Consider the following 70,475-nt stretch of genomic DNA (forward strand, 5'->3'; position numbering starts at 1 on the left):
CGGAGTGTCAATGTTGAGGCTACAGCGGTCGCGTGGGCCTTACAGCAAGTCATCACTGAACAACAAGTAAACAAATACTGGCGGGGACCACCAAAGCATCGGTACTGGAGCGGCAGGAGATTTAACAGGTGAGTATTGTTTCTTTTTTTTACATATCCATCAGCCTATGTTATTTCTTGAAGTCTTGGAAAACCACTTTAACTCAGAATTGTCTAAAAGGTATATGAAAATAGGTTTTCAAAACCGGACATCCCCTTTAACTACCTATACAAATGTACCCTATAGGCATTTTCCCCATTTTCTTAGTGTATTGCATGAAAATTTCTACCTTGTATTTTGTTTCAAAATGTCACTTTTTTTCATGAACCATCATGAGTAATAAACACTCATTACTCTGGAAAATCTAAAGACGTTTGCATTCTCTTACATATATGTATTGGATCCTAGCCACAAACTATCCTTTTTTTCTACATGGCCGACCTACAATACCCTACATATGGATTCAGACAAGCTTTCTTTCTTTCTTAGAGGAGGGGATACTGAAAAATTCTATTAGGAGAATTGCGCAATTAACATAAAATGAGACAGAAAGGAAATGAACGTTTCCTCTAAGAAGCTGAAGTTCATTATAATGGATCCCTACAAAAGTAATGTATTTAGACCTTTACTCTACAGTTTTCTACAATGCATTAATTGAAATGTGTTTCTTTGTTCTTGAGCACAAAACAACATTATAGCATATACATTATTTATACCGCTCTTGGGATGGAATTCTCTTAGTTTACTTTTTGTTTTATTGTGTTCTTAGGATTTCATTTAGATATATGAAATATTTTCCCTACCTGTTCAAGGCAAGATTCTTGTTTTGCTGTGTTAGTCTTTGTTCGCACTAATGTCATGGCTTCAGTTCTTAATGAAGCCATAACCAGTATGACCAATCTGTTTTTGATCATATCCCAATGAATTCTGGCAGATACCATTGACTTACAATGGGGTGCATCAGGTTCCTGTCTGGGTTCTAATGTTTTCGATTGAAAGAATAGAACTACAGGCTGTATTATTCTTGCCATAAGAAACACTTGTACCCTTGGCAGAATATTAAACACTCTGATAAAAAAAAAATAAGGGCCTTGTAAGGTCCATGGTTAAATATTTGAATCCCAGTAGTAACAACTCTTCCACTACTCTTAGCAGTTATATCAATTAGATCCTTTTTTAAAATCTTTTATACTGGAGTGAATTATACCTACTTATTATTTGGCCCTATAATGACAACCCACATAAAACAAAAAAAAAAATTTGACTGTTCGTAATGGTGAGTTGGTTAGATGGATAGGTATATGTAGGTATAAAAAAGGTATAATAAGACAAAAGATATATTGGAGGAGATTTAAAGAGTTTTGTGCCATGGCATGCACTAATCATATTATGTGTTTTGGACACTGTTTACACCATCAGAATTTTTCAATGTGTCTGGACATAATAGTGTGACTGAGGGTAGTCATGAAATGTAACAAATTTAGTAAAGGTGTGCTCCAATTTTTGGTGCATATTATTGGTATACTTGTAAGCCAGCCATGAGGTAATGTAGGGAAGAGAAGAGTGTGTAACATGCCTGGTGAGATGTGGCAAATTTATTAAACCAAATGCGCACTTTTACACAGATTTGACTTTTTGTGGATTTCTGAACTTTACAACATTATTGCTATCTCTCCCCATTGTTTTTACACTGTTATATACAACTGAATGAGGCTTGCAGAAATTCATGCACTTGCCGCAGTCATGTACATTTCTGCAATTTCAGACATGTTTGAGCATACCCTTAGCTATCTTTAGCTCTCACAACAATTCCACCAGTGTGAACATAGTCTTAAAGTGCTTGTCCAGGCAGGGGGCAGTTTTCTTACTGATGATCTATCCACAAGATAGGTCATCAGTATATAATTAGTGGGGCTCCGACACCTGGACCCTGCACCAATCGGCTGTTCTGGCTGCCTCAAGGCACCGGAAGTTATGTAGTGGTTGGTGCAGATGGCTCCACTATACAGTGACCGGAGCCATCTGCTTCCGGCACAGAGCACTGCATAACTTCCAGTGTCCGGAGGCATTCAGAGCAGCTGATCAGTGCGGTGTGTGTGTGTGGGACACGGTGTATGGTACTATTATAATCAGTGACATAGTGTATGGAGCTATTATAGTTAGAGGTGCAGTGTATGGCACTTCATTATATTTAGAGGTGTTGAGAATTTTATCTTCGTTTATAGGTCGCAGAAATGTTTTAATAGCAAGAAGCTGAAGACATCTGAGCAGAAAACTGCAGAAATGGGTCGTGGCCGGGAGAAATCCATCATAGAGGTCTGGACCGGAGGGAGAAGAAAAGAACTAGAAACTGAAACGTCACCAGTAAGTCACTTAATGTAAATGTTTATTCTGCCTCTAACCAGTACTGTAGTCACTGTATGATCTGTGTGAGACGATGGGTGGTATGATTTTTTTTTCGTGAAACAGCATCTCCCAGCATATCCTTACCATTGTTTGGGCCATGCTGGGAGCTGTAGTTTTACGCTGTACAAACCTATATGGCAGGGATTGCACTAGATTGAGCTGTATTTGTTCTGGTGTTGTATATATGTACTGAGCTTGGTTGTTGGGCTGTGTATATGTAGTGAGCTTTGTTCTGGTGCTGTATATATGTACTGATGTTGGTTCTGATGCTGTATTTAAGTACTGAGCTTGGTTCTGGTACTGTATATATGTACTGAGCTTGGTTCTGGTGCTGTATATATGTACTGAGATTGGTTCTGGGTCTGTATTTATGTATTGAGCTTGGTTCTGGTGCTGTGTATATGTACTGAGCTTTGTTCTGGGGATGTATATATGTACTGAGCTTCGTTCTGGGGCTGTATTGATGTACTGATTTTGGTTCTGGTATTGTATATATGTACTGACCTTGCTTCTTGTAATGTATATATGTACCGAGCTTGGCTCTAGTGCTGTATTTATGTACTGAGGTTGGTTCTGGTGCTGTATATATGTATTGAGCTTGGCTCTCGTGCCGTATATATGTATGAGCTTGGTTGTGGTACTGTATATATGTACTGAGAGTGGTTCTGGTGCTGTATTTATATACTGAGCTTTGTTGTGGTACTGTACATATGTATGAGCTTGGTTCTGGAGCTATAATTATATAGGATATATTTATAATAGCAAAATTGCAGTGCAGATGGAATTGTTTTCAATTATTGTATATTTAATGGGAGCCTGTCTGGTCGTTTTAACCCCTTGAACCGCCACCATGCGGTAATACATGACCTGACATTATTTCCAAATGTATGTTTTTTTCAGATGCAGAAAAATCTTTGAAATCAACTTTTAAAATGGCCCACATTATATGCTAATTACTCATTAAAGGGTCATGGGGCAGTGCCACTATCCTGAAGGGTCACATAGTCCTAACTCCAAACCCACCTTTCCATGTTTGATGGACATCCCTCTGGCTGATACAACTTTTTTGGATGCGCCATTGACTTGAAATACTTGGGGGGCTGTGTGGCACTATATACAAGGGAGGGCTGTGTGGCACTATATACAAGGGAGGGCTGTGTGGCACAATACACAAGGGGGAGCTGTGTGGCACTTTACACATGGGGGAGTAGTGTGGCACTATATACAAGGGGCTGTGTGACACTACTTACGGGGGCCTGTGTGGCACTATCTACTAGGGGGGCTGTATGGCACTATTTACAAGGGGGAGGGCTGTGGCTCTATTTACCGGGGACTGTGTGTGGTGCAATCTACAGGGGTCTGTGTGTGGCACAATCTAATAAGGGGGGGCTGTGTGGCACTATCTATAAAGGGGGGTCTGTGTGGCTCTATATACAAGGGAGAGGAGCTCTATAGTGCTATATACAGGTGGGCTTTATGGCGATATCTACAGGGGGCTGTATGGCACTATCTACAAGGGGGAGGTGGGGGCGCTAACTACAAGTGGGGTGTGACACTGTCTACAGACGGGGCTGTATAGCACTGTCTACAGGGGGGCTGTATGGCACAATCTACAGGGGACACTATCTATAAAGGGGGCTGCGTGTGGCACCTGGGGGGGGCCCCAGTCAAGAGCTTGCTATGGGGCCCAGTCTTTCCCTGTTACGCCGCTGGTTATACAAGTTCGTTATTGACTGATACCGTACTTCCGATTGCTTTATATGTTCTGTGCTGTTATACAATCCACATTGAATGGTTTTATGCTTTTAAAATCTAATCTCCCAGTAATCCCCGGTCGAATATAAACCCATGTTACTATTCCTTTGATTAGTAAGTCTATGCACTCCAAGTGCTCAGAAAAATAGTAGAAAATTAACCACAAATTGGCTAATGGTCTAGAATCCATTACTTCACACAGCAATATCTACTTAAATACTAGGTCTAAATCTCAAAGAGGATTGGAGAACATCAGTACCATCTTAAAAGTGGTAGGAGGGCTGAAAACACCAAAATGACAATACTCATTGTCTCTCGGTTCAGGATACAACGTCTTCTCTAACTGACTGAGACATGAGATTTACAACATATATTTTTTGTGCCCTTTAGATTTATATGGCTGATAGGTAGAGCACAACATTTATATTTTATATGAGAATAGGAATTTTAGCTCATACTAAAAGTTTATTGTATTGGATATAATTAATAGAAGAAACAAAGATGGATTTTGAAAGATTAAATTTGATGTCTGTAAACTGGATCCAGAAAAACATCTTCTTCCTCATTCTTCTCTGTTCAGGTGAGTGCATTGAAGTTTCTCTCATAATAGACTCATTCGCAGAGATTGACCAAAACTGGTGCAACCAATAAGGTTCCAGATCCCAATTTTTCAGAGGCCCCTTTAAAAGTCAAAAGAGCAATCTGATTGGTTGCTATGAGCAACTACTCCCTTTTTAGTCTCCCACTAGTTGTGATAAATCTACTCCATTTAATTTTTTAGATTGCAGATCTTGAGTAATTCTTCTCCAAACCTAGGGCTTGGAACAAACATTGGCAATAACTTGAAAAATATATTTGACATAACTATGAATGATACGCTGATAGGAAACATTTCTCTCAGATTCACCACATGACGTAAATTTTTTAGATGCTCTTTAGCAACAGACTGATATTGTTACTTTGTCAGCCTTTACTGTTACTACATTTTTTAGTCTGTGGCTCGTGAGTACCTGACAGATGCATCTGAGTATTTTACGTTACCAAGTGATAGATCGTTTGACAATTAACATAAGATTATTTGGATGCCTCGGACAATACTTTGAATGGAAAAGTATTAAAAAAGGATTTTGATTTTTTTTCGGAGAAACATCACCATGTCTGCCCATGGACTGGGCCTGATATCGCTGCTGTGTTCACTTAAATGGGACTGACATACAATATCAGACACAGCCAAGGAACAAGTATGGCGCTATTTCAGGGTAAAAAGCAAAGCCTTTTTTCCTAATTCTGGACAACACATTTTTATGTCATTAGCATTTTATATCATTTTTTACCAGCCTTTTAAAAATGCCATGTTCAGTGTAAAAATAAGAATTGATGATTTCTGTTATGCAAATCTTATCATAATTAAGGATATTGACTAATACGGATTACATACGAATCTTATACATACATGAAAACATTGGCACAATTGTTGTATTTGTCTAAGTAAAATGTATAATATATCATATTTTCCTGTTTTTGATTAAGGAACTCAAGGATCAAAATCAAATTCAACTGAAGTGCGTCTGTTACACTCCCTCTTGAATGGGTATGAAGCCAGAGTGAGACCTGTTCAGAACTGGAGAAATGTCACCAATGTTTATATAGATATAAGTATTTATGCTATTCTCTCAGTGGTAAGTATAGATGTTTTACTGTTACCCAATAGATATTATTAGTGTATTCATATCAAAAAGGGATCCTAATAGATCATGACAAATCTGTCAAATGGATCAAATTATAACAGATCCATCAACCAGTCATGGATTCTATGAAAACAGGGGCCATGGTGCCATTGTGCACAGAGCCTAATACTAATAATAGTGCAAAATACTATATATTGTAACTGACCTTTAACAATATAATGTTGTATGAATTGTAACTTTTCCCTAATAAATTAGCTTATTGTGGGTCACCTGGAACTTCCTTGATGCCAAATTGTCCACTAGGGATTTCAATCACAGACATTTATGGCATATTCATAGAATATGCCATGTGTCCAAAAGATGCGTGTCCCCCTGGGACCCACAGTTATCTCAAAACTGGGGCCCCCTGACCTTCCTCCTACCTTCTGCCTCTGTTACTGGGGTCTGGCCACTGGCTGACGAGGTGTCCGAGTTTTCCGGAAACAGCCGAGCACGTACTATTTCCATGGCGCATGTAGTTCTACTGAACCGAACTTGGATCACTATAGTTCTATTTTACAGCTATCTAAAACCTGCCTCATTGATATTTCCCAGAGATCTTCTAGATATTTTCCCAACTGAATCTAATACAGGACATTAAATATGAAGTCCTGAGTAATATGGAACTGCTCCATGATAACTGCGAGTTATATCACCATCTTCCTGTTCTATATTTAGCTAGAACCATGATTCTTGTATATTTGGGCATCATTTATGCCACACTCCAACTATGTCACTTTGCTAAAAATATTATATTTTATTAAAATTTTCAATATGTTTCTATTTTTAGGATGAGAAAAATCAGTTGCTGACAACATACTTTTTGTACAATCGGGTAAGAAAATTGCCAAAGATCTTTAGTAACAATTTTTTCTGATGGTTTACTGAATATTGGAATGCATTAGGGGTAGTTTACACAGCATTTTTAGTCAGGCAGAAAAAATCTGCCTCAAAATTTCTTCAGGAATTTTGAGGCAGATTTTGAAATGCCAGCCTTTTTTAGTTGCTTTTTTACCCCACGTTTTCTGCAGTGTTTTTTGCCGCGGTTTAAAAAAATGCTTGAAACGTTTTTTTTCTTCCTCCCATTGATTTCAATGGAAGGTCAAAGCCAAAAATAGCTAAAAAAATTCACATGCTGCTTTTTTTTTCTGTAAGCGGCCTAAAGCCGCCCAGGATAATGAGGGAAGGGAAAATTTGGGGCGTTTCTTGGTGCTGATTGCAACGTGGTTTCCGCATCAAAATCAGAACCTACAACTCTGTGTAAACTACCCTAACCTTAAAAAGGTTTCCGGCAAATGACATTTATGCCATATTCATAGGAGCTTCAAGTTATGCTTTCCAGAAAGCTATCAGAATTTGAGATGTTAAGGTAAAGTAGCGATCATTGAGGTAGGCATTTTTTGGGTTTAACTGCTAGTGTTCCCAACAAAGAACATCATAAATAAGCCAGTTCCCAGTCTGACCAGTCTGGAATTATCTTTTATGGGCTTAACTTTCATCAAGTGGTAACCAATAACTATAATACACTCAATTGTCAGCTGTACGATCAGGTCTTCATTCATATAGTTTCCGTCTGCTCAGGCACTAATGTCTAATACAATGATCCATTTGTAGCAAAACATATTCTCTTGGACTTGTAAAATAGTAGTTCCTTCCAATGGCATAATGAAGATATAGTAGACCATCCAACTGCTATTGAAAGAAGAAGCATTAGGGGTCCATGAAAAATAGAAGAGTGTCATTTTTAGAGTCAATTTGCTGCCAATTTATATTAAGTTTCGATACATCTGCGTCTGCGTTTCCGTTGATCTGCTTCATCATAGGAGCAGAACAATGAAAATACAGAAAGAGTCGGATTTGTTGCATGACAGACACCATCAGCACCCAACGGAACCCATTGACTTTAATGGGTTCCATTGGGTTTCTAACATGGTGTCCATCATTTTACCGGACAAAATAGCACGAGCCTCCAACGCAAACGTGAGCGAAGCATTACTGTATATCTTACTTAAAAACTTAGGGAGCCAAAAAGTCCCCGTGAACTTTTTAACGGAGTGGCCCTGACCCAGTCGCAACACGACCAACAACCATGCCGGCACAATGTTCTGTTCAGCATGGCTATCAACTAGCCTGTTAATGGGCGTAAAACGGCCCTATCCCTGCAAAATTGAGTGGTTATTAATTAATACACCCCCACACAATTTTTCAGGTAAAGGGCAGTTTTAACTGCAATAACGCGCGACCATTAACAAGCTAGTTGACAACCACGCCGATCATTGTGCAGCTCCGTTTGGACTTACCCTGACAGTGTTGCCTTCCCTTCACGGGCGTAACTTTAAGCTTCTGGGACCCAATCCAAAATCTGTAGCAGGTCCACCTAAATAATAGGCAATTTATTGTACTGTATGTGGTCCTTTTATATGTCAGAGGAACTGAAGGACCTGCAGAGCTAGTTAAGCAACATTGTTTACATCTGTGTAAAGCTGGAGAAATGCCAAAGGGACCTCGTTGCCAGATCTTAGGAAATGGGAATATTTGTAAGATCCATCTGGCCATGTGAAACTGGTGATGGCAGCAACTTTAGATTGTTAAATAATGAAAACAAACTGTTGTAAAACATATTATACTCTGTGTACTGCCTTTTTATGTACACTTTTTTCGTGTTCTTTTCAGTACTGGAGAGATGAATTTCTACAATGGAATCCAATGGACTTTGAGAATATGACTATTATTTCCATGCCTAGTGAGGACATATGGATCCCGGATATAATGATCAGTGAATTGTGAGTACAGTTATAACAAGTCTGCTACAGTGTAAAAAATATTTCTGAAAGGTAAGGTATTCTTAATTGAAGGCTGTATTTCAACAATCCTTGAAAAGTTTCTCAAGTAAGATATAGATATTGTTTATCAAAACTTTCAGACTATTTTTGCCAAAATTGCTGGTATATGCCATAACATTATGATCGGTGGAAGTCTGACTTTTGGGACCCCTGCCTTTTTCAAGAACAGACCTTATAAAATGTAAATTCAGCAAATATTTTTACCTGTGTAGGATCTAAATTCTGATATATTATCAAAGTGAAAAATATAATTCATTGTATACGTGGGCATGATGATATTTACTGAATCGTTGTTTCTCAACATTCCTAAACCCAGTACCCCTTACTCCAAAAAATGACATCAATGTACATCAAAGGATATAATCGTACTGTGCTGCACCAGTGAGTACCCCCTAGAAACATGGCGTGTGCTACACTACGCACATAATTTGAATGCAGGGGTGCTTCTAGCCTTTTTGTTACCAGAGGCTAAATGAAATTATGACCCTTGCTCCAAACTGGAATTGGTGAAATGCAAGAGAGGACTGTGCTGTACATTTGCCAAAATAATACAAAACATCTCTACAGTAAGAGAAGGCTGCTCTGTGAAGTGAAGTAGATGGTTCACGTCTAAATTAATAGGAATATTTATTTGAATACACTATTTTGTGTAATGGCTACACATTTAGGAATCTAACTGCAAAATATTTCCCTGCATTGAGATCCAACACGATCTATGTAGGATCATGTCAACTTTAAGAATAGAATAGAATAATACTTTATTGTCAAGTATGAAAATTTCATAGACAGCAATTCTCATGTGGAAAAAGGTAAAAACGCTATGTGATTAGCGCATATACAGCAACATATCATACATACAATCACATAGACATATTTAAACGACGCTCTGCAGTTGGATAAATACTTTCTCTATACCTACAAGTACGTGCCTTAAAGGGGATGTCCAGGCTGGGGGCTGTTTTTTTATACTGATGACCTATCCTGTGGATAGGTCATTAGTATATGATTGGTGGGGGTTCGACACCCGGACCCCGCACCGATCAGCTGTTCCAGTTTCCTCTGGGCGCCTGAAGCTATGCAGGGGTGGGTGCCGGAAGCAAAAGGCTCCGGTCACAGTATAGCGGCAGTGCTGCAGAACTGCAGCTCTGCACCTATTCAAGGGAATAGGAGCAGAGCTGCAGTAACCCAGCACGGCCGCTATACAGTGGTCGGAGCCATCTGCTTCCGCACCAACCCTGCATAGCTTCCGACGCCCGGATGCAGCCGAAACAGCTGATCAGTGTGGGGGGGGGGGGTCCGGGTGTCCAACCCCCACCGATCATATATTGATGACCTATCCTGTGGATAGATCATCTGTAACAAAAACAGCCCCCAGCCTGGAGAACTTCTTTAATCACCCGATATCTCCTGACTGGTGGTAGAAATTTAAACAGACCGTGCGATTGGTGTGTCTGTGCCTTCAAGATTCTGTTTGCCATTCCTACACATCTTTTCTCAAAAATAACGGACAGCGCACAAACAATACAACCAATTATGAACCCGGCCTGTTTTAGCTACTCTACACACCAAACGTCGTTCCTTCATTGTCGTCCTACCAAACAGTAATTCCATGTGGACAAATCTGTGTAAAGAACTGAGAACTATCCAATATTCATCATGTAAGCATTGAATTGTGTACACTAATACTGTTTGTGTTCCCACAGTGTGGATCTGGGAAAAGCCTTAACACAAAGTTATGTGTACATTAATAACACAGGACTGGTAAAATACCAAAAACCAAATAGACTATCTACCATGTGCATGTTCCACATCTACTTCTTCCCTTTTGATGTTCACAACTGTACTTTTAGCTTTCGCAGCCAACTACACACAAGTAAGTCATACACTTTCCTTAAAGCATATTTACACCACCAGTTATAACCTATATAAAAAAGTTGAGTTGCTCTATAAAAAATATTATATTACTTCACTTGTACAAATCTTGTACAAATCCTGAGTTACAGCGTGTAAGGGTATGTGCACACACACTAATTACGTCCGTAATTGACGGACGTATTTCGGCCGCAAGTCCCGGACCGAACACAGTGCAAGGAGCCGGGCTCCTAGCATCATACTTATGTACGATGCTAGAAGTCCCTGCCTCGCTGCAGGACAACTGTCCCGTACTGTAAACATGATTACACTACGGGACAGTTGTCCTGCAGCGAGGCAGGGACTCCTAGCATCGTACATAAGTATGATGCTAGGAGCCCGGCTCCTTGCACTGTGTTCGGTCCGGGACTTGCGGCCGAAATACGTCCGTCAATTACGGACGTAATTAGTGTGTGTGCACATACCCTTACAGCGTGTAGCCTACCAGCAAGGAGTTCTAGGAGATTTCAGTTTTCAGAATTGTGAATACAGCTCTGGGTTATAGTACAGGCGGTCATATAATTCACACCCCACGTTTATGCAGTAAATATGCCAATGCATAATCACTTCTAAAGTAACTAAATTAGGTAAATATCAGGATTAAGTGAGATGTTTTGGTCCTCTCATACCTTATTCATATGTATGTCTGTAAGAGAATTCAGTTCCAGTTTTACTAAATCAGACCTAGAATGCCATAATTGTTTCATTCCTTGGCTGTACCTTAGTCATGACTTGGGGCTTTGCAATACTTTTCTTCATTACCTTCCTCTTATCTCTTATAGCATATTCTAAGATGTGGAGCGCAAGATGATTAGCCTTGAAAAAAAACAGGATTTTTTTATACTCTTTCATGAAATGTAGTGGCCACCCAGTGGTTGTGATATGAATTGCAGCCTGTCAAGGCTTTTGCTAGCATGTCGCGATATTGTATTGAACCGGTTTCATGATAAATTGAAGTCCTGAACCAAATTCAAGCAAATGTAAAGGTGAACACATATGTAGAGGTAAGGACATGGACAATGACAAGACCCTGAACTACCCCACAATATGACAGGGTAAAGTAAGCTTTCCGAAAGGGCTATACTACAGATTTAAATAATAATATGGACTTGCTCTTGCTGTTTTCTAGCAACTATCTGGTTAATGAATATTGTATAAGTTAGATGTGCTTGTTTTGTAACAGAAAAGTTCCCAGATGATCAGGCATTTCTATCTATGCCGGGACAGTACAAGCACTCTTGGTTCCCAATGTAGGGGTTTCAGAATGCACCTCCCACCCTAAGTCCCTCCTTCCATTTCTCGTCACACATGTGTAGTTCTCAATGAAGGGCCCGCTGGGTTAGCGAGCTCCTGTGGCTCCTCTCCCGGCTCCATCCCTCGCCTCTCTTATTTATTATTATATTTTGCCACTTGATTCAATGCACGTGAATCTTTCCTACAGGGAAGAGCTGATTGGTTATAGTGGGCGCTTGTCACACGGAAAGTTGATTTCTGTGTGACAGGCACCATTCCCTCACCAGTGCAATAAAAGCAAGCAATATTCGTACCCCAACACTTAAAGCGTTAAAGTCGAATTGGTTGTACAAAGAAATGTAAAAGCAGAGCATTATTGTTTTGTTTTTTGTTAATATGTTAATTGCCCCACCCCCCCCACTCCCTCAATCGTCCTCTTTGCAGTGCTTACTCTGTCTGATCTGGGGGAGGGGGCAAGATACGGTGCACGACATGGGCCTCTAACTTGCTATGCCCCGCAGAGTGAAATCCAGGCCAGCTAGGAGATGGCATTCGCTCAAGTGTAACTTCTTGCTAGTAGAGAACAGAGCCATGCAGAAAGGAAGAGGAGATAATGGTATTCTACTCTATAGCTGGTAATGTCATGGATACACTGTCTAAGGCTGAAAATGTTGTGAAAGGCACTTTCTAAGGCAAGAAATATTACAGAGGCACTGACTAAGGCTAGCAATGTTATGTAGGCACTGTCTAAGACTGGCAATGTTATAAGGGCTTTTTTGAAAGGCTGGCAACGTTATGGAGGCACTGACTAAGGCTAGCAATGGTATGAAGGCACTGACTAAGGCTAGCAATATAATGGAGGCACTGTCTAAGACTGGCAATGTTATAAAGGGGCTTTCAAAAGGCTGGCAGCGTTATGGAGGCCCTGACTAAGGCTAGCAATGGTATGAAGGCACTCATTAGGGCTAGCAATGGTATGTAGGCACTGACTAAGGCTGGCAATGTTAGGGAAGCACTGACTCTGGCTATTATTGGGGCCTTGTGGCTGGCACTGATTTAGGGTTAAAATTAGCTCTTAAAAATATGCTGTGGTTTGTGTTTCTATTCCCAAATATTTGGAGGCATCTCAAATTTACTGTAAAAAGTAAGTCAATTTTCTTTCTGTAAATATCACAATGACGGATCTGATTTAGTAGCATTAGATTATTGTTAACTTTTCTTGTTCATGTCTGTTCGGTTACCAGTTGAACATATAAATATGTCCTTGTGGAAAAAAGATATAAAGCAGGATCTGCATAAGTTTCACGATCATGGAGAATGGGAACTTGTGAATATACATTCCAGTTACAGACTAGAGACCGATGAAGAAGAGGATTTTGCAGTGCTAATATTTCATGTGAGTTAACTCAGTAGAAGTATTTTGGTATAGTCATAATGTTATATTGTATTCTGCACCGAAAATCCTCAACAAATCTGCAGTGTCTGAACAAACTTCTAGGGTATGTTCACACGTAGTGTAAATAGTGAGGGTTTTCCACAACGTATTTCATTGCAGAAAATCTGCAGTGTAATACAGTAGCAGCAGAGTGGATAAGATTTGAACAAATGTCACCCATACGCTGAGGTGCAGTTTTTTAATCCGCAGCATGTCAATTTATGCTGCGGAATCGCTGGTTTTCTGTTGTGGGTTTTCCCCATTGAATTCAATCGGAAGGTAAAACCCGCAACAAATCGCAGATGTTATGATTTTTGTGGCGGAAAAGTTGTGATTCTGCAGCAAAAAAAAGAGCTTATACTTTTCTGTCCAGGCCGGCCTCCTGGGACGACGTTTCTTCCCATGTGACTGCTACAATCAGAGGCTGCAGCAGTCACATGGGCTGCAGCGTCATCCCTGGAGGCCGGACTGCACAGAGGGACGCGTCGCCAAGATACGTAAGTACAAGGTTTTTTTTTACCGTTGCTTTCTGCAATGGACATTCCGGCCAAAAAACTGCACCAAAATTTGGTGCGTTTTTTTTTGGATGGAATTCCCTGTGGGGTCCAGGGTGTATACTTTTGTACTGTATACTTTTACACAGCGTATCCACCCTGTGTGAACATAGCCTTAAAGGGATTTTACATTTACAATGCCTCTTTGTTACAAGGACCACCTGATGTTAAGCTGATACCAGCCTGTGGTCTCCAGCAGTCAGCTGCTCTCCACTATGGCTAATAGATGAGGGCCCTGAACAGGGGACACCCTTCTATTAACTAAAAATCTAACAGGGTATTTTCTAAACAAGACAACCCCTGAAGATATATAACCGACAAATGAACCTCACTAGAATTTTGGGGCTCCTCTTAGAATCTAACCAGCCAAAAACAAACATAAGGAATCAAATTGCCCATAATATGCAAAAATGTAACGTACATTTTTTTTATAAATACATATAATCTCAAAAAGTCAATGGACTCAGAAAAGGGCTGAAGATGACATAGCCAATGCACTAGAGAACGCTACTCCAAGGCACCTAACTCACACAGTACAGGACAAGTAGCCTTCAGGGTATCATAATATAGTTCAGTGATGTCATGCTACAGTGGATCACATGCAGAGCATCGTATCACATTTAAATGACACAGTGCACGAGTATAACAATGTATACACATACTATTACATGAGTGATAGATGTTTACATAGCAGGTAAAAGAATACTATAATACACTATCTGTAAATCTCAAACACTACAATAAACTCCTATGACATATTACAGCCAAGATAGAATAATGCATTAATATTGACTGGTGGTAAAGTTGAATAATAGACTGGTCCAAAAAAAATCTATATAGTATCCACCAGATCAGCCATTCATCCCATGCAGAGCCAATAGATCACTGACATCCAGGGAACTTACCCCTAGACATCCTTAGGGCATGTTCCCACAGGTTGGAACGCTGCGTAAAAGTACTGAGCATATACAACCAAGAGCCCGCACGGAATTCTGCACCAAATTGTGGTGCAGATTTTCACCCTGAATCGCTGCTGCGGAAAACAGAGGTTAAAAAAAAAAAAAAAAAGCTAATACTTACCTCCATAGTGACACAGTCCTCTGTTCTCCATGCAGCCCGGTCTTATGTGATGACCTTATAGCCCATGTGACCGCTGCCACCTTTGATAGACTGCAGCAGTCACATGGGATAGAATGTCACCCCAGGAGGCTGGAGTGCACGGAGAACAGCCAGTAAGAAAAGGAGCTGTCACTATGACAACGGCATAGGGGGAAGTATAGACTTTTTAAATAAATTTAAACAAAAAAAGTTGTTTTTTTCAGATTTGTGATCTTTCTTTTACCTCCCCGTTGAATTCAATGGGGAAAACCGCAACAAAAGTGTGAGGATTCCACAGAGCAAAGTGACATGCTGCGGATTAAAGAGCCGTGTTATAAAACGTTATATTATGAATATATCGGACAATAATTGGCAATTTTCGTTTTAACACAGATCGTCTTTCGGAGACATCCACTGTACTATGTTGTAAACCTGATTATACCCAGCGTGTTTCTCATGGTTTTGGACATTATTGGGTTCTACCTCCCTAATGACAGTGGGGAGAGGATTTCATTCAAGATCACGCTCCTTCTGGGTTACTCGGTCTTTCTCATCATAGTCACGGAAACCTTGCCTGCTTCAGCTCACAGTACTCCTATAATTGGTATGATCATATATAAAATATGCATTTGTCAGGTCCGTATTTCACACCGAATAACCACCTCTGTAAATTGAAAGCTGAAGGCATGCCTGGAGAGAAGTACACCACACAAATGTCTGAGGTACAGCTTCAATGTCAGCCAGGAGGAACTGAACTTTATTCAGAACAAAGAAACACACACAGAGAAGACACATGCCCCTCCCTATAGATGTGTGACTTGCTTAAATTCTATTCGCTCCCCAGCTGTAACTTTTCCTATACATTCTTCTGCACACTCCTCTTTGCATTCCAGGGGGCGGTGTCTTCCATAGGTGTGTCCGACATGAACAAAGAACTTGTTATATATATCAGTATATTACACAAAGAACTGAAATTTATATACATATATGTGAGGATAATATTTTTCAGACAATATACATAGTAATGATCCCTGACAGTCCCCCCTAAAAATATTATTACTCTATCCCTGAGTCTTGCCTAGCAACCTACCACTGACCACTCGAACCAGGCGGGTAGGGGTTTTGGATTTCTTCACCAGCTTGAGACGAGCTACTCCTGATGAGTAACCCCCCTTTGTACCTGGACTTCCAAGGTGTCGGAGTGGTCCTAACTTTCCCTATTCTCCTCTGGATACAGGATGGTTGTCTTGATATAATCTACAAACCACTGCTGGTTGTAATATATATATATATATATATTAATCCGGTCTACATTTTTATTAACAGTAATAATTGTCGCACTGTCACTTAGTGTCCTAATGGGACTTTAGCCCTGCAGATATGACAGGTCATGGGCAGCACAGTGACCTTCACCTCACACCTTCACATAAAACTCCTCAGATTGTAATTTGCAGCACCGTGGCATATTTACACACATTATAATTATAAACCTCAGACATTATAAACAATAGGGCCTCAGCTAATAACATAATGCTATCACCAATCTCATGCTATCACCCTCAGGTCTCGGGTCCCATCAGTTCATTGCCAGTCCTGTACACCATCGTCTTCTTCTTCTCCTGTCTTCTGCTCTTCACTGACTGTCACCCTCAGGGTAACCCACACAATTGTGGAGTCAGACTACGTTGGTGTCCAGTGGGGGAGTTATTATTACCCCCTCCTGGTCACTTAATTATCAAAACACTTGATCCTGCTGACGGATTCACTCAGGTCTTTGGTCTTTACTTTGCTGATGTCATCAGGACTTGGTTTGGTCCTTCTCATCTGTCCGGCACCGTCTCCTTTAGTTTACGTCATCAGGCTGTACATAGCACCTCATGTTGTGAGCCTGGGGTGAGATCCCACGTAGGCGGATTAGTGGAGTTGTATTGTGACTATCAAACCCTCCGCATCTGTACTCTTCCTCTGGCAAGTTACTTGTCTGGGCGGCCGCTTAGAATTGTGACACTGCCGTCAGTTCATGATAAACGCGTTGTACTGGCTCAGGCTGTGCCTGCCGCATCTCAGTGATGGAGTTCATCGTGTTAAAAGTCTTTTAGTTCATATTTACTGGCACTTGCTGGGGACCCCCAACTCTTGTCAATTGTTAAAATAAATACTAATCTGGTGATAACATCATCCGCATACATTATAAACGTTGTTCTAAGTACATACAATAATGTCAGGCCCTTAAATGACATCAAACACCTTTATATAAGGAAAAACTTCTCTGTTACAATGGACAGGGCACCTAGAAGATGTGTGATTACTGGGTACATTGTATTTGCACTTGGTGATACTCTTTCAGCAGGATTTGTACCTCGATCTCAGCTGATTGCCTGGAACATCTCCACCTCACAGAAAGATACACTGATTCCACATGTTTATCTGACAAGCGTCTTAAACCTATTTTTCTTACTCTAATCTGGTTCGTTCTACCTGGGAAGGCCTCTCAAGGTCGGTTCTCTTCGTGGGAGGCGGGTATGATAAGGTTGGCACCGGTCTGCCAGGACTGTTCTGTAGGCAAATCAAACAGCTCTAACAGAATTTAGCAGCGACAGCTGTAAAACCTGGGACATACCAATTAGATCTTACCAAATCGATCCTTGCAGTCTTGGGGCATATGTGAGGTCATACACCATCAAAACAAGTGCCATCAAGAGTGAATTGGGTGCCACCGTTCACCTTCCTTTATCCGTCCACATTCTGTTAGAATCTGGTTCTCACGCCTTCCGCTCCCAGTTGGACTCTTCCTGTGGAGAACAAGCTTTTTCATTGTATAAACATTAATTGATCTTAATCAAATAATTCATTTGAAGAAAAACATTAACAAATAGCATCTTTACATCAAACGTTCACACTGGTCAGTAACTAAAACTTACAAATTGATTCTTCTTCTTTATATACATATCTATACATACACATATATACACTGCACAGAATTCTCTGCTCTAAAATTTCCCTTTCACAGCAAAAATAAAAATAAACAAATAAAAATGTTTTCGAATGGGAATATTCCGCTTCTGTACCTTTTATCTGACGCATGACTCTAATAGTCCAATGCTAAGGCTGGTCCAGAACTTTACATAAAACTTAACCTCAGTATTTAATATTCCCACAACACTTCTTAAATACAATTATTAAACAAACTAACTTTGGGACAATGTCTAGAGAACTGCTGACATCTTATCATTGTACAAACACCAGTTCAATACTTGGGATAACATTGTTCCCCTGTCGCTTACACACAACGTCTGTAGTGGGGAAAATACAGGCCGGGCTTCAGGCCCCCCGAGAACAGGTCTACACACATGAGCACTTTGTCATACACTTCTACCTCGGGTAGTTGTATGTTCTGCAGTCGCTGGGACGGGTAATCTGGCCGGGCTGCACTTTTCACAGGTACCTTTGCTGTTTTACCTATGTCATGCCGTGCGCACATCATGCCGGCTGCTACAAACCTAGTGGTGGCATTATTGTATCCAGGGACAAGCCAATTTACTGACACCTGGCCGCACATACTCTTGTTGTCAGGTCTGTCTTCTCTCGCTCTCTCAATTGGCTTACCCGATGATCCAATAAAGTTCCTACTACCAATGGGCCCATAATTGTGGACGATGCCAAAAGCGTACCTAGAGTCAGTGTAAATGTCGGCCGTCTTACCTTCTGCCAGGTTACAGCCTCAGCGAGCACCTCCAGCTCCGCTCCTTGAGATGAACAAGAAGGTGAGAGTGGTTTCTGGATGATTTACCTGGTGCCTCGTATCCCGGCTTGTACATACTGTATAATAAAATATCTCTTTATTACAAATTTACATTAAAAACCCATGTCACATATAGATAGAACATCTCAAAGGGGTGGCGTCTTCATTCTCTAAAATAAAACCAAATGTTATACACTTCTCCACACTCATCTGATAATCACGAGCACTTTGAGAATCTCACTTTTATCAGGTTCTGCAAATACTTGATTAATACAAAAACAAATAAAAATAAAACATTCCTAAAAACTTTACATCAAATTAACAATGTCCAGACAATTTTTGTTTTGCCTTCTCCCTCATCTAAATCCATAAAGACTCGTGTGAGTGACGTCACCTCTGCCTCCTGTGTAAATTTGCTGGAGGGGGATGGTCTCTTACACAACCATCTCCACAAACCTCAAAATGTAGGTTACTCTCATACACATTTAATCTGGATTACTCATTGGGGTCTCTTACACATTTTTAGATCTTCTGAAACCAAATTAATTAACTCAAAACAAACCAAAATTGTACCTGATCAGTCCCTTCACCATTCCCCCCTTTATGGACTCTGCGAGAGTAATGTAGCAGAGTTCAAAACTACATCTCAACATAACACTAATTTAACCCCCTGTAATGTACAACAGCCTGAAACAAAAATGACTTTTTCCTGACGAAAATACATTTGATCTTTACAATGACATAACTCATGTGTGAAATCAAAAACAAAACAATTGTAGTTAGTTATTCAATAAAACAAAAAAAAATATTATCTCTGATAACATTAATTACTGCAAACCAATAAACTGTATATATAAATAGGGAACGGTGGGGGCACATACATTTTCAAAACCCCGTGTCTCACAGTATCTAAAGTTTAATACATCTGAATTAACATCAAAACACATGAAATCTGATCACATCAGAACACATAATATCGTAACTTTTATAAACAACAGCGCATGCGCAAAAGAGAAGAAATTTATTTAGGTTTGTACACATTACTGATATATATATATATATATATATATATATATATATCTAAATGCAGTGCATATTGAAATCCTTTGTCTCATCAGCCCTGCAGACTGCACCCAGTCAGCCCCCCTCCTCCTCCTCCTCCCAAACACAGCACACTTTAGAGGGGAGGGAGGGGGTCACAAACTCACAGCTTCTCACAACTTCTTCTCTCACAATCTTAACACTTTCAATGCCGGCAAAACAACATACGTATCTGCAATCATTCATCACACCATTGTATAGGAATTATCTACGCTCAAAACATCAAACATATAATTTGTAACCGTACAATCTGACGGCCACCATCTCTATATTATGATGACGTGTTGTTTCATCAGTAAACTAGACTGGAACTTCTGTAAATAGAAAAAAACACTACAAATGACAAAATTAACAAGGTGATTATTTCATACTGATTTGGTTGGGCCGGGCGTGGCCACATCAGGGGCAGGGGGGGGCAGCCTCTCCCATTGGAAACACAGTGCGCAGCTGTGAAGGGGGGGTGGTTTCCCACCAACAATGAGGACACACTCAACATGAGGTACGGAAGCCATTACCGGGCGTCGGCTGTTCCTGTTTTCTAATACATACAATACCTTTCTTATTCCTAACTTCCTCTTCTCTTCGCTTCATTAAATCATATGCCTAACAGTCTATATTATACACGTAATTTATATAACAATTTTCGGTCAACGACTCCCAGGCCTCGCAGGAAATATTAAAATTCCTCAGTCTACAGCCCCCGGCCCGCCGAAATATAATTTTATTTTAGACTCTCCGGCTACGCTGGAAATATTAAAATTTCAGTCGATAACTCTCCGGTCGCTTATATAATCTTTATTTCGATTCTCCGGCTACGCTGGAAATATTAAAATTTCACAGTCGATAACTCTCCGATCGCTTATATAAGCTTTATTTCGATTCTCCGGCTACGCTGGAAATATTTAAATTTCAGTCGATAACTCTCCGATCGCTTATATAATCCTTATTTCGATTCTCCGGCTACGCTGGAAATATAAAAATTTCACAGTCGATAACTCTCCGATCGCTTATATAATCCTTATTTCGTCCCTAATTACCCAGAGGATGGTTAGTCGGGCGCGACTAAGGTCTCACAGGTTTTTTTTACCCTCACAGCGGAAAATATCACCTCTGTCGCCTGAGATAATCCAGGAAATCAACAAAAGGGTTCTACAGATCGCCACAAGACTGCCCACTAACACAGATAAGACGAAGATTTATAAAATCAATTCGCTTACCGTGTTATTGCGGAGGTGATCAAATTCCTTCAGTGGGCAACTTTGAGTCCTCTGTTTCACCCTGTGATTGTCGACTGTCCGGATTTTGATTTTTCCTCGAGTGAGATCCAGGGTTTCGGCACCAAATGTCAGGTCCGTATTTCACACCGAATAACCACCTCTGTAAATTGAAAGCTGAAGGCATGCCTGGAGAGAAGTACACCACACAAATGTCTGAGGTACAGCTTCAATGTCAGCCAGGAGGAACTGAACTTTATTCAGAACAAAGAAACACACACAGAGAAGACACATGCCCCTCCCTATAGATGTGTGACTTGCTTAAATTCTATTCGCTCCCCAGCTGTAACTTTTCCTATACATTCTTCTGCACACTCCTCTTTGCATTCCAGGGGGCGGTGTCTTCCATAGGTGTGTCCGACATGAACAAAGAACTTGTTATATATATCAGTATATTACACAAAGAACTGAAATGTATATACATATATGTGAGGATAATATTTTTCAGACAATATACATAGTAATGATCCCTGACACATTCATGTCATTTAGAACCTGAAATGTTGTCCGCAATGAGTCCAAACATTTTTTGGTTATGATGACAACGAGTAAAATACTTTTTTTGTCTTCCATCATGGATGGCCAGAGGTTAATTGAAGGTATTTCTCACTGACATCTCAGTGATGTCTATTAAACAAAACATTGAAATACAACATGTCAATCAAGCTAAGTTGTTATATAATGCATGTAGTATATACATTATACATGTAAGTATTTAGATGTTTATTTACATGGTGGTCTATGATTTTATGTTTTCTTTAGATTCCTATTTCTTGGTCTGCATGGCTTTACTTGTGATCAGTTTGACAGAAAGTATTTTCATAATCCGAATTGTCAGTAAAAGAAACATCCAGACTAAGGTACCGGAATGGTTGAAGATACTGGTTCTAGACAAGTTAAGCATCTTAGTTTGCATGAAGGACAAAAGCTGGTACGTTAAGCCAAAGGAGAAGTTTCCTGATACACTGCAAGACATGAAGGACACTAGTACTGGTAAGTTAAAGGAGGACTTCCAGAATGAACTATTATTACCTAATTACAGAATTTTTTATAATTGTCTGATCGCTGGGGGCCCCTCCGCTGGGCCCCCGACCGATCGCGAGAATGGGGTTCCCAAACCCCCAGATCCTCCTCACTTCACCCCTTCCACCGCAGTGAGGAGGAGTTGAAAGGAGCTGTGGTCAAGCATGTACCCGCTGCTCCATTCAATGGCTATGGCACTGATGAAAACAGTAGAGCACGGTACTCAGCTACTTCTGTCATTTCCGCAGATTTTTAATGGAGCCTCAGCGCGCATGCTCAACCACCGCTTCATTCAAAGTCCTCCTCACTGCGGTCGAGCAGTAACTTAGAAAAGGGGTTTGGTAAACCCTGTTCTTGTGGTTGGTAGGGGTCCCAGTGGTGTCAGTGTTGTGTAAAAAAATCTGATGCAATCGATTACCCGAAAACTGTCCACAAGTAGGCTAGCTGCTGTTAACAGATCCTATTGTGGATAGACATATGCGCATCCAAGCATGGATATAATGCATGAACATATAGCAATTGCATTAGATGATAAACATACAGACTGACATCCTATTTACAGTACATCAATGTACATTCAAAGTACTAAATAGAGAAATATAATAATATAAATTATAATAATAATAATAATAATAATAATAATAATAATAGCATTTCAGTTAACAGCAGCTTGATATTGGTTTCCAAGAGGATGTACAGTGTACAAATGTAGTAAAAAGTAAGTGAAAACAACTTAAAATATAATCAAGATATATTATAGAAATGCTAGATTTAATATTTGCTTCCTTTATAGTCAATGTTATTTAAAGGGGCTCTCCACTTTTAAGGGATTATTCAGTTTTATAGTTGGACAATAATTGTGTAATGAAACTTTATTCAACTTTTTAATAGTTTTTGAGATTAAATTCCTCATAATTTTAAAGATCTGTTGACTGTTGAATAGAAACATTTTAGTTCAATTTATGGCCTTGTTCAAAAGGTGCAGATTTAATGCGGATTTTGCATTAATTTTTTTCAGCCATTCAATTGGATCCATGTGAGGGGACACTTTAAGGCCTTCCTTTATAGATTTCTTCCATTTAGGTGCCATTCCTGGTTTTGGCTTGAAAAATACATGCTAAATCTGCATCAAATTTGCCGTATGTGAACCAGGCCTAAGGCTTTATTTACATCTGCGTCAGGGCTCCGTTCAGGAGTTCTGTCTGAGCTTTCCGTCATGGGAACCCATGAACGGAACCCTCACTGAAAAAAACGGATAGGTTTCCGTTTGCATCACCATTGATTTCAATGGTAACGGATCCGGTGCAAATTATTTCCGTTTGTCAACGTTGTGCAAGGATTCCGTCGTTTTGACTGAAGCAATACCGTCGGAACCTTTGCACATGGAGACAAACGGAAACCATTTACACCGGTTCTGTCACCATTGAAATTAATGCTGATGCAAACGAAAATCTATAGTTTCCGTTTGTTTCAGTCAGGGTTCCGTTCATGGGTTCCCCTGATGGAAAGCTCCGATGGAACCCCTGAACGGAGCCCTGACGCAGATGTGAACGAAGCCTAAGAGGTTTAAATCTGTAGATAATCATGTGAGCCACACACAGCAGCTGTACCAGTCTCCCTCCTGTCCTAATCCAGGGTAATAAATATAACCATGTTGTATAAGACAAACAATTGTTGCATCTGAAAAACTGTCAAATTAGCTCAATTTTGTTGCTTTGCATAGTTGGAGCAATTACCAGAAGAATAGGTCAGAGTTTCCTTTTTCAATTATTATGTATTTAAAATTAAATTTCAAAGCAGAAAATGTTGCTTGGCGAATAAGGGGTAAAATATTCTATAACTCTTGCCTAGAATGATATTCTTGTTAACTATTCTGCCAAGCATCTTTAAAGGGGTTTTCCACTTTCAGCAAAATGAATGTTATTTTTTTGTATAATTAAAAGTTCTGCAGTTTTCCAATATACTTTCTGTATTAATTACTCACAGTTTTCAAGGTCTTTGCTTGTTGTTATTCAGAAGACACTCAATGTTTACGTCCAATGGATAAAATTCTGTCCATGGTCATGTGATGAACACACAGGTGCACGGCTCGTTACAAGACACATCTTGGATACACATACTGTAACTGTAACGAGCCATGCACCTGTGTGTCCATCACATGACCATTGACTAATTGTTATCTACTGGAAGTAAACAATGAAAGTTCCTAATGAATAACAAGAAGCAGAGATCTTGTAAACCATGAGAAACCAATACAGAAAGTATATTGGAAAATGTTATAACTATTCATTATACAAAACGCAAGAATAATTTGCTGAAACTGGAAAATTCCTTTAAGCAGACTGAAATGAGTTTGCTTTCTCTGCTGTAAAAGTGACAGGTCTTGCTGCTGTGTTCTGGGGAACCCCTGAGCAGGTTGTGTGGAACCCTGGTTGGGAAACACAGGTCTAAAGGGATGATATTTTGAGGCACAAACTGAAATACAAGAAATGCTCAAATTGTAGGTTACTAGTGACATCAGTGAGACAGGAAGTAACTAACTTCTCCTACTTGGAATGCAATAGAAATCAATTTAGCTGTCACCCTGGGATATAACTGCAGCATAAATAAAGGTGAGACATGGAATTCTTTACAAAAATGACATCCGTTTTACAATATATTGTTATAATAACATTTTAAAATTATATCATCTGAGGAAATTTACAAAACCGGCACTTTGAGAAAACTTAATCTGAGTCTGTGGAATAAAAATTTCCATGTAAGACCAAGGAGGCTGAAATGTGGTTCCATATTAACCATTTTAGCCTCCATTGTCTTATATGCTTTGACATACATACGGCCCCATAACAGGAAATTTGCCTTTTGATAAAATGGCTGCAAATTTTCACAGATTCGTTCATCGCTGTTTAGCATACCTTGGCTATCTGACCCTTTACAATTTACAATTTATTCGTCCTTAGTTACAAAAGTCATACTTTTGACTATTTTCAATAAAATGCCCCAACAAAAGAGAAATTCTCCTTGGTGAAGAAGAAACATCTGAAAGGACGCACTTTTATGAATTGTAAATTTTTTTTATTATTATCAGATGAACCTATGACTAGAAGATGTATGTGAAAACTTTAAAAATGAAAGGGAGATTAAAACTGCTAGAATATGCACACAATGGGACACCTTTACCCTTCCCGTCCCATTATCCCATTTGATTATTCTCACACTGAAAAATATCAGAAAATTATATGTAAAACTAAAACCAACAGTGAGCCTGGAATTGCACTACATTGCCCCTTGAGTTTTCTCTTTTATAACAGAGACACAGTAAAAGTCTATTAATTCAAAACCTTCTACACCCGATGCATGCAAGAAAATCAAATATGATTGATGGAAATGCCAAATCAAAAGACTGATAAACTTTAACCAGTTCTCAGGTACTGCTCAAGTTCTGTTCATACTGACATTTTAAGCAGAGTTTCTGGTATCTGTAAAGGCAGGAATAGTGCAGTCTGCAGTGATATTCTTGCTGTAAAAAAATATCAGAACCCCCAACAGAACTCATTATAAGTTAATAGGGTCGGTAAGAATTTGTCTGTATCAATTTGCAAATTAATCTTACATATCTGTTATAACTCTGGGATAAGCAGATGCAATGACACTAGTGTTAGCAGAGCCTAAGTTATTTTCCACTAGGTTTGCACTGCTTTTTGAAGGTCAGAACAGCAAAGAATGTTGCACTTATCTAACCAGTACCTGACGGAAACCTGATGGACACCCTATAAGTCAATAAAAGTTTTAAAAAAATAATTCTGATGGAACATAATAGATAATAAATTATCATAATGGTTTCGTCATATCCATTATAGATCCTGTAAAATAAAAAAAAACTGATATAGATGTAGCAATCCTTAACTTGACATTTAACGCGTTAAATACAATGTAGCAAGAAACTTTGAATAGATTTTTAATGGCTTTGTTGTGTTAAGTGATAAGTTATCACGCTACAGCAAGTTATCATGGTTAAGGTAAAGTTTTCTACATCTGTACCATCGTCAACAGTGCCTTAGGGCTTGTTCAAACTAACGTAGAATATGTCTGTGTGACGGTTGTTGAAACAACGGCCGTCACACGGACGCATGTATTTCTATGGGGCCGTTCACACAGCCGTTCTTTCAAAGGACTGTGTGAAGGGTCCGTTGAAAAATAAAACATGTCCTATTTTCTTCTGTTGTCATGGATCCCTCCATAGAATCAAGTCTATGGGGACCCGTGAAAACGGAACCCGCACGGGGGCAACGCGGACGTCAAAAACTGATGTTTTTCACGTCTGAGTTTCCCCACGTTCGTCTGAATAAGCCCTTAGTTAGTGACCGTCCTCTTACAACTTTGTATTGATACTTCCTGTCCATTGAATTTCTCAATTCACAAATGTTCATGAATAATGACATTTGTTATGTTCCATTCTTGTATATTTTTTTCTTTATAATTGGGAAAGTAAGTAACCTTTCAATTTTGTTAATACAGATGAACTGGCCAGATATACTGACATTAGTGAATCATCCAGACAAACAGCTGTAGTTATTCAAGAAGGTACACAGATTCTGGAAAGCATCTTCAATGAGATAGTGGCCATCCGTCACTATATTGAAGAGCAAAATGATCAGCGAACTACCAAGGAATGGCTGCTTGTTGGATATATACTGGATACATTTCTATTCTGGCTGTATACGATAACTGTGATGGCTTATACTGTTACATTGGCAATATGTTGGTCATATCACATAGTTGTATAACATTTCAAGTGGATCAATGTTATAAATGATTGCTTAACCTGTTAGTGACCGCCCATAGATGTTTTTACGGCGGCTACTAACTGGCTTTATTTCGATGCAGTAGCCTTTTTACGGCGCTGCATCAGAATGAATAAACACCGCTGGAAGCAGGTAAATCTCCCTGCTCTCATCTACCGGAGGTAGCTGAGGGATGGGAGCAAATCTGCTCAAGCTATCTGCTCGAGCTGCCGGGATCAATATCAGTATCGATCCCGCTCATTTAACCCCTCATTAAGGTCTAAAATAGGCTGGTCAATAAGGGGTTAAATCAATAGTACATGTAAAAGTATATCTTATTAGAGGAAGTGTCATCTTTCTGAACTCCCAGCAGTCTGTAGTTATATTATACTGTATATTAAAGGCATTAAATCTCTTAACTCTTTCTAAAAATGTACTTAAACATGGGAAAATGTATTGATCTATATTATGTGATATGTAAATACATATATGTTAAACTATGGAACTATCTGTACCCTTATATTAAAAAGTTTTCTTTTCCCACAAAATACTCACAAGATGCACCTGATCTAACATATAACAAGTCTTTCCTCGGAAAACCTCTAAAATGTATTGAGTATATAGAAATGCTACATCGGAATTTTTTTTATTATTATTATCATTCCATGACCATTTGGAAAGCATTTTAATATTGATTAAGTCTAAAAAGTTTTAATTATAAAAAGTTTTAGTTATCCATAGAGTAGTATAAGTATCTCCATTTCTGGACATCTTCTGTTAAACAGGGTTTCCTGCATATGTTTGCATTGTGAACCATGTGATTGCCATTTCTCTATTCATAAATGCATGCTAAAATTATTTGTTATAATAAATTTTTCCCCTGTTTCCCTGGTTAATGATTGTTATTTTGCTATGATGTAGATTGTAGATGGACCTTATTTGACTGGCCTTAAAGAGGGATGTATTTCTATGTTCAGGATATGTCATAAATGCCTAATGCAGGCGGTGTGGGTCCCACCTCTAGCACCCTCACTTATTGGGAGAATAGGAGTTCTGCACCCTCTGTTCACTGATTCCATTAATGGATGCTTTTCCCCATTTAAATCAATCTCCATTCTCACAAAAGGTGAGGGTCCCAGAGGTGGGACTTGCAGTTATCAGGCATTTATGCTATATCTGCTATATCATGTAAATATTCCATTGATGCTTAAAATAGAAAATTTCCTTGGCTTGCTCACATACAGCAGAAAGGTAAAAAATGTAAGGAGAACCCTTCCTTAAAATGTCCTGTTTGTCTAGTACAGTGAAAGGGAAAAACATTCACCTCAGGAGACGCCAGAGCTCACTTCTGCTTTCACTCTGCTGTGTCCCGTAGGTTGCGCACCTGAATTATATACCAAATTAGCCCATGATCCCCCTGGACTATAAGAAGGGCCCTGCCCCTTACTTCATTGCCTGAGCATTGTAGTGTTACCCATGTTAGTCTTTTCAAATGGTCCCTACTTTGTTCCTGTGCCGTAAAGAGTTGGAGTCGTGTTGTGCTGTATAGTACGCCATCCATGTTACACCGCGCCTGGTGTCTGCCTGCTGTCAAGGTCCTATCCGAGCCTACCATCGCTACTGTCTGAAGTTACCACAGGTACCCTTATCCGAACTACAGACTGTGACTTGGTATCCTGTTGGCCGCCTGCTATCCCGCTATGGCGGTATGGCCCAGTGGGTCTACGCACCCATCGTGACCATGTGATGTAGATTGGTGATTCACAAATTAATGTAATAATTGTATAGCTGCAGCTGTGTTCACTTACAGCAATGGCAGCCTGACCTGTGCCTGCCTAACTAACACACGACTGACTCCTATCTCTCTATCAAATTATTGTAAATCTATTCTAACTATCTATTCTCTAATCTTTACCCCTTACTATGAAGCACACTCACTGACACTAATACATTATCTATCTGTATTCTGTGTTTTACACATATCTCTTACTTTCTGTCTGACATTCTCTCTCTCCTCTATCTTTCCTCACAAAGCAGCAGTATTTCCTGGTTGGGCTGATCACGGCCGGCGTTGGAGGGCAAACCGGGCAATGCCCAGGGCCCCAATCCTCTTAGGCCCCCCTGCCCGCGACCGCTATGAGGCCCAGGGGGCATGAGGGGACCTGCGCTACCAGGCCCATAACATTTATGGGCCGGGTAGCGCAGGCCCCCTCATGCCTGGTGGCGCCGCTAGCAAAAGCCCCATTCACTTGTATCTGCGTCCTCAGAATGCAGATACAAATGAATACTATAGGCTGCAGGCCACGTTAGGCCTGCAGCCTACAAGGCACTGAGAAGACTCCATGCGCAGGCAGGAGTGAGGACGTCACTGCATCACGCTGGTCTGCGCAAGCATCCTTCCCAGAGGCTGTGCAGCGCTCCGTCTGTCGTCGGAACCGGGCAAGGTAAGTATAGTATTTTTTTGGGGGGGGAACTGTGTGGCATTATACAGGGGGGTTGCTGTGTAGCACTATGTACAAGGGGGGGCTGTGTGGCACTATATATAAGGGAGAGGTGCTGTGTGGCACTATATACAAGGGAAGGGGGTTGTGTGGATCTTTGCATAAGGGGGCTGTGTAGCACTGTATACAAGGGAGGGGGCTGTGTGGCGCTTTATACAAGGGGAGGGCATTGTGGCACTATATACAAGGGGGGCTGTGTTGCACTATATACAAGGGGTCAGTGTGGCACTATATACAAGAGGGGCTGTGTGGCACTAACTACTAAGGGGGGCTGTGTGGCACTGTCTACTTGGGGGCTGTGTGTGGCACTATATACAAGGGGGATGTATGGCACTATCTACTAAGGGGGGCTGTGTAGCACTTTCTACTAAGGGGTTGTGTGGAACTATATATAAGGGGGAGGACTACAGGGAGACTGTGTGTGGTGCCATCTACAGGGGCTGCATGTGGTGCTATCTACAGGGGGCACAAAGGGGGCATTACTGCTGTGGGGGCACGGTTACTGATGGGGTACTTTTCTTATGTCGAGCACGGAGGGATCATTATTACCATCTGGGGCACTGTGGATTATGAGTTTGTTTAGAGGATGGGGTACGGGGGGGGGATGCTGAAAAAGTGAGAAACCCACATGTCTGTGTGTCAAATTCTGCAGTGACGAGTCGCGGCTGGAATAAGTCATCATAGTGGTCTGGGCCGGATGGAGAAAAAAAGGGATAGTGAACGACTTTAATCAAAGGAAACATCACCTGTGATTCACTAGATATAAATGTGGTGTAATCACTTATATGATCTGCAGAGCTCCTGCGTATAACTGGAATCTTCCACTATATAGTCACTATATGCTGGTAATATTGGGATTTGTATAGTGGTTTTTAATCAGTAACAGTATGGGGGTATTATTCATTTACTATGTGGTTATGGTATGGCAGTATTATTCAGTAACAGTATGGGGGTATTATTCAGTTACTATGTGGTTATGGTGTGGCAGTATTATTCAGTAACAATATGGGAGTATTATTTAGTAACAGTATGGGGGTATTATTCAGTCACTATGTGGTTATGGTGTGGCAGTATTATTCAGTAACAGTATAGTAGTATTATTCAGTCACTTTGTGGTTATGGTGTGGGGGTATTATTCAGTAAGAGTATGGTAGTATTATTCAGTCACTGTGTGGTTATGGTGTGGCGGTATTATTCAGTAACAGTATTGGGGTATTACTCAGTCACTATGTGGTTATGATGTGGCGGTATTATTCAGTAACAGTTTTGGGGTATTATTCAGTCACTATGTGGTTGTAGTGTGGCGGTATTATTCAGTAACAGTAGTGGGGTATTATTCAGTCACTATGTGGTTATGGTGTGGCGGTATTATTCAGTAACAGTATTGGGGTATTATTCAGTCACTATGTGGTTATGATGTGGCGGTATTATTCAGTAACAGTTTTGGGGTATTATTCAGTCACTATGTGGTTGTAGTGTGGCGGTATTATTCAGTAACAGTAGTGGGGTATTATTCAGTCACTATGTGGTTATGGTGTGGCGGTATTATTCAGTAACAGTATGGGGGTATTATTCAGTCACTATGTGGTTATGGTGTGGCGGTATTATTCAGTAACAGTATTGGGGTATTATTCAGTCACTATGTGGTTATAATGTGGCGGTATTATTCAGTAACAGTTTTGTAGTATTATTCAGTCACTATGTGGTTGTAGTGTGGCGGTATTATTCAGTAACAGTAGTGGGGTATTATTCAGTCACTATGTGGTTATGGTGTGGCGGTATTATTCAGTAACAGTATTGGGGTATTATTCAGTCACTATGTGGTTATGGTGTGGTGGTATTATTCAGTAACACTATGGGGGTATTATTCAGTTCCCTGCACACTGCCTTCTGAATTGACTGCATTATTGATACAGTAAGGGTGTGTTCACATCAGTGTTTGATTTCCGTTGATGGCTTCCGTCATACCTTTCCGTCGGAGGTACCCATTAACGGAAAGGCAAACGGAAACCATATCTTCCATTTTCCATTGCAAATGGTTTCTATATGTCTCCGCTCCGTAAGGTTTCCATTTTTTTGATGGAATCAAAAGCGCAGCCGAGATCAATGGTAATGCAAATGGAAAGCTATGGTTTCGTTCATGGGTTCCCCTGATGGAAAGGTCAGACGGAAGCCATCAATGGAACCCCGACGCAGATGTGAACAGGCCCTAATTCCGCATTTGGCGCCAAACTTTTAACTTTGCCCAGGGCCACACTTTGCCTAAAATCGACCCTGGGGCTATTTATAGTAACTTTAAATCATATGACTATCATCAACTGAGTCATCAGTGACTCACACCCTATGCCCCTCAAGATTGGCTGTGGTAGAGTGAGGGCTGCCTGCAAAGCATTATGGGGAAGAGCAGAAGATTAGGATTTGCAGTTTGCTTATAACAATAGTCTCATTTATCAAAAAATTATTCGCTATAAAACTAAGTTATATCCCTACATCTCCACCCGACTATAGGTCCCACTCTAGATGCGCGAACCGTCTGTAAAATTATATTTGCTTCCCACTTCTTCCCCACTCTATCCTATTTTAGGAAACCCAGCTTTCCCTCCTGGAATTGATAATCCAGTGTTTCGGGCATGGACAGAGTCCAATACATTTAGAACCACACATTTTGGCACTGACTTACAGTGGCCCTATTCTGAGGAACTCTCCTCAATCTTGGAGCCTCGTACTCTGGGAGGCAGGAGGGCGCTCCAACTCAAACACTTCTTATCCAGTCTCGCCACAAGAAACTCCTTCGTTAGGGGTAGGACTACTTTTAAAACTCTGTGCATGGGAACAGAATTCTTGCGCCATACATTGTCATGGACTTACAAACTTCTCTTAACACCTCTGAACCAATCACCTCCGAAGTACCTTTTTCAATGGGAAGCAGACTCATATATATAACTCTCTCCCCTAAACAGTGTTCCAGAATCTTTACCCTTACGCACAAGACCTCCATTAGTCGCAGATTTCAGGATTCTAATTATAAACTTTTATCAAGATGGTGTCGTATACCTACCCGCTTGCATGCTTTGTTCCCAGACGCATCCTCCATGTGTTGGAAAAGTAACTCTGAGGAGGGCACTTTTTTTCATACTTTCTGGTCTTGTGAGGTTCTGACACCATTCTGGCAGGCAGTGACCAGAGTTATCCGCACAGTTACGTTTTTAAAAATGGAAATGGGCACTGCACTGTTCCTTATACATCACTGCGAGATTCCAATCCCAATATACAAACAGTAAATTCTTAGACATCTCGTTGGTGCTGGTAAGATGTGTATACTATTGTTGTGGAAGCAGCAGAGATCTCCTCCAATTTCCCTCTAGTTAAAAAAGGTCAATGTTCCTGATGACCATGGAAAACCTGTCGTCTTCTCTCTCATGGCCTGGCCTCTTTAGATAGATATCAAAATTCTGCAGAATACAGTGCTCTACTGAGCGACCTTGCATGATGTTACCACTTTTACGGTATGGAGCCATGATGGAATTTACTGATTTCTCCTCCCCCTTCTTTTCCCTCTCTTCTCATTCTTTCCCCCTTCATCTCTCTTCCTACCCCTTCTTAATTTTTCTAGATCCGTGGGCAGTGGGAGGTACGGGATTTAGTGCTTATTGTTTACATACATTTATTGCTGACATTTATGTCTGCATACTGTACAATGTTGACATGTTATTTTCAATTTGGCAGGCAGATGTCCTATCCCTTTGCAACCATCTTTCCCTTAAAATGTCTAATAATTTCTAATAAAGAAAGAATTTACAAAAAAAAAATAAGTTATATAAAGAAACCATCACAGGGCTTGGGAGGGAGCTTTAATACAGAGAAGCATGTCCCAGACCAGTGGTGGTAATCCTACCACATTATGTGTTCCTCCGATGTCTCTTCCCCACCCTCCCACTTACAGTGTACAGGTGGTCTTATATGTGATGTCACTCTCCATTATATTAAATGCAAAATATGGCCATATGCATGCCTGTAGCACACTTTTTGTATCCTGCCTTCTATGATGAGCATGCCAGCTACAGAATGCAAACAAAGGCACCTTTTACCTGCCCCTGTATACAGCAATAAACAGAAACTTACAAATAAAGTGCCAGCCACATGCCACTCAAATGCAGTGCCTGCCACATGTTCTCCTCATATAGAGTACAGCATATCCCCCTATATAGAGTGCAGCTGTATGCCTCTCATAAAGACTCAAGGATATCCCCCCCAGATACAGTGCAGACACATATTTCCCCATATCGACATTTCCTCTACGATTTCTTCAGTATAAGCTGGAGACTTCATCACAGCAGAGGAGACATAATAATAAAAGATTTATGTTTGGATACTTCCTGTTAGGAGGGACGGGAGCTGGGGGTCATAGGGATGGCATGCACAGTTGCTCACCAGTCATCTAGTGGATTTCTAGATAAAAAGGTGTCTATGCTAAAGAAAAGGCTCTTAAGAAGAAACATATTCAAAGACAGAATTGCTAACAACTTAAGAATGAGGCCAACCATAAAATAGAGTATTTATCAGTCCTGTCATCTTAAAGAGGCTCTATCTACTACATTATGTGATCGGTCCTGTAATGTAGATAACTACAGTGTTTTATATTTTGAAAAACGATCAATTTTGTGCAAGTTATGCACAATTTTAGATTTATGCTAATTACTTTCTTAATAGACAACTGGGCGTTTTTACTTTTTTACCAACTGGGCGTTGTAAAGAGAAGTGTATGACGCTGACCAATCAGTGTCATACACTTCTCTCCATTCATTTTTATAAGTATTCGCAACACAGCGTGATCTTGCGAGATCACGCTGTACTCTCACATACTCCCACATTAACTTTACCGAAGTGTCTTGAGAGTGAATAGACATCGCCTCCAGCCAGTACGCGATGTCTATTCACACTCCCGACACTTCAGTAAAGTGTCTGTGAATGACAGCACGGCGTGATCTCGCGAGATCACGCCGTGCTGTGTAAGTCCCCAAGAAACTTTACCGAAGTGTCGGGAGTATGAATAGACATCGTGTCCTGGCTGGAGGCAATGTCTATTCACTCTCAAGACACATCGGTAAAATTAATTTTCGGCATAAAACACTGCTGTTACCTACATCACAGCGCCGATCACATTATGTTGGAGATAGGGCACTTTTAATGTGGTGACAAAGCCTCTTTAACTAATATTTTTCTGGCACAATTAAACCTAATATCACTGTAATTAAATAATAGCATCTCTTCATTGTAACCGCGTTATCTGTACTTTTCTGCTAGGCAGCCATGTTTGGAGCGTCTTCTTCCCCTCCAGCTGTCAGAGCAAGCTCTCCCTCTTGCATCCCCATGCCGCAACATTACATCAAAACTGGGGTGGAGGTGTTTAGCGTGAGAGTGTGTAGTGACTAATGCATGCTTGAAGGTAGAAGATGAAACTCCCAGGGGGGTCACTGCTGGATCACATGACCCAACGGACAGCATAAATATATGGAAGTTACGGCTGCAAAAAAAAAAGAAGCTAAGGGAATACAAAGGCTATTTGATATATTGGCACAATCAGTATGTGGGGTGTTTCCTGGTCACCCACTAGGTATTGTAAATGGTTGCGTGTTTTGCTCTCTCACCCTTTTGTGTGTGTCCCGGTGTCTGTCTTGGTTGTTTGTATCCTCCTGTTTCTTGATGTCTTCCCAGTGGGCGGGGGTGAGGCTGGGTTTCCCTAGCAACCAAGGAGACACAGCAGCCCTGCACTAAGGGGGTTCCCATTGACCCCTGTATTAGTGCACAGATCAGATGACCGCACTGGTCAAAGGTGATTGGTGCGGCTTCTGGATAGAAAAAGGTTAGAAAGAGAGAAGGGGTGGAGTTAGAAAAAGGCGGATTCACATTCTATAACATGTTTATGTTATACCTAGAGCAAAGCGGTCTTAAAGGTGCGGTAATCATCTTATTTAATGGACTGATTTGCATGGACTTTGGACTATCTATGTACTTTACAATACCCCCTTAAATAGTTATGCCTAAGGTACTCGGACCGTTGCTAGAGTACCGCCGATGGTGTCCGTGCGTGAAAGGTAGCGGTGCCTCCGCCACGACCTGCGTAAGTGTAGCAGGGGTAGGATGGCATCCTCCACAACGGAATCTGGTGCAACCCGGTAACATAGGTAAATAAAGAGATCAAGATAAGCTGTGTGGTAGAGAGTGGCATCTCTGTGGCCCGTGGCGGCACTGTAGAAGGTGGGACCTGTGTGTCCACAGAATCCTTTGACACAAAGGGGCACGGTGGGAACTCCCAAGGAGGTTGAGTTCCCCGACCTTGGTTATTGACCGCTTTGCCGAAAACTTATACGTCTGCCTACAGTGCATCATCAATAAATTCATGTTACAAGTATCTAATGATTAAAAAAAATGCCACAGAGCTTCTTTAAGAAACATGTTTGTATGAATCCAGGAGCAATGGGATAAATCATTGGCATTAATCCAGATGCAGGAATAGTCACAAGTTGTAAGAAACAGAGGAATAACATTATTCATTGATGGTTTTCCTACATATGTGTAAATGACAGCCATATTGAAATTTGTTTGCAAGGATTTGTTTTGTTTGTGAACTGCAAAAACTCAAATAATCAAGGTTCTGAAAATAAAAATGTTACTTAAAGGTTGCATAACATTCTCACACTGGAAAGTATTTAACACTATGAACACTTTAAATAAAATAATGACAGTACCAGAGCAAATACAAGAAACAGGGGTTATTTAAAGCAAGATAAAAGTGCTATATTCAGTAACATTACAGCATATGTTTACCCCTGAACATCATTTCCCTCTTTATATATTGGTATAACGTACATAAAGTAACTTTACATGTACTTTGCTTTATATACTGTATCTTGTAGTGATCATGATTTCACAGCCTATTCTTACCTAGAGCCACATTCAGAATTGTGCTGGTTACTACTGGAACCTGTTGACAGCTTGTTGACAGACACACCCTCAGCTGCTTTGCTATACTCCTTTACTGCAATGCTAACTGCTGTACTAAATTCTAGTGGACTTAGTTGAGCAATATAGGATTGGATTGCTAAACAGTGCCTTGTCTATAGACTACACTTCCCAAAATACAGATTATCAAAATAAACTCTGCATATACTGTACTGAACAAACAGGAGATGCTGGAAGAGTTGAGCTCAGTAATATATAGAATTGTGAATTACACCTACGGATGAGAATGTTCTGTAAGACATGATGTAACGAAGATGGGTACAATGTGTTGCAAAGTTAATGTTATGTCGAAATTCAAAGATTCTTTTGTTCCTTGCGACCAACACAAAATTGTCTCTTGGTCATGTTTAACTTCTCAAGAAGATCTTTGTATTCTTTACTATAGTAAATGTTTCTACATAGTGAGGCCTCATGCACATGGCCATGATTACGGGCCCGCGATTGCAGGCACGGTCGGCCGCTGATAGCCGCAGTCCGCATTCTCGGCCCGTCCTCCCATACAAAGTATGGGAGCATGGTACATAAAACGCAAAATAGAGGACATGTCCTCTATCTTGCAGTACACTTCTACGGCACGGACACCTATCCATAGCGATGCGGAAAGATGTCCGCGGCCGATAGAAGAGGATGGGTTCGTAATTGCGGACCATATTATGGTCCGCAATTACGGAGATTTTTTTACGGTCGTGTACATGGGCTTAACAAAATAATAAGCCACAGGTACTATTTACTATTAGTTTTGCCCCTTCAATGTACCTCCTAACCATCTATGCAAACTAAAATATCTACAAAAGGTCAATCAGTGTGATTGGTGCAACTTTATAATTAGTTGTTATTAAAAATTATTTTTACTTTTTGAGATACAGTTGCTCTGTATTCTCTTTATATAGCAGCTGTATCGTTCGCTAAATCCTGTTCCCGTCAGGTCCGCGGGACTGACGGGTTCAGTGAGAGGATCCACCTGTTATTCAACACATCTAAATTCATAACTTAGATGTGATAGATTACAGGTGGATCCTGCGTGTCAGAGACATCCAGGACCTGTTGACACTGAACCGCTGAGGTCCGCAGGACTGACGGATTCAGGTCTTAGCGAACAACACAGCTGCTATATAAAGAGAATACAGAGCAACTGTATCTCAAAAAGTAAAAATAATTTTTAATAACAACTAATTATAAAGTTGCACCAATCACACTGATTGACCTTTTTATTTAAAAAAAATCCCTTTCAAAAGGTGTACATAGCCTTTAACCTCTTTACTGCCCTAAAGCACCATGGATTTAAAGGGTAACGATCATTTAATAAATTTTTTTAATAATGTATGGGGCATTTTCATTGTAAAACTGCTCCTGAACTGCTGCTTCTTCACTTCCCTAGATTATCGGGGATGGGATTAAGCAAATAGTATACTAAGATCCATCTAGTTAATTACTTGAATGTGAATTTAGAACAAGTCATTACACATTTGCATCACCTTCCCATATTCAAAATTTCTTAAGTGTCTGAGAGGATTATGGGCAAATAAGGGGTAATATATACAAATAGTTCAACTGTTAGGGCCTAGTTGCAATTGTCATGATAAAATCCTTAGATGTAAGAATTTTAACGTTCATTTTTTAGTGGCTGAAATATACAATTCTAAGATGATCGGATCTGACACTAAAAGTCTTCAAAATGATGGAATACCTCTAATTACGAGTCTTGTAGAGTAATTATAACATGCATTGTTAATGTGTCATCATATCTGCAGTCCTACATAACAAAAAGCAGAGTGTTGCCAGACACCTCGGTATTGTACATTAGAATCTCCTGAGACTTTTAAGTGTACAAGCTTACAATAAGTTCAGAATATACCCGGAACAATGACACAATTGTATGATCATTAGTGGAAAGCAACAGTAATACATCAATTTAAAAGCTCAATACCTTAGATTTTAAAGACATGTTTAATTATAAATGCCTCATTCTTCAAGACTAAGTCCTAAGTACTGTATGTCTCTTTGTTATTTATTTTATCTATACGTATAGATATTCTTCTTGGGTTTGGTTTTTTATTTTATTTTTGTTATCACTGTAGAAAAAAACTTCTCATTTCATGTCATAGTCAGATTAGCATGGGCTCAGCAGCTGGGAATAGGGTCAGAATGGCCCACCATATTACCAAGAGATCCTCCAGCCAGCCCAGGATCTGATACAATAATCAGCCCTTAATACAACAATGTCCAGCAAAAGACAACTCCATTAGGAGATGAACTTGGAGCCAATCACTTGCCACCAGGGGCTGTTTCTTATGGGCTAATTCATAAACAACTTATTAGACCTTATCGATTATATGTCCTCTGTCTGCAATGACACTAACAAAGTTTATGATGAAATGAAGGATGAATATGCAGTGTCTGTTCGGCATATGTACCGGGAAAGATGCCAGGGTATACGACAAACGTTTTCACATGCTCCTATTCACCCGACAGTGGCCAAAAGAGTGTCCCTTTGGCCTACGTTGGGCTGGTACACATAAAAATACCTTTTTTTTTTTTTTTTTTTAATTAACCTGAGAGCCTATAGGTCACGGATTCCACTATATGCCAGTGAAATACATTGGAGGTATACGTTGGCGAAATCCTCCTAATATAAACCTTCGATGTACATTGTAATCGTAGTGTGAACAGACCCTAAAAGTGGACACGGTGGAATAACCAACAAGCATAGTAACATAGGCAATACGGTTGAAAAAAGATACATTTCCATCAAGTTCAACTAGGATGGAAGAGGATGTTGATGAAGGGAAGGGTTAAATCTTAAAACGTTGTAAACATTTTTAAGTGCTTATCCGAAGTGGCGATCAGACTGAATTAACAATTAAATTGTAATGATATGATTGCTGCAATACCCAGAGAAAGAACCAACAGAACGGCACTATTTCACCTATGCCCCCTTTCCCACGAATTTGTCAGCTGACCCCAGGACTAAGGTGCCTCTAGCTGGTCCGCTGGTTAATTCTCTGGACAACAGCTAAGGGGTAGAAAAGAAGATTCAATGTAAGTAATTGGAAATACAATTGAACATTACCAAATGTAGTCTTTGACCTGATACCTGAAATTGTACTGTATGTCAAACAAACAAGAATTCTATAGATTTATATATCTCTTTTTTTTTTCTAAGAAATAATCTAAACCTTCTTGAAGCTGTTTCTGCTCAAAACCGTTCTTGTGGTAGGCTATTCCGCAGATTCACAGCTCTTACAGTAAAGAAGGCCGGTCATCTTTGGAGACTTATTTTCTCTCTGCTCCCTTCTCTTTGAGAGGATTTTACATCAAATAGTTTTTCACCATATTTTTGTATACAGGCCTTTTATATACTTATACTAATTTATTATGTCCCCCACTTTAGATGTCTCTTTTTAAGACTAAATAAATGTCATTCCTTTCATTTTTGCTCATAACTAAGATTCTCTTAATGCCCCTTATCAGTTTTGTTGCTCTTTTTTGTATATGTGATAAAAAGCGTTTTTTGTAGAGACCCCCAAAATTGCATATGGCACCGTATTACAGTGGTATTCTGGTCATTTGACTATGCTATCTGTCCATGTACATATAGTCAGCACATACACAGATGAAATGAACCAGGGATGATGTGGCTGGTGTTTACACTGAGTAACATTTTTCTATGTGGAGTAGATTTTTCTAAAACAATAAAAAAAACTAAAAAAACTTTTCTTCAAGATATCCTCCTCAACAGCGACAAGCCAATATTGCATTTCCATTATAAAGTTAGCTACTTGCATTTGCAAATCCAGAGCTGACATGGCATGATTGTTACAAACAACTAATTGAAAAACAGTTAAGAGACCGGCATCAAGTGGATATAAAAAGTGCTAATGGTGGGTAGGGAGGGGCAGGAGGCCTTATCTCATTTCAGGAATTTCTAAGTAACATTACACAGAAGAGATCTTCAGTCTTTACTTCAGACACCAGAAATTGACATTGTAATATCTGTATGGAACAGATATTAGCGGACAACCAAGCTTGAATAGATACTGGACACACATTGATCAACGATAAGGATCTACGGAACCAACAGAAGAGATGAAGTACATATGGACTTTACACAGTATATGGATCCTATATCTCATAAAAACCAGCACAGGTAGGTTCCTCTGATGACCTGTGTTTGTACAGGTGACTATATACATACCCGTATATAATATGTAGCCAACTAATTAACCTTTATTTAATATCTTACTTAATATCCATTTTTAATATCTTATTTAATGTTCTGAAGCCCAGGAAATAAATTCCACACCTAAACCGCCCCTCGTAAGACTTACAGATCATTTAATGAATGGTTACAACAAGGGGGTGAGACCCGTGCAAGACTGGAGGAAGGCAACAGATGTATATATAGATCTCATGATATATGCCATTCTGGGAGTGGTAAGTGTTATATTTTATTATCCTCCCTTTGCTTGTATTTATTATTCTTGCATGGTCCCCTTCTAGTTCAAATTCTTGGTAGCTCTCCATGGTATAGGATATCTTCGTTTGTGGGTTCATACATCTTCTTGGGAGGATCAATTTGCAAAGATGCAGCGCTGCAATAAGATAGAAAAAAAATTACAGGAAACATTATTATCATTCCTCATAGGAGAAAAGCCACAATAGCAAATCATGCAAACCCAATTTAAAGCTTAAAGACTAATTTGTTTTTAATCAAATGTTATGAAACAAATGCAGAAAAATAGAACATGATTATACAAATGCTGGAGCCAAGTATTTGCATAGCAAAATGCACTTTATTTTTTACATTCTTTATATACCGTGGGTGAGAGCACAGGGAGAAAAGAGGTTTCTAGAGACCCTCAAAACAGATTACTGATGGACAAGTAGAACAGCAAAAGCATTGTTACTGACACTGGTGCTCAGTAGGGTTTCTTGTGTCTATAAAATAGAATATTCAATAATGTATTGAATAAATGTATCCCTGCCAGCCACTAAGGGTCATTCATTTGTTGCTATAAAATAGAATAGATACAGTAGATAGATATAAGATAGATAGATAATAGATTAGACTGATAGAATAATGATAGATAGATAGATAGATAAATAGATAGATAGATAGATAGATAGATAGATAGATAGATAGATAGATAGATAGATAGATAGATAGGTAGGTAGGTAGGTAGATAGATAGATAGATAGATAGATAGATAGATAGATAGATAGATAGATAGATAGATAGATAGATAGATAGATAGATAGATAGATAAATAGATAGATAGATAGATAATAGATAGATATGAGATAGATAGATAGATAGATAGATAGATAGATAGATAGATAGATAGATAGATAGATAGATAGATAGATAGATAGATAGATAGATAGATAGTGTGAAGGATGATTTATTTGCTTATATTCTCTGTATGAAATTACATTGTGAATTATCAAGCAGGATGCCAAATTACTAAGATATGTATTATGTGAAAGTGATGTTAATGTTTAAATGATTTAGTTTCGTGCAGCAGCCATCTTGTCTGGAGTTCCCATCTTGGTTTTATTGTAGTGAATAGGAAAGTCATTGGTCCTTTAATACAAGTAATGTTGATTTCGTATGTTTTATCTTTGACCTTGGTTCCCATGCGAAGTTGCACAGGGAGGGAGATGGGAGGGTGGCAAGTATGCGTGAGGGAAGGTCTCCCCCATCTCCACGAGAATATTCTGTCCAAAAGAGAGATAAGACACCTGTAAACATAATGTGTGAAGAATTATAATGATGTATCTGGGATGTATTTTATTGTATGCTTTTTACTGAATAACAAATATTGTTACATTGTCTCTGATTGGTTTACCTCAAGCCTACACCCCTTCTGAATTTCAGTTTAACAGTTTGAGTCTGGTAATAAATCCTTCAGAGGAGTATTTTGAACATATCAGCGTGTCTGTGTGTTTTCTTCTCCTCTCTCGATATATATCGGTGAAATATCCTAATTAGGATACTGACTAATGGAGTCTGGCCTTGAGAGTCTGTTTGGACTCGTATAAATTTCAGTCTAATATATTTTGAGCGATGGATTTCCACGACAGTAATGGTGCCGATAAAACCCGGAAGATTGCACGTCTGATAAGCTGTCACTGGAGAGGTCTGGCTTTGCATCTGTGAATTACAAAAAACCGCGGTAGGTAAGGAGCTTATTCTTACACCATTCACACATGCATTGCGTAAGCCTTGGAATCTAGTTGTCAGACGTCACTTCTTTTCGGACGAGGCTCCTTAGTCAGTGGGTTGAAAGATGGATCCAAAAAGGTATGTTGAAGCTTTATGTGTGATGAAGGATTGCAGGTGTGTACGTGATCTTAAACTGTTGATATGAAAGACATGAGAGAATTTTTGCCAGCAATTACATTGTTAACCAGGAAAATTGTGAGAAGTGTAAGACCTCCGCCTTTGGAATGCAGTGACGTAGCGCATGGTGGAGAGAAGTCGTAACTCACATGTGAAGTATTTGAAATGCAAAGATTGTAGTCTGGACTGTGAGGAAAAAACAAAACTTCTGCTTGCTGCTTTGTTGTAGTGTCATTTATTATTTAGTTGTGTAAAATTGTTGAGGATTAATAGTTGTTCTGTTACCCGTTTGTCTGGGATTATAGTTGGGAGGTACTGACTGTTTGTAGGTGAGAGGACAGTTGGATAGTTGTGAGTAATATCCTGTAGTACCACAGGGGCTTCAATGGTTAAGTCCTGATAATGTAGAATCCAGTGCAAGGAGAAGCAATTGTGTCTATATTGAATTTGCACTCAATACCATTACCCAGTGCAACAGGGAAAACTTTGAATACTGTATTAGAAAATCATTTATATTTTCCTAACTCATTGCCAGGCAGTGATATTGTGTGTAAGGGTCCATAAACCAGTTGTATGCATTGCCAGACTGGCATAAGGTGGGAATCAGTACAGACTGATTTCTAGCACATGATTATCCGGCATATACACTTTGATGTAAAATAACGTCCAAGTAATTAAGTCTGTAGTAGTATAACATCAGACCGCTGGATTGAATACCGTTGTAATATAACATCCTGTATTCAATGAATGACCCTGAATGATCCCAGGTGCCACCTGTGTTGTAGTAGTAATTACAGTGAAGGACATTGGTATTGGCTCAGACCCAGAGCCCATAAAGAAATTATCACCAACAGAGATAACAGCCCCCTAGACTACAACCCACGCGGTTGAACGGCTGAGCGGGGAGGATAATATATATATGTTACCAAATATAATTTGCATGTGAAACCATTGCAAAGTGCTAGAGGAAAGAGTTTGGGATATATGCTACATCACGGGCTGTATGAACCGAAAGACACACCCCGGCAGCAAGTGTTCTGCATAAGTGAAGTGTTACCAACTCCTGCTTGAATCAATGGAGGTTCATGAATGTCGATTGTGTTGAAGAATTTGCTCTTGTAATTGTTGATTGGCAGCATTTTGTCTGTTCTTGATGTTCAATACAGTGAGGGATCAGAGGATCCTACTGCTAGAATGTCTGGAGGAACGACTTTTGATAACGTATTGGTAAGACAGTCTAGGAGATAGACTGGTCTGAGATATCTGTCGGCAAACGTGGCGTGGCCTGTTTGCCTGGAGGTGGGGGATTTACCGGAAATCACCCTACTGCTCTCCGACCATGGGGTCAGGAGGAAGTTGGACAAAGATGCTTTGGGGCACTGGTCCCGGCCAACATTAGAATGAGCAAAAGGAGCTGGGGCTTTAATTGTAAAGTATGTGAAGGCAAAATAACACACTGTAAAAAATTGTTGAAGAGGCTGGGAGCCGTAAGAAGGATGTTTGCATGTGATAAAGACAATGGTTTGTGGAAAGTTGAGAAAGGGAGTGGAGTGACCAGGACAAGGCATAAGTTAAAAGGACAAAGCAGGTGATTACAGGTGGTTACAAGTAAGATGATGTGAGAAATAACAATTTAAATACAGGTGTAAATTTTCATTGGAAGAGTGAAGAAAACGGAGCAGTCGGGTACATTGCAGTGACTAATGTGGGTCAGAACGGGGGGAGTGTAATGTGAACAGGTGTGATGTGACATCTGTGTGATGTGTGATACATATGTAATGTAATGAGCCATCTGTGTGATGTGTGATGTGTGCAATGTAACATGTGTGATGTGATGAGACATCTGTGTGATGTGTGTAATGTAACATGTCTGAAGTTTCAAACTAATGGCCACAATAAAAGCAGAACTATATTGTATGTTTCCTATTTTTAACAGCAGTAATGTCTAAAATTTTTAGTGTTTTGTGTATGGGGTTAAAATCAGTTCCACTTTTTTTTCATTTTTTATGTAATGTGTCTTATCTTCGCGCACGCGCAGTTGTCTGTAACTACACCAAGCGAGAAAAATATTACAGCCGGCTGGATCTGTTTGTAAAAAGATAAAAGCTACACTGCAGATTAATGTGTTATAATGTGATAAGATTTAACTGGTTGCCGACACAGGATGAGTATGTTCGTCCTGAGCAGTGAGCACTTCGCACATTAGGACGAGCATACTCGTCCTGTGTGACAGCCGTCCCTGCGCGCGTCTGTGCGCGCGATCGAGAGCTGGGCAACGGCTGTAATACACAGCCACGGCCCCACTCTGACAGCGGAGAGGAATGAAACATCTTCTCTCCGCTGTTAACCTTTTGAACGCCGCGATGACAGCTGATCGCGGCGTTCAAAGAGGGGACTGCACATTGATCGCGTCACAGAATATAACTGTGACGCGATCAAAGCCCACAACTCATATGGCCAGACAGCCCAGGGTTCAGTGAAGGACCCCAGGGCTGTCTGAACATATTTCCTGTTGTTAGGGCATACTGAGGTATGCCCTAACAACTGCCTGTGTACAATCAGTAACAGGCTAATGTACTGGCATATAGATCTATGCCAGTACATTACAGTTACAAAATAAAAATCTAAATGATAAATCCCTTTATGGGATTAAAAAAAAAAAGTTAAATGAATGTAAAAAAAAAATAATGGTAAATAAATAAATAAAAAGTAAATAAAATACACAGAAACACACATTTTTTATAATAAATAAACTTTTTAAAATATAAGTCCCAAAACATGAAATAATATAGACATATTTGGTATCGCCACGACCGTAACAACCTGTACAACAAATGTATAACATTATTTATGATGATCGGTGTATGGTGTAAAAAAAATAATATTAAAACTGCTGCGCAACTACTGTTTCTGCATTTTAAATCTAATTAAAAATTTATAGAAATTAAACGATAATGTATTTGTACCAAAAAATGGTACCTACATAAAGTACAACTCGTCCCGCAAAAAACAAAGTCTCATACAACTACGTCGTACAAAAAATAAAAGCGTTATGAGCGTCGGGATGCAAAGAGGGAAATGTATAAAAAATTGCTCTGTCCTCAAGGCCAAAATTGGCCGTGTCCTTAAGGGGTTAATGTTGGAATGTTTTGATGTTGATTCAAATGAATTAAAATACAGATATTGTGAGACACGGGGTCTTGAGAATGTATGTGCCCCCTCTGTTCCCTATTCTTATGTATAGTTTATTGGTTTGCAGTAATTAATATTACCAGATATATTATTTTCTGTGTTATTGAATAACTAATTACAATTGTTTTGTTTTTGTTTTCACACATGAGGCACGTGCTATGGGGCTGCCTAAATGTTATTTTTGAAAATGTGAGATGTTTTACAGGTAAATGGTTGCAGGTCATTTTAAAGATAAAATGTATTTTTGTCAGGAGAAAGTAATCTTTTTTGTTCCAGTCTGTTGTGTATTACAGGGGGTTAAACTAGATAGATAGATAGATAGATAGATAGATAGATAGATAGATAGATAGATAGATAGATAGATAGATAGATAGATAGATAGATAGATAGATAGATAGATAGATAGATTAGTGTTAAATAGCATACCATATTTTAATGCTAATGATTGTTCTAACTAATGTAACTTACATAAGGCTAACTGTACTAAGTTTGTGCCCTTTATCAGACATATACCAGGATACAGTTGGTATATTCTTTCTCTTGTTTGTTTGTTTATTTTCTTTAGATGTATCCAAAGATATACAGATGTGGCCGTCTTTATCTTGACACTTAACCCATTAAGTACACAGTGTCATGAAACTTTAACTTGACTATTTCAATGACTTTTCAATGGATTTTGCTGTGTGACATCACGCTGCAGCCAGTTATCAGTCAAGATGAACTTGGTTACATCTGTCAATACTGTGCAAATGTATGCATACGTTTGGGTGTATCTTCCATTTATTCTATTATAAAAAAATAAAAAAAAACTTAAACCTCAATGTACATGTTTTTTGTGTTTTGCTGTTCTTGCTTTTCTATACAGTAAAAAAAAGGCATCCTGACAGAAACCTGTTAGGCTGCGTTCACATCTGCGTCGGAACGGAGCCCTGACTGACACAAACGGAAATCATACGTTTCCATCACCACTGATTTTAATGGTGACTGATCCGGTGCAAATGGTTTCCGTTTGTCTCCGCTGTGCAAGGGTTCCGTCGTTTTGACGGACCCAATACCGTAGTTGACACAAAAGGGAAGGGGGACACAGCACAGGAGAGGAGCGGGACACAGCACAGGAAAGGAGCGGGACACAGCACAGGAGAGGAGGGGGACATAGCACAGGAAAGGAGCGGGACACAGCACAGGAGAGGAGGGGGCCAGGAGAGAAGGGGGACACAGGAGAGGAGGGAGACACAGCACAATAGAAGGGGACGGTTCTTCCTTCTCTTTTCCCTGTCCGTCTGCCAATCCGCTGTAAGGTTGTATTTATGCCTGTCTTTTCCACCTGTCCTTTGCTTGTGAATTTCCTCCTTTGGTTTCTGATCAAGCTTCTGACATTATCTGCACTTCTGATTCTGGACCTCGTGTACACTGACCTCGACTTGTCTCCCGTTTACTCTCTGCTTACCGATTTTGATTATCCGCTCCCGGACGGTTTTGACCGTTTGCTATTCCTGGTATCCGCTTGCCTTCTGTTTTGAACTTTCATTTACCCTCTGGCTGTCTGGTTTCCAGCTCAAGTTTGCCTGTATTGCACCTCTCGTCCCTGACTGCACTCTGCTGCTCAGAACCCAGGTTGTCTTAGCAAAGTCCATCCCACCATGAGGTCGGCTCTGGTGAACACCTCAGAGTAGCCTTAGACACTATCGATCATAGTGGTTGCGGATGTGGGGTTGCAGGTTAACGTGCACGCTCTCTTCTGGAAAACTCCAGCAGCCTTGAGGTAATCGCTAACAATACACAACCCTTTCACTACTTAGATGACGCAGTCAATAGCAACCATGGCATCTAAGCCATTAGCGATATGAGCTCTCTCTTTCCACCTTTTTCCACAAAAAAACCTTATACCTTGTATATGTTTTTTACAATGGGAGTCAATTAGGGGTGTACAGTAAGCAACTGTATGGCATCATATACAGTAGATGACCAAGCAGTAACTAGAAGTAGGTGGTCTGTATAGTTATTATGATGCATTATTTGTTTATGTGTAACCTCTTACACATGACAGGTTAAAAACAAGACCTTTATTACTACAAGCAATGTTTTATAGAAAATTTTGGAAAGAAAATAAAAATGATGACTGGTTGGGAGAAGGACTTGGTCCTATTGAAATATAATCATTACGGTCTGTAGCAGATGGACATGGCTGCAGACAAAATGGGACTGAGCTGCAATATGAAACATAGCCCATGGATGGAAGTGGCACTGTTTTTGAGTGTATCCAAAAGAAAGATCAGCAGCACATCACAGTCCCAGAGAGCATTCACACGGAGCATTTAAGCAAGAGAAAAACAATTTCAATTGGTGCAGGCAGTGTCGAGTCGTAGCCAATCCAACTCCAAAGCAGACACAAGAAGGTAGAAAAACCGCAGTACACACGTTATCCAGGTATCAAAAGAGAGGTGTCTTCATTTCACCATAAAAAGCGACGTTTCGACCCCAGTGAGGGTCTTTTTCAAGCCTTGAAAAAGATCCTCACTGGGGTCGAAACGTCGCTTTTTATGGTGAAATAAAGACACCTCTTTTTTTTATACCTGGATAACGTGTGTGCTGCGGTTTTTCTACCTTCTTGTGACTGTTTTTGAGTGGGGAGGGGGCAAGCAAACAACCTGTTTTAGAAATATATAAAAAGTTTGCAGATCTTGGACTGATACTTTCATTTTTCAAAAATATTATTCCAAAATAAAATGTTTCATTTACTTGCTTTTCCAAATCTTAATTCAACTGTCATATGTTTTCTTCAGAGATAAGGGGCATTCTCTTGGCAACCCTGCTTTGTGTAAAACTCCCACTTTCCTGTGGATATGTCATAAATGTCTCTGATGGGAAAACCCCTTTTAAAACATAATTTAGTGATATGTTAAATTTTATCTTTGCTCATAATTACTATAAACCTGCATTGTGTTCTCATGTCACCAGGATGAAAAAAAACAAGTATTAACAACATACATCTGGTATAATCAGGTAAACGCTCTAATCTTATATTCTTTGGACCCGGTCATTAAAAAATATATATTTTTAACATTTGTGAAAAAAATATTATGTATTAATAATATTTAATAACTCATTAGAATTAAAGGGGAATTAAAATTTCAGCAAATAAAAGTTATTCTTTTGATAGTGAAAAATTATGCAGTTTTGCAATCTTGCTGTCATGTAATAGGAAGCTTCACTATTACTTCCAATAGACTAAGATCATACATTGTGTAGCACATTGCTTGCCTAATGTATGTGGACAGGAAGTAATGTATTGTCAAACAGTAGTATAAAACTTATTACAATTAACGCTAAATGTAGAAACGTCCAAGTCCTTTATTGGGACTATAAAAAAAATATAAATAATTAAGGAACAATTCCTACATGCCAGAAAAGTCCCTTGGCAATATTCTGATCACAAAATGTCCCCCTGCTAGAGCCACCAGCAGTCAGCAGTAAGCTGTGGGAAACCTGGCAGTACAGCAAAAGTTGAGTTGTACAGGATTAGAAAAATGGCAAAAACCGGTCGTGTGTGGTATTGCAGCTCAGCACTATTAATTTCTAGCTGCAACACCAGATACAACTCATGGACAGACATGGTGCTGTTTCCGGTAAAAAGCCGCCATGTTTTTCTAATCCTGGAATACCACTTTAACTATTACACAGTGCCAATTCACATAATTGGGCTGCCTGTGGAATGCAGGATAGGATAGGTCCTCTAGATCGAGAGAGACACTCTTTGCAAACACTTTCCACTTTGGCCAAGAAAAGAGGATTTAAAACCAAAGACTCCCCTCTATTAACTTAGACTTTATACCCTTTATAGGGTAAATTAAATGGGATTTCCCTTTATTATTAATATGATCAGCTGGGAAGCTTTTGGTCATGCTAAGGCTGGGTTCACACCTGCATTCGGCATTCCATTGTTCTGCTCTGTCAGAGGAGCAGAACAACGCAAATACTGTAAGCGCTGGTTCCGTTGCACGACGGACACCACTGGCGGCCGTCAGAACCCACTGACTTTAATGGGTTCTGTTGGGTTTCCGTTGTGGTGTCCGCGGTTATAATGGAAACAATAGCAAATGTGAACGAGGCCTAAGCACATTCCAAGCCATAGGACATAGCCAGATTGCCTAATAAACTTTCAAACAAACAAACAAACAAACAAACAAAAAAAAAACAAAACATGTGACGTTGTACTGTGTGCTAACTATATACAGTTTATGCTCTATTCACATTAGTGTTTTTCACTTCAGTGGTTCTGTAATTTTTTTTAAAGCTATTTAAACCTTTGCTTTGAACACTATATTTTTTAAATAAAACAAAAAACAATGTATTATTGAGTATTAAGCAACTTTGTAATTGTTTTTTATTAAATAATTTGTAACTTTTTCAAATACAGCTTCTATGTATCCTGGATATAAAGAAGCTGTATCTTGCGCTAAAACTCGAATCCGTTGGATCAGCGAGGCTAACAGCTTCGGTGACAGCGGGTTCCATGTGCCTCTGACACGCAGGATCCACCTGTTATCAATGACATCTAAATTCATAACTTAGATGTGATGGATAACAGCTGTAACCTGCGTGTTAGAGACATGAAGAACCCGCTGTCACCGAATCTGTCAGTCCCGCTGACCTGACAGATTTGGGTTTTAAAGCAAGATACAGCTTCTTTATATTCAGGATACATAGAAGCTGTATTTGAAGAAGTAAAACAATTTTTTAATAAAAACCACTCACAAAGTTGCTTAAACACCAGAATACATTGTTTTATTAATAAAAAAATAAAATAAAAAAGTCCTCAAAGGTTTACATGGCTTTTAAGTCTACAGCACTATTGTTGCTGTCAAGAATACTGATAGACACCATTATATGGAAACCTGATAGACACTATTATAAGTCAGTTGAATCTATCAGGATTCTTTGGGATCAGTTTACAAATGGAAGCCATAATGTTAGTGGGAACAAAGTCTACGTGACATGCCGGCGTAGACTGTGGGGGCTAAGTTAACTGGGAAGGGGTGGTGGTGATACTGCCCATCATCACTTATAGACGATAGACTGCTGGTAAAACGGAGGTTGGGAAGCAGGACTGTCTTCAGGATGTAAATACAGCACAATACCATATCCAAAAACCCGTTGTTTTTTTTTGTACTAGTAAAGGTTTTCATGAGATTCAATATGAATAGGATAAGAATATGGGTTGTTACAGTGAAACAAAGTTTAGAACAGTACTTATAATACAGATTTAATAATATCTTTCTATTTCCTCTTTATGCTCTGCAGTCCTGGATTGATGAGTTTCTTACTTGGGATCCATTGAAATTCGATAATATATCAAAAATTTCTATTCCTACTCATTGGGTATGGGTACCGGATATTATGGTAATTGAATTGTAAGTATACATAATCAGTTATAACTATTCCATAGGCTAACTGAATTATTTAATATTATATCCCGCTTTCAATTTCCAATTATATTCAGCATCCCTGTTAACCAGGAAACAACTCACCTCATGTGCAGTATCTTTGTGGAGCCTTGCTTTATGGTACGTTGTGATCACTGTCTGCCATGTTACACATACAGTGGAGATGCAGCACAGTCTCGGTCACTCTGTCTACAAGCTTTTAGGCCTCATGCACACTTCCGTCGGCCGTTGTATGGCCGTTAATAATGGTCCCGCCACACACGGGCTGCACACGGATGGCTTCCGTGCGCAGCCCGTTGTTTCACGGACCAAATTCAATGCAAAGGCCGAGACTGTTCCGTCAAAAACAGGCAGGAGTAGGACCTGCACTACTTTTGACGGAACGGCCGCACGGTTCCGTTAAAACAACGGAAGTGTGCATGGCCCGATTGAAATGAATGGGTTCAGGGTGCTATCCGTGACAACAATGGATAGCACCCTGAAGGAAAAAACTGAAGTGGGCATGGGACCTTAAACTCACATTACACTTGCTACCCATTCGTCCTCCCCTCACCCCTCTCACACTGCAGAGAGAGAGAAGGATAGCTTTTCCTGCTTAAATCAGTGCATGAGCCTCTGTAATGACAGAACTTTCAGATTTCCTTTACAGTCACACAGACAGAGTGTCATTCCCTGTTTGGGTAAGATGTTCCAGTTTTTTTAAGAGGAAAAAATTGCTGAAGTAATTCAAGTTTCTTCCTACTTCGCCCAATATTGAAATTGATGGAGTGTGCAACCTGCAAGTGAAAAAAAAAAGCTAATAAACAGCATAAGCACTACATTTTTAGTTTCTAGATTATAAACTTGAATTTATGCTCTGAGATACATATCCTTAGAAGTTGATCACTGGAGGTACACTTCAATACAGTGCTAAAAAACCCACCCCCATTAAATAAATGTAAATTAAACGAAGAAATATAGCCAATGCATGTGTCTGGTAAGGCCAGAAAGGATATATGAATACATAACATTGAAATCCTCACTTTATACCGACATGACATGCAAAGAATGGCTTAAGGCAGTGAGCAATATGGAGAGATTAGAAAAATATAAAACTTTCTATAGAAATGATTGGGAACAATTCATAGCTCAATGGTCAGCTTGGCTACTAGAGTAAAATCTCTGTTCAGCCTTGGCATGAATTTCATATATTTTTTTTTTTTATTTTCCCGTTTCTTCTTTTATTATGTCTTTTTATGATTAACCAACTGTAATAAACTTAAAAAAAAAAAAAAAACGATATCTGAAAACTCTGGTGTGCATAGGGTAAAATCTACTGATAGTTGTTACTGATCTGTCCCTATTATGCAAGGGCTACTTTTTGTAGTACTACTGATTGATTTTAACTCTTAAAATGTAACTAAACGTTCAACAAACTTCTGACATGTCATAGTGACATGTCAGAAGTTTTGATTGGTGGGGGTCCGAACACGGAGACCCCCACCGATCACTAAAACGAAGCAGCAGATGCACTCGTGTGTGCGCTGAGCCGCTTCGTTTTCTGTTCGGCTCTTTCCGGAAATCAATATATTGGAGAGATTGGGCTCAATAGAAAGTCTATGAGCCCATACTCCGATACATCGGCCTTCCGAAAAAAGCTGAGCAGAAACAAAGCGGCTCAGCGCTCACACGAGCACTTCTGCCGCTTCGTTTTAGCGATTGGTGGGAATCTCAATGCTCGGACCCCCCCAATCATAACTTCTGACATGTCACTATGACATGTCAGAAGTTTGTTGAACGTTTAGTTACACTTTAAGCTACAGCGGCAGCCCACATGAATACATTGAGTTGCAGCTAATATTATGGACTGCAGCTGTCACTCAATGGTTAACAACAATCAGCGGTATTACAAAAAGTCTAGGTGTAGCTCCGGCCTTACACCCTAACATTCCTCAAAGCTACCACCGAAACCAGGATCCTGTCCGTATCTGCCTTAACTATGCAATACTGCATAAATGGCTCACCTCATTTTGGTGAGTTAGTGTCCTTCAGACAGGTTGTTCTTTATTTCTCCAAATACCCTACATAGGCTTTTGTAATATCTCAAAATATTTATACTCTAGATTCACATAGAGTTCATAGGTGACAGTGCCTAATACTTGACTTGATCTAAACCTCTATACAGATTACTACTTTTTTTAGAGCCGGATCTGGTAAACACTGCAGGCACCAAGTGATTCTGAAAAGTAAGATACATACTTCTGATGAAACCCAATTTCCAGACTTGTAATAAGACAGATAATATCAGATGTCTTATATATGTTGTGTCCCTGATAGAATTAATTTGGTCTTCATAGTGAAACAACGGCTAACTTTTGTTTGATTTCTAGAGTGGAAACTGGAGAATATATAGAAGAGTCTTATGTCTACCTTGATTATACTGGTAGAATCTATAACAACAAGCCTTTTCAAATAAAATCTTCCTGCAAATTCAACATCTATTATTTTCCATTTGATCATCAGAACTGCACCCTAACGTTCACTAGCTGGACTCACACAAGTAGGTTATATCTTATTTCTACTAAAATATGTGCTAAGGTATAATCAATAATCGGTTGGCTATGTTCAATGCAGGTGTTGTAGTACAAAGGCATACTGTGAGTGGTCCATACCATTTTACTCAGGGGGGGGTATTAGAGTTTACATAAATTAAAATATTCCCTAAAAAGAAAGTATATGCTTCCACAGAATATCATTTTTTTTCTACTTTTTCATTTTTAGCACAAGATATTAATGTATCTTTTTGGAGACAAGACAACGAAACCAAGAGTTTCACAAGTAAATATGCGAATGATGGTGAATGGAATATTGTCAGTGTCGTTCCCAGCGCCAGGGTGCTGGACTATGAGAATTATAGCTTTGGAGAGATGTTGTTCTTTGTAAGTTAAAGTTTTGTTTTATATTTGTGAACTATTATCAGGCAGTTTTATTTTTGTTAGTTATTTTGTTTAGTTTTGCCCTACACAGGCTGATGACTCGGCCTGCGCCGGTGAGAGTACCGTATTTTTCTAACTATAAGACGCACCCAGGTTTTAGACAACAGAAAATAGGAAAACATTTCATATTTGACTACTTTTACAAAGCAAAATCATTTGTTAAAAAAAAGAATTTGTTCTGTTTCCCCACATCGCAAATTATTTTTTTTTACACATTTTATTAGTTCCCCTAGGGGACTTGTACCAGCGATGATTAGATCGCTGGTACAATACACTGCAATACATGGATGAGTTACGGAAACAGCGTAACTCGCTGAGCTATGCTGTTTCCGTAACTCCCATAGTAGTGAATGGCAGTTACAGAAGCAGCGTAGCATGCCACACTGTTTCCATAACTACTATTCAGTTCTATGGGAGTTACGGAAACAGCATAGCTGAGTAAGCACTCGGTTGTTTCCGTAACTCCTGACCGCCTAACCAGGGAGTGGCCGGGAGACAGCGGAGCTAGTAAGCTAGAACAGGGCTTAGGGGCCCCTTTCTAGAGATAGGTGGGACCCGTATCTATCTGCCATTTATTGGAAGACCCCTATAAATGTCGCGGTTGCTATTGGCCGCGGCATTTAACTAGTTAAACGGCCAGGAACCGCACCATCACTGTTCCTGGCCATTAGAGCAGCATGTCAGCTTGTCAGCTGTAAAACACAGTGGACACCTGCAGTGTATGGAGCAGGCTCAGCACGTGAGCCCGCTCCAAACATCATCCCCTCCCCGCTCTATGTTATGCCGGCACATCATGGGTTGGGAAGGGGTTAAGTAAGAAGCGGTCAGGGGGCCAGGCGCTGCCGGGTCCTTTGACTGCCGACTATAAGATGCAAGGAATTTTTAGCAAGATTTATTCTTGCTAAAAACTGCGACTTATAGTCCGAAAGATACGGTAATCCGGTTTTATTTTTACCCTCAAATCCATTATAAGTCCAGACCTACTAGGTTCTGTTCCAGAACCCACCCTACAACCAAGTTAACCCATCATCTTCTGTGGTACACCAGACCACGCATTTTTGGATGTTGTGCTCCGAGCGTAAAAAAACTAACAGGTCAGCGTAATTGACCACCCATTTTTCTTCATATTTATTTTTCTATCTGGTTCATGCACTATGTGCGCTGTGTCTATTTTTTTTCGTATCTTGTTTTAGCTCCTACAGATATTGGTATTGGTAAAAAAAATTCTAACTAAATAACAGGATAACTTTTACAGGATATCTATTATACATACTAATGGGTATTACAGCACCTGCTCAATGGTGCCTCAATCTCCTGTTTAAAGGCTTCTAAAAGAAGCACACACTGTATGTAATTGATGAATGTTTCTAAATTATGGTGCGATGAATGGGGTCAACTGGTGCCTGTCCTCCAATTAAGCTGAGAGGGACCCCTCTCTTCATACAACACACACTCAGTTCAGGTGTTTCAAGCATGATTTCAAGTCATCATTCAGGAGGTGCTGTATCTCCTATTGACATGTTTTACTTTCATAGTGGGTAATTTATTAACATTTCTACAACGTTTTCTGGCGTAGAAAAGTCGCAAAAGGGCCCAAAAGTCGCAATTTGCTGTGCAAATTGCAACTTTTGGGCTGTTTGTGCCACCCACGGCGCTTTTGTGGAAAGGGCATGGCTTCGGGGAAAGGGAAGTATCCACCAAGGCCTGACAAATTTATTATCAATTATAGTGGATGTCTACACAAGCACCTAGCTGGCGTAGATTTTACTCTATGGAACATAGCAAGGTAGAAGCTCATGCTCGGCTCCTACACCCCCCCCCCCCCCCACGATAAGACTGCCTCTGCTCCCCCATTAGACATTTAAAATGTAAAAAAACTAATAATAAAAAAACAAATATGCTCACCTCAATGCTTCTTTCCGGCTCCCTCATCATTACTATGTGGCTCATACAACATAATGATGTCGGGCAGTGCCAGGACATTGTATGCGATGCATCACTGATAACGTTTAAGTGCTGAACTGCAAATAAGGCCCTAACACTGCTCGGCGTCAGGACCTTGTTTGTGTGGCACTGGAGCGAAGAGGGATCCGAAGGGGAGAAGAGGAGCGGAGCAATGAAGGGAGTATGCTTTTGTCTTTTAGATGTACGATGGGGGGAATGGATGGCACACGGCTGCGGTCTATGCACCACCAGTGTTCCGCACGATCCAGCTGAAACATGCAACACATTTATTAAGAGGCTTTCGCCTCTTAAAAAATATGTCGTCGTTTAATCCAACTTTGAAACACCAGTCTTAATTGCCCCATAGTATTTTATACGTAATTTCAGTTAAAGGGGTCTGGCAACATGACATCCGCTTTAAGATTGTGATTAATCTTGAAATCAGAATATTGGAGGCACACTGTGCTTTGGTAGTCTGAGACACTCTTCTCTCCTATCCGATTGGCTAGCCATCTTGAATGAAAGAAAAGAGAGCACAGGAATTGGCAGATCAGCAGCACAACAAGCGAAAAGGTGGGCACCAGGTAAATTAACTATGCATTCCTCAGCAAAATTTTTAGGTAAAAGCAGGTTATTTTAATCATGTTTCCATTCTTGATGTGTTCATTTTAGGGTGTAATTTCTGCAAGATTAAATGAATATATTAATTTTAGCATCTTTATTTTTACATTTTTCCCTGTTCATTATCAGATAATATTAAGACGAAAACCTTTGTTTCATACTGTGAATCTGATTCTGCCGAGTCTGTTGCTAATGATCATGAATATTGCTGGATTTTACCTGCCTCCAGAAAGTGGCGAGAGAATATCTTTTAAGATCACCCTCCTCCTTGGATATTCCGTCTTCCTCCTCATTGTATCAGACAGCTCTCCTCCTATTGGAACACCACTAATAGGTAACAACTGATTTTTAGAATAATTTACTGCACCCGAATTCTATGAGAACCATTTTCCTGGGATATGATAAAAGTAATCATTTATTGCAAACAGAATAGATGAAAACATAAATAATAATATGTTTTGTGTAGATTTATTGGTGATCATTTGTATTGGATTATGTGAATTTATCACCAAAAGTCAAAATAAATAACTATGTAACTCCTGTGGGCAGAGTACTTTGTAATAGTATGGCATAGGCTGCAGACACAGCATGTGTAATATTAAAGAAAGAACTTGCTGACCCTCCACGCAGCTAATCCTAAACGCAGTCATATCACCTGTGGAGCTCTTTCCTATAGAAATATCTACGAAGGAACAAACGGAACAATACATGTTGTGTGCATAGCCCAGGCTAGCTGCTTTTACGGTCTCAAAAACTTTTTGAGAAAATTAGACCTACCGGAAACCTCAGCAGGATTATACAACTCAATAACATCATCAAGATAAAAATATTCCACCGCACCAGAATAGCAGAATAGATTAGCAGAAAATTATAAGAGTGGATGAGAATAGATTAGCAGAAATAGAATAGAATATGGTGGAATGTTTTACTTAAAATATTATTAAATGAAATCGCCTATAGTTATTATTCTCCAGTGGTGCCTAAACTTTTTGTGTTCCTTTTCTGTAGGTTCATACTTTGTTATGTGTATGGTGCTGCTTGTCATCAGTGTGATAGAGTGCATTTTCATAGTTCGAATAGTTCATCAACAGAATTTTCATCGAGCAGTTCCTAAATGGGTAAAGACATTGGTCCTGGAGAAGATGACTACTTTGCTCTGCATTAAGGACAAGTATCGTATTGCTACATCATGCAATGATGCATCAGATGTCTCAGAGCAAAAAGAGAGCAGTATCACTGGTAAGTAATGTCCCTATATTAAGAAATGTGATCATTACAATTCATAGCACACGTATCATACAAACACAAATCACAAGAACTCTCTAGGCGGCTGTAGGTCTATATTAAATGTAGTGCATCCAGAAATTGTGTGTCACAGTCTAACCTGTGTTTCTGGATAATTAAATCCCTCTGTGTGCCTAAAATGAACATTTTCTCTCCTTATGACTGCTGAGTGGTTTGGCTTTTCCTGGTGCTCAGGATTCATCTGTCTCCCAACCTTCTGCTCCCTCTTCCCTCTCGCAGCATGCCGTCTCACAGACACAGAGAGAGAGTGAGAAACTCCAGCTGCATCCCCCTCTTTCCTCTCCTTCATGTAAACTATTAAATATAATGCTCTAGATCCGGGGTGCACAAATTGCGGTCTGAGACCCCATTTGGCACACGATGCCATTCTGTGCATCCCCCAACCATCAGGACACAAACATGATTGTCTATGTCCTGATAGTTCAGAGAGACAAAGATGTCTATTGACAACCACATCTTACTGATGGCACAATTAATGGAGACACTGTGTGTCTGGCTAATTTGTGGGGGGACGGGACAACTATAAGGCTCTCTGAGTTCTATTTTATAATAGAGCAATGCAGGTAAAACTGTTACTTTGTTTTGTGCAGACATGACCGTCGGCTTTACCCAGATTGCTTCTTTAAAGGGGTATTCCTGTCTGAGACATGTATGGCATATCCACAAGATATATCATAAATGTCTGATAGGTTCAGCACTCCAGAGAGGAATAGACGAGGTGTTGAGGTGCCTGTAAATGCGTGCATCTTTCTCCTTTGTAGTTTATGGGATTTATGACATGCGCAGCATGCCTGTGTGGCCAACTCGTTTTCTCTTATCTAGAGTGCATACTCCCGATACATGGGAGTCCAAGAAGTGGGACCCCCTCATATACTGTCCATATGTCTTAAATGCGTCATATCGAAGTACCCCTTTAAGTTATATTGCGGCATTGGAAATTATATATCCAACAATGTGGCCCTCAGACCAGAACAAATTGTGTTCCCCTGCCCTAGATGAATAGATTGAGGAGATTTCTGAACATTTGATGCAGGCAGGGAAAGAGGAGCTACAAGCGGCAGGAAGGTGAGGGAGATGGCGTTTCCCCTAATAAAATATTTTTTAAAGCTTAAATTCTTAGCATATACTACTGATATTTATAAAAAATATTATATTAGCATTTTTAAATTCATACATCACAATGTTACTCAACTATGTCATTTTTTGCCTATTCATTCTTGAGACAATTAGGACATAGATTTAAGAATGGGAAATAATGTTTTTAAAGCCATTTAGAAATGTCATCAGCACCTACATCTTTTTTGGATCCCTCATTATCCTGCAAGCGTAGAATAGTAAGTAAGTAATTGCCAATGACATAAATCAACATTAACCGCATGTGGACAGCAGCTCATTGCCATAAGAATCAAACAATTTATCTTCTTAATAAACAAATATTTGATGTTGAAGCATTTAAGATAGTAGAGCTGAATTATGGTTCTCCTAAAAGAATAGGAATAAAAGGTTGCAAAACCGGTAACTCAATACATTTCATAAATATTATTTGCTATGTCACAGTTTTCCATAGTTTACGATTGATAATTATGAGGATGATGAGTCGTGTCTATTAGGACTGACGGGTACACAAGTCTGATTTCTTGCTATGTAGTTTACCTCTTGATACAGTACCTAGTGTGCTGACTGTGGTTTTCCATAGTACTATTGGTAAACCTCCAGCAATATATATAACACTGTGCTTGGTAACTTTAGTCCTTCGTGACATTTATAAGGTCAACATTCACTGCAGCATGAAATGACCACGTGTGTAGTCAATCAGGATATGTCTCTAAAATGACACGGTAAAAGTTACATGTCAAATGTCATACAAGAAAATAGGCTTGAGAAAGACCCACACCTGGGTCGAAACGTCGCTATATATTATGGTGAAATAAAAAGATACCTTTTTAATACTTTGATAACTACGTGTGCTGCGGTCTCTCTATTTTCTTGTATCCATTTTGGAATTGGACTGGCTACGACTCGACACTGCTTGCACCGGTTGAAATTTTCTCCTGATATAACGTTCCTTATGAGTGTTTCCTGGGACTGTGATGTGCTTCTGATCTCTTTTTCATGTCAATTATTAGATTAATTGAAAACCACCAGAATTCAGGAATCGATCTGTCCTTGGCTGTGACTATATTATTAGACCTAAAAAGATTGGCACATTGTTGTTTCTTGACCTTGAACAATATCCCTTCACTTAGTAGTAGAATCTATGATTGAGCTAATAGTAGTAGTTATTATATAGACAAAATGCATCAAAGGTCCACGTAGGAAGTATTAACCAGTGGATTTAGATATATAATAACGAATAACCGTTTTTCTTTGTACAGAGAAACGGACAAGCTACAATGACGAAAATATAAAGTATTGTGACAGGCAGTTTTCAATGATACAGGACTCTGAAGTGCTGCTGAGAATCCTAAAAGAAATGGTATCAATCCAAGAGAGCCTGAAGAAGAACATTGCTCATCCCGTCCCCAGCGAGTGGCTTCATGTTGGCTACATCATTGACACATTCCTTTTCCGAATATTTATTATAGTTGTAATTGTGTACGTGGTTTCAGTGGCAGCTATATGGGCTCAATGGCCCGAGGCTTAAAGTTCACTAGACCAATTCCCGAGTGTAAACAATACCCTATTATATTTAATGCAAGGAGCAAGTATATGTGTGGATCCAATATTAACCAAGATACAATGTGCAAATGTATGTAATGTATTAAATAAGGACATCGATATGGTATTTTGTTTCAGCATAACAACATTTAAATTTTTATTTTCCTTCTGTTCATAAACTGCTCTGTAGTGTTATCAAAATACAAATATAACCGTTTTGAAAATAAAATAAGAAGCATGTTGCACAAAATATTCATTCTTAGCATTGGTTTTTATTAGGAATCCAATACAATCTTAAGTTGTGTTTTTTTAAAATATCCAAGAATGATAGTGGAGGAAAGACTCAAACAATAATAGAATGGCACAGGATTCTTTTTAGTAATAACCAAAAGGAACATAAAACCGCCACGGATATTAAAAATAATGATTTGTCTTGTGTGCTGTGTACGACAGGGGCAATTTTAAGATATAGTATTAGTATATAGTATTCTTTATGAGAATTTTCTTGCTGTGTCCTGCTAGTGCCACATCACAATGCAGTACCTTGATAGTAACTAGCTGTTGACTATGCTGAGGCAATGTTTCTAGGAGAGAAGACCTCAGTAATGTGGCATCCATCAGAGCATGCCACCATTTTCATCATATGGAGGCATACTGAGGTTTTTTTCTATTACATTCGTACAGAATCCAATAGAAAAAAACCTTTGTATGTCTCCAAATGAAATTGGAGGCATAATGAGGTACAATATGGGCCCATAGTATATAACAGGATGTAGCCTGCATGAAACTGTGGGGCTGAGCCCTCATACTCACATCTTTTATGTAATGGTGGAATTCTCTCTCAGCTGTTTTCGGCAGTTCAGTTGAACTGACGGTTTGGCTAAGAGTAGGTTCTGTGTTGAACAACTTAGATACGATCGATATTAGGTGAATTCTGTGTGTCAGAGATGAACTAAAGGAATCGGCTTAGAGAGAACCATACAGCTTCTATGTATACAAGATATATAGTAGCTGTATAGAAGAAAAAAAAACTTTAAAAAAAAAATAAAACTAAATTTAAAAAGTGCACAAAGCACAAAACAAATGGATTTAATATTAAAAAAAAAAATACCACTCAAAGTAGATTGGCTAATATTGGGGGAAATATTACTTTAGAGAGTTTAGTATAACAGATTTTCCACGCAGTGTATATGCATTATTACGTTTACCGACATTCTTGAAAAACCATCAATATAATACAGGATCCTCCAAGACAATATTTATGGAAGAAAAGTGTGTACTTTTTCTTATTTTTTTTAAATATTTTTACACTAGTACGTAACAGGGTTGCATGGAAGACCTTATCTTTGTCTCTCCTGCATTTGCCTGTGTTTACGTCATTATTAAACACAATGTATGCATTTAAATACTATTGTAGATGTTAAGAGGTTAAATATAAAACTAGTAATACAAAGAAACATAAAATAGGTATTACCAGGGATCTGGGCCCCCATACTCCGTATTTGAAGACTCGGACTAAAAATTAAAACATATCAATCACTTAACTAACCCTTTTTGTGTGTGTGAGATTAGCAAATGGACAAGACTTTCCTAATGGGGACATAGGCTTTTTCTATTTGTAACATTACAGGTGACATCACATAAAACAGAGAGAAGTTCCCTTCAGATCTGCCTTGTATATGGAAGACAGATCACAAAGAGAGTAGACAATAGGGGAAGTGGAGTTGAAGAAGATGTTGCCTTAGTAGATATGCTAAAGTTTGTAGGACCATAAGTCACAGCCAACTAGAGAACAATACCAAAGTCTTCTAAGATTTGAAGTTGGGGCAACTTATTCTGGATCTACGCATCTAAGATCAGTGGCAAGAATGGCACATACCTGGATTTTCAATACCCTTTCTCTTTCCTTATTGTTTGCACAGGTGAGCTAGGTGAGTATTTTCCATATGCATGAAAAAAAAGGAAAGTGAGGGAAGTGAGGGCCACTCACTGAGATCATTAAAGTGGGCATACTCCCCAGTTTGTGCATAGTACACAAAATCCATTATTAGGCTTTACTTTATAAATAAATATTACAGAGTATATTTGGATTTACATATATGATGGGATGATATCTAAATTACATAGTATTGGTGGTTAGTCATATGGTATGAAAATACACTGCCTGTCCAAACGTTTAAAATGTGAATTTTATTAAAGAATTATTATAAAATATAGGGCACTAATTGCCAGGGATCTGAACACAGGCGTTGGCAACACAGATCATAAAAGCTTTATGGAGTGTAAGCGGTAGCCAGATACACAGGTTGCAAGTGGTCATCATTAACCTATCGCTACAGCACTCCATAAATGTAATAAATAAATAATAGTTTACCTGGCTACCACAAACAAGCAAAATTACCAACGCGTCATCAGTGTCTAGTGCACGCCGGAAAACCAATAACACTACAGCATAATATGTGCTGAGCGTCAGTTAGATAGATCAAAGCATTTTATAACCGCTCCTCTATGTGTATAGAGGCGCAGAAACGCATTGGGAATTTTGCTTGTTTGTGGCAACCAGGCACTATATATAGTGGCAGAAACAATACATATAGTGCATATAAAACATTATATATCACCTATAAAATAGTGGCATACATCATTCAGATAAATAGTCAAACAGCATCCAGAAAAAGAGTGCATATAGTGCCACAATAAAAAGTTAATACAGCACCAAGATAAATAGTTTCATACAAGATCCAGATAAATACAGTAATGCCACTCCGTGTCCCGATAGTCATAAAGCAAACAGATAAATAGTGTCATACAAAATTGTAATATTGCAAACGAATGTGATCGGCACTCCATCCCTTCACTCAACGTGGTGCCCATGGATAGGGAAGAACCCAACTTATAATAAACGAAATCCCAGCACTCGGGATTACCGGGATTTCCTTTATTATACAAAATTCTAACGTCATACAGCATCCATATAAATTATACTTACAGCATTCAGATAAATAGTGTATGCAACATCCAGATAAACAAATAATGCATACAGTGACAATGAAATAGTTTAATGCAACATCCAGATACAAACTGCCTACATTGCCTCATTGTGCCGCATCATGTTTTCACAATAATTTCATACATTTCCCATTGTGCTTTTCTTTTTACTGCAATACTCTTTACTGCTGTGCAGTGTCCCATAAGTGCCCTAGACTTTTAAATAATTTACCATGCTCGAACGTCGTGCCTACTTTCCTAGGTTGTATGCCTCCTCTGCCCTGTGACTTGCATGGTCTGCACTGTTTTGCAGGCCAACACAATGATGTAACTGTACTGGCCCACATCTCTACATATGCATCTAAAATTGGAATGTGAAGGGCTATCTAGCACATAACAATCAGTAGTTAAAAAGGACCTGTGCAGGGCTAGCAATATAATTCATGATCCACACAAACATGATTCTAGCCTCATATAATAAGTAAATAAAAACATTTCAATCAATTCCAGGGAAATAAATATTCTGACGTCATAGATCCATGTCAGAAATGAGCCTGTTGCTCCATATATACACACTCTATGACCACAATTTTTTGTACCGCTTGAAAATGCTCTCAGAGAGCGTGAAACGTTGTGGGGATTGATATCTGGTGAATAAATTTCCAGTTTTTTTGAGTGCTGCTTCCTTGCCATTTCTTCTACTAATAAGAGTAGAGGTCAATCCTCTGAAGCTTTGCACCGGTCGTGAGGCTTATCCGCTATAGTGCAGCTACATTTTTTTTTGCATTTCTTATCAAACATTTATGGAATAACCCTTTAAAATATCTGCAAACCTAAACCTAGGGGTTTTCCAGAAATACCCTTCATTGATCACACATTGATGGCCTATCCTAAGGATAGGCTATTAATGTGTATTGCCAGAAACCTCTTTAGCCCATTAAGTTAAAGGGTAACTAAACGTTCAACAAACTTCTGACATTTCATAGAGACATGTCAGAAGTTTTGATTGGTGGGGGTCCGAGCACTGAGATACCAATTTTGTTTATTTTTTTAATTTTTTACATTACTTTAGGGGGAAAATGGGAAAAGGGGGCCTGAGCAAAGGCAGCCCTGGGGGCCTTCATTAGGCCCCTTGGTTGCCATAACAACCGTCGTCACCCCCGATCTCACTCCAGGCGGGCAATGAGCTGTCGGAGGGGGCTGTCCCCTCTTTTCAATGCCTCAGATGTTGCGGTCGCGACTGACCGCAGTATTTGAGGGGTTAAACAGCCAGGAGCAGCGCGATCACAGCTCCCGGCTGTTAGTCCCGGGTGTCCGCTGTCAAATACAGCCGACACCTGCAGCATATGGAGCATGCTCAGCGCGTGAGCGCGCTTCAAACATCACCCCTGCACCTGCGTGAGCGCACTCCAAACATCACCCCCAGCACCCCGACGTAATGGCACGTCAGGGTGCGCGAAGGGGTTAAAGACATATTTTGTCTTCTGGGATGAACTAAAACACAAGTGAAATTTAAACGATTAATACATATTTACCAAATTCATATTTACTGATGTAGATAACGTCATACATTTTTTGTAGTGATATGACTGTAATGTAATGATTTTTTTTAAATGTTTTTATTTTGAAGCCCAAGACGCTAATGGTTCGTCTCGGCTAGTGGTGTACTTATATATGGTTATATATGCCATTTTGGGAGTGGTAAACCATTCATTTCCAAAGCGTCTCTGTATTTTTCTTTCTCCATTTCACTGTCTGGTAAAGGACATTATCTTCTACTAACTCCCACAAAAGGTTCTACTTCTATTACCATAGCTTTTTCCACTGACTCCTACCATCGAATCTTCTGCTCTCTTCTACCATAGCTTTTCATACTATTACCATAGCTTCTTCTACTAACTCCTACCATAGCTTCTTTTTCTACTAACTTTTACCAGAGCCGTAACTGTGGGGTATGTGGACCCACTGCGCGGCTTCGCTGTAACGGAGTAGCAGCTGGCCAAACAAGAATCAATGATAGTCTATAGGACAAGAGTACCTGTATAGCAGATTCGACAGACACTTGGCGTAGCATACATTTGGCGTAGCAAACACTTGCCGTAGCAGACACGTGGCATAGCAGACATGTGGCATAGCAGTCACTTGGCACAGATGACTCTTGGCATGGATGACACTTGGAACAGATGACACTTGACTCCAACACTAGACTTCGCAGAGGAACAAAAAAATGTCTGGAAATGGAATACTGGATACCGGATACAACTAAGGGACCATTTGGAATAACGAACATGGGCAGACACAACAACGCGCAGGCAAGGAGGATGAGGGCAGAGTCCTTTATATAGTCCAGGGTGCAAAGGGATAGGGAAGATTTACATTACAGGCAGCAGTGGGGAACTACCGCTGCGTGTGCTGGGGTCTCTGGGGAGGCAGACACCGGCAAGAAAACAGTGTACTGCGGTCGCGGCTGCCGGAGGCAAGTAGTACGTGCCGGCAGTCAGTGACCTTGGGCACAACAGTATCCCCCCTTACAACCTCTCTTCTTCAGTCCAGAGTGTAAGAGGAACTTCTTGATGAGAGTTGGGGCATCCATGTTCTTTTCTGGCTCCCAAGACCTCTCGTCAGGACCAAATGCCTTCCAGTCCGCAAGATAGAACATCCTTCCTCCTACCCTCTTATAGTCCAGGATCTCCTTCACCTCAAAGACATCAGAAGAACCACTGGGAGCAACTGTAGAACCAAGAGATTTACTGTAGTGGTTCAGGACCACAAATTTTGTGGGACACATGGAATGAGTTGGGGATTTTGAGGGTAAGAGGTAGCCGAAGTTTATAGGATACAGGGTTTATCTATTGCAAAATTTCGAAGGGACTGAGGAATCTGGGAGCGAAGTTGTGGGAAGGGATCTTCAGATGAATGTTTTTGGATGACAACCAGACCTTGACTCCAGGAGGATTTTTTCTTTCCTTATCCGCATATCTCTTCAAGCGATCAACTGCCTGAAGGATCCCAGACTGAGTTTGCCGCCAGATGTAAAGGAAGAATTGGCTGCAGGCACTTGAGGCATAGCTGGCACATGAAGAAGAACATGTGGATGTTGACTTTACACAATGAAGTACAGAGAAGAATCAGTAGATTCACTAGTATGATTGTTGTAGGAGAATCCGGCCCATGGCAGAAACTGTACCCAATTGTCTTGTTGAACTGAGATGAAATGACGAAGATAAATCTCAAGTACCTGGTTGATCCTTTCAACTTGGCCATTAGACTGTGGGTGCTAAGTGGAAGAAAATCCCAATTTCACATCCAAGAGTCTACATGGGGCTCTTCAGAACTTATATTTGAATTGTACACCTCGATCTGACACAATATGGAAGGGGAGGCCGTGCGAACAAAAGATGTGCTGGATAAACAAACTTGCCAGACAATGAACAGAGGGAAGGCTGGTTAAAGGAACGAAATGTGCCATTTTGGAGAAGTGGTCCACCACGACCCAGCGCGTAGTACATCCAGAAGAAGGAGGGAGGTCAATAATAAAATCCATGGCGATGTGTTGCCAGGGAGCATCAGGACCTGGCAGAGGTAGGAGCCAGAGCATGGACAGATGGACAATCCATACTGGCAATTATGGAGTTTACAGCCTGTAGGAGCTGATCCTGGTGTGCCCGGAGGTCAGACATGTCTCCTTGCATCATCTGGATCGCAGTTTTGGGTTGACCAGCAGGATCCATGGCCTGAGCCTACTGTCACGACTGTGGGGTATGTAGACCCACTGGGCCGCTCTGCTGTAGCAGAGTAGCAGCTGGTCAAACAAGATTCAATGATAGTCTATAGGACAAGAGTACCTGTATAGCAAATTCAACAGACGCTTGGCGTAGCATACAGTTGGCGTAGCAGAGACTTGGTGTAGCAGTCACTTGGCACGAACATGGGCAGACACAACAACGCTCAGGCAAGGAAGAAGAGGGCAGAGTCCTTTATATAGTCCAGGGTGCAAAGGGATTGGTTTGGGAACATTTACTGTACATTTGTGCATGCGCTGGTCCTTTAAGGCTGGGATGAGCGCATACGCGCACCCTACAGACAGCGGTGGGGACCCACAGCCGCATATACTGGTGTCTCCGGGGAGGGAGACGCCAGCAAGAAGACAGTGTCCTGCGGTCGCGGCTGCCGGAGGTAAGTAGGACATGCCAGCGGTCAGCGGCCGTGGGCACAACAAGAGCTTTGTCTACTAACGCTTACCATAGCATCTTTAGCTACTAATTGACACCATAGCTTATTCTACTAACTCCTACCATAGCTTCTTTTTCTACTAAATTATACCACAGCTTTGTCTGCTAACTCTTGCCATAGCTTCTTCTATTTACTTCCTACAGTATTTTCTTCCACTAACTCTCACCATAGCTTCTTTTTCTACTAACTTATACCAGAGCTTTGTCTGCTAACTCTTGCCATAGCTTCTTTTATTTACTTCCTACAGTATTTTCTTCCACTAACTCTCACCATAGCTTCTTCTATCAACTCCTACCATAGCTTCTTCTTCTACTAACTTTTACCATAGCTTCTGCTATTAATTCTTACCATAGCTTCTTCCACTAACTCCTACCACTGTTACTTCTTGTACTAACTCTAACCATAGTTCCTCTATTAACTCCTACTATTACTTCTTCTATTAACTCCTACTACTGCGTCCTCTAATAACTTCCTACCATAGCTTCTACTAACTCCTACTATTGTTTCTTCCTTCTTAAATCTAACTATTGCTTCTTCTACTAACTCTTACCATAGTTTTTTCTACTGTCTTTTACCATTGCTTCTTCTACTAACTCTTACCATAGCTTTTTCTACTGTCGTTTACCATTGCTTCTTCTACTAACTCTTACCATAGCTTTTTCTACTAACTCCTACTATAGCTTCTTCTACTAACTTCTACCATAGCTACTTCTTCTACTAACTCTTACCATAGCTACTTCTTCTATTAACTCCTATCATAGCTTCTTCTTTTTCTAATTCCTATCTTACGGTAGCTTCTACTACTAACTCTAACAAAGTTTTCTTCTATTAACTCCTGCTATAGCTTCTTCTTCTACTAACTCTATCCATAGCTTCCTCTATTAACTGTTACCACAGCTTCTTCTACAAATTCCTACCATACTTACTTCTTCTACTAACTCTTACCATAGCTACAGGGGCGTAGTTAAAGGCTCATGGGCCCCGATGCAAAAGTTCTTATTGGGCCCCCCCCCCCCCCCGCAAACTCCTCATGGCCGACGGTCCGCAGCTTTCAGTTGCATCGCTGGGTCTCCTAAGAGACCCAACAATGCAGGACTAGCAGGCGGGGCGTCACTAAGGCTGGGTTCACACACCCTATTTACAGACGTAATTCGGGCGTTTTAGCATTGAATTACGTCTGAAAATGTGGCTCAAAAGCGTTGGCAAACATCTGACCATTCATTTGAATGTGTCTTACGATGTTCTGTGCCGACGGTCATTTTTTTTATGCGCCGCTGTCAAAAGGCAGCGCGTAAAAAAGACGCCCGCATCAAAAAAGTGCCTGTCAGTTCTTCAGACGTAAATGGAGCCGTTTTCCATTGACTCCATGGAAAAACAGCTCCAATTACGTCCGTAATGGACGCAGCGAAAAACGCCTTCACATGCCATTACGGCTGAAATTACTGAGCTGTTTTCTCCTGAAAACAGCACCGTAATTTCAGCCGTAACGGACGCTGCCGTGTGAACATACCCTCAGGGCTTAAAATGTCAGGGGAAATAGCCCCAATACATATGTGTCCGCCCCAAAAAAAATGTGTGTATAGGAGAAAGCATAGCATATCTATAGCACTACGACCCTATAAACTATGGATAGGATTAGATACATTGGCTCAGCAGACAGTATCACACATGATCTGATTAGATACAGTGGCTGAGCAGACAGTATCACACATGATAGGATTAGATACAGTGGCTGAGCAGACAGTATCACACATGATAGGATTAGATACAGTGGCTGAGCAGACAGTATCACACATGATAGGATTAGATACAATGACTCAGCAGACAATTTCACACATGATAAGATTAGATACAGTGGCTCAGCAGACAGTATCACACATGATAGGATTAGATACAGTGGCTGAGCAGACAGTATCACACATGATAGGATTAGATACAATGACTCAGCAGACAGTATCACACATGATAGGATTAGATACAGTGGCTCAGCAGACAGTATCACACATGATAGGATTAGATACAGTGGCTCAGAAGGCAGTATCACACATGATAGGATTAGATACAGTGGCTCAGCAGACAGTATCACACATGATAGGATTAGATACAGTGGCTGAGCAGACCGTATCACACATGATCGGATTAGATACAGTGGCTCGGAAGGCAGTATTACACATGATAGGATTAGATACAGCGGCTCAGCAGACAGTATCACACATGAGAGGATTAGATACAGTGGCTGAGCAGACAGCATCACACATCATCGGATTAGATACAGTGGCTCGGAAGGCAGTATTACACATGATAGGATTAGATACAGCTGCTT

The 70,475-nt window shown here is 39.9% G+C and overlaps 2 protein-coding genes across 2 annotated transcripts; both read left to right on the plus strand.

The window, feature by feature from the left end:
- Positions 1 to 4,725: 4,725 nt before the first annotated feature.
- Positions 4,726 to 26,931, plus strand: LOC142662592 (5-hydroxytryptamine receptor 3A-like). Its single transcript, XM_075840804.1, has 9 exons — positions 4,726 to 4,780; positions 5,731 to 5,879; positions 6,718 to 6,762; positions 8,601 to 8,710; positions 10,474 to 10,643; positions 13,159 to 13,310; positions 15,395 to 15,605; positions 21,881 to 22,111; positions 26,660 to 26,931. Exons 1-9 carry the CDS (start codon positions 4,726 to 4,728, stop codon positions 26,926 to 26,928), a joined length of 1,392 nt encoding a protein of 463 aa, XP_075696919.1. The 3' UTR covers positions 26,929 to 26,931.
- A 13,841-nt stretch (positions 26,932 to 40,772) lies between these two features.
- On the plus strand, positions 40,773 to 60,917 carry LOC142662593 (5-hydroxytryptamine receptor 3A-like). Its single transcript, XM_075840805.1, has 8 exons — positions 40,773 to 40,883; positions 48,943 to 48,987; positions 51,286 to 51,395; positions 53,798 to 53,967; positions 54,189 to 54,346; positions 57,098 to 57,302; positions 57,977 to 58,207; positions 60,649 to 60,917. Exons 1-8 carry the CDS (start codon positions 40,788 to 40,790, stop codon positions 60,915 to 60,917), a joined length of 1,284 nt encoding a protein of 427 aa, XP_075696920.1. The 5' UTR covers positions 40,773 to 40,787.
- Positions 60,918 to 70,475: the final 9,558 nt, after the last annotated feature.

The sequence above is a fragment of the Rhinoderma darwinii genome, chromosome 10 (assembly GCF_050947455.1).
Source record: "Rhinoderma darwinii isolate aRhiDar2 chromosome 10, aRhiDar2.hap1, whole genome shotgun sequence".
In the NCBI taxonomy this organism is placed as follows: domain Eukaryota; kingdom Metazoa; phylum Chordata; class Amphibia; order Anura; family Rhinodermatidae; genus Rhinoderma; species Rhinoderma darwinii.

Coding starts and splice junctions, on each gene's coding strand:
- LOC142662592 (XM_075840804.1), top strand. CDS start 4,726: ATGTCTGTAAACTGGATCCAGAAAAACATCTTCTTCCTCATTCTTCTC. Junction 6,763..8,600: donor CATACTTTTTGTACAATCGG/GTAAGAAAATTG, acceptor TGTTCTTTTCAG/TACTGGAGAGATGAATTTCT. Junction 22,112..26,659: donor CATGAAGGACACTAGTACTG/GTAAGTTAAAGG, acceptor TTGTTAATACAG/ATGAACTGGCCAGATATACT.
- LOC142662593 (XM_075840805.1), top strand. CDS start 40,788: ATGAATGGTTACAACAAGGGGGTGAGACCCGTGCAAGACTGGAGGAAG. Junction 53,968..54,188: donor CACTAGCTGGACTCACACAA/GTAGGTTATATC, acceptor TTTCATTTTTAG/CACAAGATATTAATGTATCT. Junction 58,208..60,648: donor AAAAGAGAGCAGTATCACTG/GTAAGTAATGTC, acceptor TTCTTTGTACAG/AGAAACGGACAAGCTACAAT.